The 72,089-nt window shown below is 40.9% G+C and overlaps 2 protein-coding genes across 4 annotated transcripts; both read left to right on the top strand.

Moving 5' to 3' along the window:
• Nucleotides 1-2,985: 2,985 nt before the first annotated feature.
• LOC117553368 (motor neuron and pancreas homeobox protein 1-like) lies at nt 2,986-6,690 on the top strand. Of its 2 annotated transcripts, none has more exons than XM_034227258.1 (3): nt 2,986-3,604; nt 4,697-4,857; nt 5,487-6,690. In XM_034227258.1, the coding sequence occupies exons 1-3, from the start codon at nt 3,136-3,138 to the stop codon at nt 5,814-5,816; spliced, it is 960 nt and encodes a 319-aa protein (XP_034083149.1). In that variant the 5' UTR covers nt 2,986-3,135; the 3' UTR covers nt 5,817-6,690. The 2 variants fall into 2 exon arrangements, with proteins under 2 accessions (XP_034083149.1, XP_034083150.1); XM_034227259.1 differs by having other exon boundaries at nt 4,700-4,857.
• A 479-nt stretch (nt 6,691-7,169) lies between these two features.
• cfap65 (cilia and flagella associated protein 65) lies at nt 7,170-29,923 on the top strand. 2 transcript variants are annotated; one of them, XM_034227231.1, is made up of 35 exons: nt 7,170-7,277; nt 7,600-7,682; nt 8,529-8,716; nt 9,008-9,110; nt 9,449-9,618; nt 9,734-9,951; nt 10,780-10,916; nt 10,995-11,220; nt 11,308-11,576; nt 12,001-12,195; nt 12,796-13,031; nt 13,124-13,280; nt 13,879-14,007; nt 14,737-14,988; nt 15,760-15,899; nt 16,023-16,107; nt 16,955-17,101; nt 17,209-17,374; nt 18,565-18,693; nt 18,925-19,138; nt 19,950-20,078; nt 20,202-20,292; nt 20,412-20,497; nt 20,629-20,695; nt 20,856-20,966; nt 22,321-22,512; nt 23,050-23,208; nt 23,581-23,718; nt 24,414-24,530; nt 24,706-24,840; nt 24,923-24,973; nt 27,060-27,277; nt 27,451-27,570; nt 28,416-28,769; nt 28,881-29,923. In XM_034227231.1, exons 2-35 carry the CDS (start codon nt 7,602-7,604, stop codon nt 28,936-28,938), a joined length of 5,268 nt encoding a protein of 1,755 aa, XP_034083122.1. In that variant the 5' UTR covers nt 7,170-7,277; nt 7,600-7,601; the 3' UTR covers nt 28,939-29,923. The 2 variants fall into 2 exon arrangements, with proteins under 2 accessions (XP_034083122.1, XP_034083123.1); XM_034227232.1 differs by lacking the exon at nt 16,023-16,107 and having other exon boundaries at nt 15,760-15,789.
• Nucleotides 29,924-72,089: the final 42,166 nt, after the last annotated feature.

Consider the following 72,089-nt stretch of genomic DNA (forward strand, 5'->3'; position numbering starts at 1 on the left):
AGCAGGAGAACAACAGGCTTTTTTATACTCTATCCGTTGGGGATTTTCTTATAGCTTCAATCTCTCCTGGGATACATAGTTATATCTTATTTCACTAACACACTGGTCCTATAAATTAGTGTCACTTGCGTCACTAAAGTCACTATTAAGGTTAAGTAACTCAATTTGCAATACTTTGATATAAACACACAGGTCATTCTTGGTAAAGTATCTCTCTTGAACTAGATTTGATTCCATGTATGTGTCTGGCAGCAGTTCATTATGAACTTTATGTTCAATGTCCAATACAATTACCAGGCAGCTTTGTTTTTTGGGCAAATTTCCACTGCAATTCATGTGATTCATAAAAAAACAAGCTCTTGTGATCAAATAAGTGAAATCAAATCAGTTTTGATTTAGCCTCTCCCATATTCCTGTGCACCACCATGCAAGAATGGTGTAACCTTTTGCCTCTTAACTATGGAGGTCTGACAGAATCGCCCACTGGGTTAACCTCTCTTTCATTTGTGTATGAATAGAGGCGACATGAATGGTTCTTTTACAGCTAAGGGTGGAGAGGAGCTTTAGCCTAGTTATTTTGAGTCTCTGTGGTTTTGTTTTCCTGACTGTAGTTTTGCCTCTTTATGAAAAAATACAATAATTAAATGTCAATTTGATTAACACTTCAAACTTTTGGATACTTTCAAGTAAAGTACATTTCTCTACCACAGATAAAAACCAGCAAGGCAGCTAAAGAAACAAAGCAAAGTCAATGTAAAAGCTAGCTGATGAGCCACAGCTAGCCTTACCACTAGCTACGTTTACTTTAATTTATTTCCCTTATGTTTTATCTGTTATATACAAATTGAAATTGAGATGTAAGGACATCTCAGTGACTCACTTTATTCCAAATTACTAAATTAGTTGCTAATTTTAAACAAGATAGAGCATACCAACCTAGCTTAACCCAGCTAATGATAATGTAACCATCTCAGCAGAGTAACAGCAAAGTGCCCTCTGTGTTTGACTTGATTTATATCACCTAAATGTATTAGATTGTATATCAATTGAAAATATTAAATAAATGTAAAATATTGACTTCATGATGACCATGAATAATATGGCAACATAGACACCTAGCAAAACAAATTGGGATTGCAAATAGCGAAAATAAAAATGATTTATTTCAACAAATGAGTTAAAAGGGCCCTGACTTCTGACCTCTGGTTTAATAAATGCTGCAGATGAAGGAATGCCATTTATGAACAATGTTTCATCAGAGAAGACATACATAGGTTGACCTCATATACCTGATCGCTCCATCCTCAGACGGAGTATATGACTGTACAAAGTATCACGTTATGGCTGCACTATCTTTCTGTGAATTGATCAAAGCTACGTGAATACAAAGACTCTTTTGTTAAGGGCTATTAAAATGGCCATTCAATGACTATAAATCACAATTCCAATATATTTGCCTACCAAAGAAAATATCTCTCAGTGGTGTGAAATGTCACATGCGGAATCTTTATCTTTGCAGGACCTTATCTCAAATGGTGTGATATTTGAGCTAGGATATCAAGATGTATAGTACAAACTTCATTAAATGGTGAGCTATATCCTCCCTTATCTTATAGAGATCAGATCACAGAGTAGTAATTATTTTACAGCTGGCTTTTACAACGGCAGTCCTATCCTGTTCACACATTACTGTGACCTGTTTGATAACAAATTACATAATTGCAACAAAAAAAAAGCATTTATTTTGACCAAATTAAAGGTAAGTTTGAGAAACCGGCTCGAGATACACTTTTTGTTATATTCCATGGAATGCTCTTAACATCCCGATAGATATAAATCATATTATAGACTCATTTATACTTTTTGATGGTGACAAGCAGGTATACGGAAGTGCCTGCACACACATCCATAGTCCTTTAAGTTTATATGTTGGGTAGTCCAGCAGGTGTTGGTGTGTTTGTCTTTGAGGTGAGTGCAGTTGGTTTTCCCAGGCCCCTGACTGTGTCTTATCAGTCCTGTATAAACCAGCAGGAAATCACCACTGGTTAAACTGTGGCAGATAGAAGCAGTTCGGACACTTACGTGGAACTGAATAGGTCAGCGGATTTTCTGGATCAGGTCAGCTTAGGTATATATCTTCTGCAAAACTATACAGTAATATATCACATTTTTGCAATGTGCAGTTCACAACAGTTTACAATAAACAGTTTGATCAAGTTTCTAGCTACTATTTGCACATATATTACATCATTTTGTTTCATATTAAAATGTGTATATTGATGGAGTAAACACCAAACAACTGTTACAGGATTTTGTGTCACCTGTCCAGAAAATGAGTTTGCTCTCTGTCAGTTTACTGCCCCTCTTTCTGCTTCATGGTGTGGTGATGACCGATAATCATCGCAGCAACCACTGATAAGAACGGTTGGGTTTCTGTCAATCTTAGCAAGCAATAAACTATAATGAAGACTAAGTTGTAAAATTATGTTTTCGTCAGATCTCTAAAGTGAGATGAAATGAATTAACGGAGCATGACTGTAAGTGTTTTATGTGTGTGTCTCCATGTTTGTGAATGTAATACATATAACACATGTGTATGCAAGATATTGGTTGCGGAAATTGAACCTCAAGCACACATGAGACAGGGATATAATTGGAGGTCAAACTGCCAGAAAGATAACATAAAGAACGAAAGAAAGTATAATATAATTAGACATGGATTATTTCACAGGCAAATAATTAGAATTGTGAATGCTTGAGAAGGAAGGAAACAAAGACTTACAACTTTGCTGTATTGAAAAGCATTTATCTTGGAATCAACTCATATGATACAAGTATGCACCAATGCCTATAATTAACCCTTAAAAAAAAAATATATATACCCTTCCCCTGTCCTGTGCTGCATGGCTCTGGCCAATCACAACGCAGCAGACTTTATAACGCTCGTGGGTGCAAGTAATTTCCCAGCTCACTGCTGGAGTGAGTGAAGTGGTTTTTACGCACAAGCCATAAGTGGAGTAGGTCAGAGATATTTCTTCAGGGGACGAGGAGTGACAATATAGCAGTGTTTGTAAACTTTAAGAAAATACATAGTGTTCTCAGAAAGAAGTGCTTCAAAGTTCATCGTGGGACAGAATGACTACCACCATGGAGAAATCTAAAAACTTTCGCATTGACGCGTTGCTGGCACACGACGTGGAGCAGAGGACGGACAGTGATGGTGCGTCCCCGGGGTTGTACTACAGCAGAAGCCCCGGTGGCAGTCCTGTGTCAACCCGTGGTTCGGAGACGCCCTCCCCACGTCCAAACCCAACGAACTACTCTCCAGCCCAGCCAGGAGTACTATCAAAGTCCCAGCTCTTCAGCCTGTCCCAGTCAGGATACACTGCTCTACACCATGGGGGTTTCCTCGGTATGCACCCCGCTTCCATGTATCCTCTGGCGGCCCTAGGAGGCCAGCACCCCGCCTTTATGTACCCCGGCTTCACGCAGCTGGTCCAACCGTACCATGAGCAGCTAAAGGGGGCACACATGGCCGCGACGCACCCGCTTGAGCCCTGGATCAGGGCCGGGATGATGATACCCAGACTCGGAGATTATGGAGGTGAGTGCATCTCGTGTAGTTTTAAACTGTATCTATTTTACTTCCTGTAATTTAAGACGGTCGAAAAACTATAATGCATATTTAACCATTTCAGAATTTGTGGATAAGACTTTTAACAATCCCATTAAAATGCATTGGATATCCAAAAGTCATAGATTAGACAAAAAGAATAATAATACAAAGAATAACAATTGAACACATAAAATGAATTATGATGTCATTTCATATGTTTTACAACAGAGTACTATATTTATATAACTGTAAATATTAAGTAGTAGACTCTTTAAAACATCTTATTTTATTTGGATTTTTGTTGATTACATATTCCTTATTGTTATTTTACCTAATTTATAGAAACAGGATAATTTTCAATCCAGGAAATAGCAGCATTTCCAGCTTAGACCTTAAAATCAAATGTTTCCTTTTGAATTATGTTATTAAACATATTACAAGGATGTATTTGTTTGGTTCATTTTTTTGTAATGGGTATTTTCAACTAGTCAGCTAATATATTTATATGTTTCGAGCCTCCTCCTCACACCTGTGTGTTGGTTCTGGCTTTAAAAGGGCCGTGACATTGAGTTGTTGTCTTTTAGGGACAATATCTCATCAAAATAGCATGTAACATTTACCGTAAAGGTAGCACCTGAAATAGACCTACTACTTATTCAATTGATAACATTTATGGTGTTTTCATTAAGGTAATGGCCTATGTTATGGTTTATTACCCCTCCAAAGCAATATCCTCTCACCACGACCTCACATCAAGGCAATAAATGTTAACGGATAGAGAAAACATGATATACAGATAGGAAGACAGACAGGTAGGGAGGCCTTAAAAAGGCAAGCAGGGAAGTGGAAACCAAACTGGAAGATTTAAAAATGCTTTTGAAAAAATATCTTTAAAACAATAGTTTTCTTTGGGTGTATTTGTTTCACTTGGGCCCATATGCATCTATCCTTTTTTATTGGCCCACTATCCATAATATTGTAAGAGAGGTATAGTGCTCTTACAGAAATCGATTACAAATGTTGAAATGTAAACAAGGACATGCACAAAGAATAACCTGTATTTTTCTCTTTCCCTCATAGCAGCAGCCCATGCTGGTTTGTTGGGGAAGTGTCGGAGGCCCAGGACGGCTTTCACCAGCCAGCAGCTGCTAGAATTAGAAAACCAGTTCAAGCTCAACAAGTATCTGTCCAGGCCTAAGCGCTTCGAGGTGTCCACTTCTCTCATGCTGACTGAGACTCAGGTAAGAGAGCCTGTAGCAGGTTTTGTATTGAACTGTTTTATCCCCTGCTATACATAATTTCAATGTGTGAGTATATTCCATAAGTCGCCAAAGATGGAATAACTTCAAGATAATAAAGATGCTTTTCCAGAGTTTGTGTAACAACATTTTAGTATTGCACCTTATGCAGCATTAACTGTGTTTATAATGCTGAATTTTAACTATCTTCTATCTGTTTAGTATATTTAATTAGTTTAATTGTTTCTTGTGTTATAATGCTTTTGCTAAGTACTTTGATTTGCCTTTGTGTCTGAAATGTGCTGTATAACTATACTTAACTATTTTGCTTCTTCCCTGTCTCTCTTTAATCATGACGTCCTGTTTTATAACATTTATATGGAAGAGGATTATGGCCACATGAGAATTCTATATGATTTAACTCATAATTCTGAGTCTAAAGTCTTAACTCTGACTTTAATCTCAGCCCTCCAAAAAACAAACAAACACATGATGTGGGCCTAACCTCCATACATTCCGTAATATATACATCTGTGAAAAAGGAACATCCTTTGTTGCAGCCTGAACCCCCACTACTAAACGTACTATTTGTACACAGTTTAACTGTCATGATTCTTCTCGTCCTTCGCCAGGTTAAGATCTGGTTCCAGAACAGGCGTATGAAGTGGAAGAGAAGCCGCAAAGCCAAGGAACAAAAGTCACCTCTGACTGACACAGAAAAAGCTGCCATGGATATACACAGTGTCAAGCCTCAGAGTGATTCACACAGCTCCAGCCTGGAGGATGAAGAGGAGATAGAAGGGGATGATGAGGACGAGAAAGAGGAGATAGAGGTGCTGAGGGCGGCTTCTTTAGGCTCCGTAGGCTTCTCGAGGCACGCTGGAGGAGAAACAGGGAACTATTACTCAGAGGAGGAGCCGGAGGAAGAATGCCCAAGAACAAGAAGTGGGATTTTCCCATAGTTGTAAATGGCAGCATGCTTTTATTGTACGTCTTTTTATGTTTATTACTCTTAGGGGCGATACACAATGCAATCAGGTGCACAAACATGGTGGCATGAAGAGGATCATTCATTTCTCAAAGCCCTGCCCATAGTACTATACATAAAAAAGGATACCTTCATCTGCACATCAGGCACATCAGGCACATAACGCATCTCATTATACAAGAATAATGCCACATTTGTGTTCCTCGACATGTATTGGTTTATATAGGCTATGGTCAGTAATCCATTAACAAATAATTCTGATTTATAATTTGCGCATGATGAACGTAGCCTCTTTTCCTGTCCTATCATCTGAAATGAATTAATTTATCTGTATATGAACATGTACTTAAACTGTATGAATGGGGGGGGGGGGGGGGTAATAGCACTTTTATGGAAGGTAGTGGATGAAGAGACAGAAAAATTGACTTGGAAATCATGTTGTAAAGAGTGTCAGTGTTACATTGTTATCAGGACATGCTGGTCTGTTACACATGTTGGATACATGTTCCCATCAATTTTGTTTTTCATATTTTAAACAAGAAATAAGAAATAATAGATTCTTATTCACCCTGGTAAAGTTAAGGGCATAGGGTGTGGAAAGAAAATACCAATATGTTTTTGTTATGTGACTGTATAATATACAATTATCTTCTTATAACAGCATGTTATATTTAGTTATTTACACAAAGAAAGACGCTGCACGTACTGTATTGTATTTTACATTTTATGTTAAGGCATCTACCCTGTATTTTGTAAAATCTTCTCATATTAAGCATGTTATGATGTCAATATAATTTAACATTATAGACTTTAATATATTTCACTTTTAAAGCAATACTAGTGGTTTTTGTGGAGATAAATAGTTCAATAAAATTGAATTCATGTGTGATGAGTGCATTCAATTTCAGACTGAGACTAAATGCAATCTAAGACAGAATTTTTTTGATTAAGCGGTTTTTAATGGTGTCACTTCTTTATTACTGTCAACAGTGGTTTAAAGTAACTAAGTAGATTTACTCAAACACTGTACTTAAAGGTGGGGTATGCAATTTATTTCAGAAACACTTTTTGATATATTCCATGGAATGCTCAAATCCCGATAGCAATTAATATATTAAATGCTTTGACAATAAATACATACAAAAATGTCATCTGTGGAAGGCGTAGCGCTGTAAAAAGCACGACCAATCATTTTAGCCGACCCGGCTGTATTGGTATATTGGTCATAAACTCGCAGGCTTATGTGATATATAAATACTACCAGTTCGCGAATTGACATGCCCCCCCCTCGGCTGCCGTAATTACTACCGGAATACAAACAGTTGCTTGTTGCCTTGGTAACGCGGTCACGACACAAACTTCTACCAAATGTTCCTAACTAACATGGAGTGAAAGCAATCTTATTCTATCTTTACTGTTGGTAGTTTGAAATAAGGTAAGGACACTTAAGTCCCTTAAACCAACTGTGTTATGTTTAGCATGCTGTTTGGTCTGTGAAGCAACTGTTTTAGCTTTCTCTGTGTTAGCTATCTTAATAGCTATATTAACGTTCATTTCAAAACACTAGCAACCTGGTTTAAGGTGTAACGTTAGCAATGTTTTAACTTTAGTGAAACTTTTAAGGTGATAATGTAATTATTAACTCGACTGTAAGAAAACAGAAACCCTTATAACCACCAGGCATCCACCAGAAACTCACATGTGTATTTTCTATTTTGTAAATGTCAAGCTAGCTGAATGCTCTCTGTCTTCCTCAGCCATGTTAGCTGAGGCTCGGGTTCCTGACCCCTTCACTCCAGGAAACCCGTGGAAGCCCCCCACCGCTGGGAAGGATATCAAAGTAAAAACATTTAAAAAAAGAAAGAACTTATCATAAATAATAACTAGTCCGTTTTTCCTGTGTACCAGTAAAATACAGAAAATGTATATCCAATGGTCTAAGAATAACAATAGGACAATCATACAAAGCACTTTACCCAGCTGTTCTCAGGTCTGTACAGAAATGATAAATAAAAAAACAGTTTGAATAGAAACAGCTTATCATCAATGAATAACATGTGGTCTGCTTTTCCTGTGTTCCAATATGTTAAGCTTTGTTTTGAATCCCTCCTTAAATAAGCAAAATGGTCCATGATCAACAACAGCCTATACCTAAATCTGTTGTGTATTTTAAAGCCTGGTTCTCTGCCTATTTATTTAAACATGTACCTATGAGGATAAACAACCTGCTATTCAAGAGGCAATGGCAGAGAGAATGCCCCATACAAGCTCTTTATCATATATAATACAATTAACATAGGCCTACATCCTGAAACAGTTGCACTGGTGGGCACAGAACTGAAATACATTTGACCTAATCTTTGTATGCTTTATCAGTTGCTCTGACATAATGACACACAATGATGTTCAGTAAGCATTTTGATTTAGAACTGGTCAATCCCATACTTTAATGTTAGCAAAACAAAATTGAGGCTGAATTACACATGCTTGGAAAAAGTGTGGGTTTTTTAAGATGTATAGTAGATATCAGATTTGAAAATATCCATTCAAACCCTGCAAACAAATTAAATAAAAAATAGTTTGAATAATTTGTTATGTACAGTAGGTTGTCGCCTGCAATTTCTTTGAAAAATATTGATCTGTGTCTGCTCTCAAAACACGTCTTCTGCAACACCTCACCCAACAGGATCCAGGGAGTCACGAAATGCAGCGGGTTGGAAGGTACCAGCGACAAGAGTCCAGCCAAAGCAGCTCCGCCTTGGGGCTGGAAATGAAGCCAGAGCTGGTCTGGGAGGACTGGGACCTGGGAAGAGAGTTCACCAAGACATTAGTGTTAAAGAATGTTCATATCAGGCTTCAGAAGCTACACGTCAGGTATTAAAAAACACACACCAGTATGCATACACTCATATCGGTATTCTCGTATACACCCTCACACGATCTGGGTTATTTCCTATGCATTTACTTGCACCATTGTGTTAATTGCGCCATTGTCTTGCACCATTTGTATGTCTTTTGTATGTTGCACTGAGCTTGGGATTGACGCTGTAGATATTGTGCATAATGACAATAAAGCCTTGGGATCTTCTTGTTTATTTCAAGCAATGCTATGCACATTTGATGATTATCCACTGGCTTTTATATCCTATCTCCCCCCCCTCACAGACCTCCAGTGTCCAAGTTTTTCTCCACCTTGGTTCCGCATACCATCGTTATTAGCCCAGGGACTTCTTTCTCTGTGCCAATCAGCTTTAGACCACTCAAGAGGGTAACCCATCACCATCTTATACATAATTGTTAGGAATAATTGTCGAGTCATTTACCCCAGGGCCCACAATCTTGGGCTATCTTACTATTAGAAATGGTCAGATATAACTCAAATAATTGGGTAAGGGAGATCATAGGACCATTTCAAAAGAATGACCTGAGTACATTCTAGATCTAGACCATCTTTTTTAATGATGACGTTTTGTATACATGATGACACCACAAGAAGCACATTTGGAAATAGATGATGAATTGTATCCATATAATATTGATATGACACAATCTACCTCTCTCGTTTCATGTGTTGTGTTTGTGTTTCTTTCCTACTGCCCTGCACAGTGTGAGTATGAGGACAGCATTGATTTTGAAAGTAAAGATGGCAGCAGCTTCCAAGTATGCCTCCGTGCCACCATTCCCTGCTGTGCCCTGGAGGTGCCTGACTCTGTGCTGCTGCCACTCTGTGCTGTCCGAAACACGACGTATACCGCTTTCCTTCTCAAAAATGTCAGGTATGAAACCAATGCGAAGAAGAAAAAAGAATGAATACAAGTTTTAAATAAATGTATTTGAATCTAATATTTGTGTGTTTATCTTCTGTTGTGTGTGCTTTTCTTCTTCCCACAGTAAACTCCAAACATGGTTCGAGTTGGATTACACAGAACCGTTCCAGCTAAGCCCCGAGCAGGGGGTGTTGAAGCCCGGTCAGGAGTGTAACATCATGGTGGAGTTCCAACCACAAGAGGCCCTGGTGTACCAGCAACAGGTCGACTGCAGGTTTGGAGAAGAAGGGGACGAAGGGGACAAGGCAGAGAGCTGCTGCAATGTTCTGCTGCAGGGACTAGGTACTGTATGAACTGAGACAGATGAACGACCCAGAGAAAGATTACCAATGAAATGATCAGGCTTTATAAACATAGGCGATCACGTATACGAGTACCACAGACAATATGATATCTAAACAATTGTATAGGTTGTTGTGCATGTATATGGTCTGCAAGCGCTGAAATCCCATTTGTATCCTGCGACATAGTGACATCACTACAGTACGTAACACCCACACTTCTATTGGCTAGCAGTCCAACACATTGTACATGATAGGGGGCGGGACATCTCGAAGCGGTTGACCGATCACAACAGAGCCGGCCAGCTAACCAATCAGAACACACTGGGCTCTGGTTTCAGACAGAGGGTGAAAAGAGGTGCTGCAGCACAGGCAGTATGAACAAATAAAGAGCTTTTTGAACATATGTGAACATTTCACAGTAGAACAAATATGAACCTGAAAATGAAAATAATAAGACCCTTTAAATCTATATCATCTAAAAATGAATGATATGATCCTAGCTCAAGAAGTTAACCATATGAAACGATTAAACATGCTCTAAACTTGATTGCTGGTTTGTAACATTAGTTATATTAGTAAAGTTAGAAAAACATATATCCAATGGTCTAAAAATGACTGATAGGAATTCAAACAAAGCACTTTAGCTACTTTTTACCCAGCTTTTCTCTTGTCTGTACAATGCAAACCTTAGAAGAGATGTCAGTCCTTGATTTGTCTTCATATACTGACATTATGTGGATTGAACCATATGGCGACAGGCTATATATTAATGTCAGATAAACTTTGTTACCAATACTCTCTCACTTGTTCTTGTCTTTTCTTTCAGCTAAATTCCCATTTCTTCAACTGAAAAGTCCAGGAACCAAGGGTGAAAAAGAACAGTATCATCCAGAGCTGCACTTTGGCTCTGTTGCTGTCGGCAAAAGTTTACAGAAACACGTCGACATCTTCAACCCCTCCCCTGTGAGTAGTACGCAAAGATTCACCAAAGCAAATCAGTGACACTCCCTCTAATCACTCTTTTTGCCCCTTCTCCTACAGGTGACTGCACGATTCTCTCTTTTATGTCTGTCCAATGGGTTGCCCCTGCAGAGGTCAGAGTTCAGCTGTGATGTGACCCAGGGCGAGGTGGCGCCCGGTGGATCGCTACGGGCTACAGTCACCTATACTCCTGCTGTGGTGGATAGAGTCTCTGTGGATTACTTATCTCTAAAATATAGAGTGTTGGAGAATGTGACGCAACTCAAAATGACGGGAAGCTGTTTAGGTAGGGGACACACAGAAACACACTCTTATAGCCTATTGGGTACAACTACAGTTATTGTGTATAAGAAGTATTTCTCTTTGTAACTAGGTCCCAATGTGTCCCTGTCCTCCTCTGTGGTGGACTTTGGCTGTGTTGAGGAAGGAGGAGCAGTTGTACAGACATTGGAGCTGCTTAATTCCTCACACGTTGAAGCTCTCTTCCAATGGGACTTGGACTGCAGTGGGAACAGTGTGTTCAGCTTCCAGCCAGCGAGTGGCGCTGTTCGCCCCCATAGCCGCACCACCCTGAGGGCGGTCTATAGGCCCAGGCAGACCATTGCTCACCACAGGAGAGTGGCATGTCTCATACTGCACAGGGTAGGAGCCAATTCATGATTTCTTCCTCATAACTCTTACTTCCCTTTCAGCAGCAAATGTTTTTAAGCTATGCAACTCAGCATTATTATCCTATTAATAATAATACACCACTGTATTTATGTAATACACATGTTGCATAAGGTGGTACATTTTTGCACTTCTAATGTCTATATGAATATTTGTAATCTTTATTTTTGTTCTTCCTTTATGGGTCATGATACTTTAACATTTTGTTTTTGAATATATTTATATGTTTATTCTATTTTATTGTATCTCTTTATTTCACATATAAATACATATCATTTTTTATTAATCTTTTTTTTTTTTTTATCTTTCATTTGATTTTATTCCAAAATGGAGCAACTGTCTCGAAACAAGATATCCCCAAGGATAAATAAGTGTTCTGATTCTCTTCTTGCTGAAGGAGCCCTTGTTCCTGGACCTGATTGGTACCTGTCACTCAGAGCTGCATCAGCCAGCCGTACTGAAGCCTGAGCACCTGGTTCTCTACAAGCTGCACTGGTACCGCAGACACGACCCGGCAGACACTCCCAGTGCCATGCTGCAGAATCAGGATGCAAGCATGGACCACCAGGAACTTCTCTGCCCTGCAGTGGAGGTGAGGCGTCTCAAAGAGAAGCAACCTGCTGATTGTTCTAGATTAAAATAAGTACATAATCAATTTCACCAAAGAATTGGCAAAATTGGGTTTCATGACAGTTTCTCTCTTAAGAATATAATAACATATTATTATATAAACCCAAGAAGTTAAGTAAAAATGTGCTTTTAAATGGTAGAATAAAATAAAACTCAATCAAACTATTTATATGCACATAAGAAGTTAAAATAAAATATGCAATATAAAAACGGGAAAAGAACATTTAAATGACATTATTAGCATAACATTTTTTATTTAAAAAGACAAAAAACAACAATGATATTAACACAAGACTATAAAATAATAAATAAGTAAAAATGTGCAATGAAAAGATCAAAATACATTAAAATAACACGAATATACACCCAAAAAATGATTTCAAAAATGTGCATTAAAATGTAATGTAAATCAGATTAGAAATGATTTTGATAAACATAAGAAGTTAAACTACATATGTACACTATATGACGACAATACGTAAAAGTATGTCGTTTACAAAAATATGCAGCCATAGGTTTTCAATTGTGTATTTGAATATTTTTCTGTGTCATTTTGTATCAGTCTCTCCAGACGCCAGACAGTGCTGGTGTTGTGTCCAGAGATCCCATGCAGGAATATTACCAATCCTGCTTGGGCTGCATGGACCCCCTCCCTTCCAGCTCTACTGCATCGCCCCCACATGTATCTGTGATGCCCAGAGAGCTACTGTTTACCCACAAAACCTCCTCCTCTGTGTCTTCTTCATCCAAATCCTCTCAGTTTGTCTCCATCACAAACCACACCAGGGGGAAACTCAGGTATCTGTGTTTTTTTGTCATGGAAGAAAACTCGACGACAATATCTGTTTTCTTGTTAAATCTGATATTTGTTTCACACTATTCCGCTCTAGCCTGGTGTGGACTGCTGGAGACGACTCTCCGTTCTCTGTCTCTCCCTCATCATGTGACCTTCCTCCTCTGAAGTCCACCTCATTCAGGGTCACCTACGACCCCAAGCAGCTGAGCACTCTGCACGGAGCTCAACTTGAATGCTTTGCATACTATAAGGTAAGGTTGTTTGATAATCAAGGGATGTCTTTCTTCTTTGAAAAAACAGCTCACATGTTTGTCCACTCAAAATGTGTCATCCTGTCTACGGAAAAGGATAAGGGCCACATGTGAAAACATTTTTGACATTTGACCAAAAGTGAATATTGTACTTTAAACTGAGAAAATACGTTATTTTTTCCCAAAATTCGGAATGTTCTCTCAGAATTCTCAGTTAAATCTCGGCACTAAAAAATAAAAATTACTCACATTTTCTTCCACATGTACGACTAAAACATTCATTTTTTATCAGTTTAAAGTTTAAAATTCACTTTTGTTTTTCTTCAGAATTGTATTCTCCATATCCTGACTTTGATATCAGAATGTTGACTTTAATCCCAGATCTAAAATAAAAAATCACTTTTGGTCCGATCTCCAATTTTTCTCTCCTCTCTTCGGTACTTGTCTGTTGAACGTAACGCTATAAAAGAATATCATGTAGAATATCACCTTAAACATAAATCACATAAATTGTACCTTTGCTTTTCTTGAGTTTGTATCTTCATGGTTGAATGCACATGTTGTTGCACATCTATTGTCTTCTTATCTGGTCCTGCAGGACAATCCTCCCCTAGAGGAGCGACTGCTGTGCCCACCCTGGTGTGTGACTGTCAGAGTCATAGGCCACTCCTTTCAGCCGGGCAAAGAGCATTTCATCCCCAACTGCTCTCTGACGCCTTGTCAAGTGGTAAGCACGAGAAACGACATGTCATTCTCTTTTTCGGGAATCTCTCACTCATTTAATAGTGTCTCATTTAATAGTGTCTCATTTTATAGTGTCTCATTTTATAGTGTCTCATTTTATTGTGTCTCATTTTATTGTGTATCGCTCAATAAACAGAAAACAAATCAAGATGATATTTCTGCTTTATAGTTTCTTTAGTTCTTTTTTTTGGTTGTATTTGACCTTACCTTGACCAATTTGTATATCAATATTATATTCACATTATACCTCATTGCATTTCACTTTTTACAAAAGCTGTTACTGCCTTTCATATTTAGAAAATGTATATATAGCATCCTATGTATATATTTTTTAGAAGTAGATTGGTCTATTGTAGTGTATATCCAAACTTATGTTTTGTGTATTCTTTTAGATATATATCTGTCTACTGTTGATATGTATATTTGTACTGTTCATGTTTATTTCTTATTTTAAACACATGTGCAATGCCTTGTTAACATGCTGCTGTAACAAAACAATCTCCCAATTTTTGATTAATAAAGCAAATCTAATGTAGTCTAATCTAATAACATTGAATCTATTCTATCTAATCTTGTTTAATCCAATGTATCGTTTCAATACAAAGGTTCTGTCATAATAACACTTTCTTTAAAACCTTTGCAAATGACATTTGTCCATGGAAGTACACTAACATACTATACTTTGGTAACTGTCATTTTTTTTTCCTTCAAGGCCTTTCCAACACTCAGTGTTCTTTCCTACCGAACGGTGCTCCTCCAGAATTGTGGAGACCTGCCCCTCACCTTCTCTCTGGACCCCAGCTCAAACCCCGCCTTGTCAGAATACGTATCTGTAGTTCCGACCTGTGGTTTCATCCCACCTGGGAACCACCAAATCCTAACCCTCAGAACAACTCCCACAGAAGAAAGTCCCAAAATGAGGCTCAGTTGGCCCATTCAGCTTAATGCAGCCAACCACACAGAGGTACTCTACACTGCACAGGATGAAAGAGGACAAGGGAAACACATTTTTTATTGTTGTATTGGCCACGAAAGGCTAAAATGGACCACTAAGATTAGTTCTAAAGGGGCCCTATTATGCTAAGTTTCAAGTTCATATTGGTATTGTGTGCCTCCACTCCGACATGTTTCCATGCTTTAATGTTCAAAAAGTGCTCTATTTTGCTCATACTGCCTGTGCTGCAGAACCTCTTTTCACCCTCTGTCTGAAACCAGAGCCCAGTCTGCTCTGATTGGTTAGCTGGCCGTCTCTGTTGTGATTGGTCAACCTCTTAAAAGGTGTCCTACCCCCTTAGCCTATCCTGTACAATGTGTCGGAGTGCTAGCCAGCAGAAGCGAGTGTTGGCTTATTGGGGTATGCTCACATATACAATATTCACTTGGATGTTGAAGACAGTTGTATAACAATACTGTCTTTTGGCTAGAAACGTTTTTGTATCGGCAACATAATAATAATAATATATTTTATTTAAAGAGTGCTTTTAAAGGGAATCAAAGACACACAGATCCAGGTTAAAATGTATCAAAACATAATTTAAAAAACACGCTTTTAATATAAAAATTAAAATGATCCTAGCAACAACAACAAAATGTTCCCATCTGTTGATGAGATGAAACACCTCGATTTTCCCGGCAAAACTATTTTTTTCACCTGTACTTAAGTCACACAGGTACAACACAGGAAACATGTTACACAGGTGATTTAATCTGTGCATCTGTCTCTGTGTCCCTTTAGGACCTGAACGTTGTCCTGTGGGTGGATAAGGTGAGTGTGTCTCTGAAAGAAGGCAACAGTTTATATTTCCAGCCTACAGCGGTGGGCTCTCGAATACAGCGCACCGTTGACATACGAAATCTCAGCAGCCTACCTCTACGGTTTGTGGACATAACGGTTGTTTTTCCTGTGACATTTTTGTAATTTTTCAGAGTCTAATTGTAGTCTGGGGCATCATTAATCTTTTCTACAGCTGGCTCTCTGTGATTGTCCTTTCATGATAGATTCCAGTGGAACATTCCAGAGCCAGACCAGGAGCTTATCTCTGTTGAACCAGATGCTGGAGAACTGCATCCCAATGAGAAATCAGTGAGAAACTGAATCAGACATACAATTATGCAAGAAGAGACTGTGTAACTGATTTTCTTTGGGGATAATATGTTTGAAGATTTTGACAACCTCCTGGAAGTTTTTAAGAGGCCCTTTTTATGCTCATTTCCAGGTTCATATTTGTATTTTGTCCCTCGACCGTGACACGTCTCCATGCTTTAATGTTCAAAAAGCTCTTTATTTTTCTCATACTTCCTGTGCTGCAGCACCTCTTTTCACCCTCTGTCTGAAACCAGAGCCCAGTCTGCTCTGATCGTTGGTTGGCCGGCTCTGTTGTGATTGGTCAACCACTTACAGACGTGCCGCCCCTTAGCCTATAATATACAATGTGTTAGAGCGCTAGCCAATAGAAGTGCAAGCGTTACATAGTGATGTCACTATGTCACAGAAGTAAACAAAGGAGTCCAATGGAGGTGTTTCAGGCAGGGGGGGAGTGTGTGGGAAACTCCATCTGGAGGGAACTTTGGGATTTTAATCTTTGCAGACCATTGACATGCACAGAAACCTATATAACACACTACAGGAAAGGGAAAACCCAAAAAACACAATAGGGCCCCTTTAAATACGCTCACATTGTTCCTATTTTGTAATTTTGTTATGTTCTTTAATGTATACACATTACATCTCAAAGATTTCTTTAAATTCTCTCCATCAATGTGTTTTTTTGGGGGGAGTGTTTCCCTATTCGCTGCAAGGTTATATTAACATAGGGTGTTGTATGCTGTGTACACACTGTAAAGCCTCCTGAAACAAATTTGAAATGTGTAATATTGTGCTTTATAAATGACATTTGATTGATTGATTGTTTTTAACTGTGAATTTACAGGTCCAGACATGGTCCTTCAGCCCACTGGAAGAAAAAACATACACACTGAAACCCACTTTCACCTTCTGGTCAATGCAGACTACTGGGTGTAACAAGTCACAACTTACCCTTGTAGTGGTGGGGACGGGCTCAAAAGGCTTCATAGAGGTTGGGCGTTTCTGTGCGTGTGTTTGGGTGTATACATGTACTGGAACTGTATGTGAATTTTCAAGAAATAGCCGTAAAAAGCTGTGTGTATTTATCTTCCTCCACAGGCAGAGAAAGCTGTTCTGGATGTTGGGGAGGCTCTGGTTGGAAGCTACCGGTCGATTCAGGTTCCTCTGGTGAACAACAGCCCCTGTACCGTCTCCTTTTGTCTCTCTGTGCAGCAGACGCTTCTGGACGAGGAACTTAGTTATGACCCCGAGACTGAGCCAAATGGTATTCTATTTCGTGATGGGTTTGCTGTTCTTCCCTTAATGTATTTACATGATATTGATCAGCTCAGTATTTGATTTTAGCATGTGTAATGGTCAGTAGGGAAAATGAATGGTGTAAATTAAATATTTCCCTCCATTAAGGTAACTTGCAAGTACAAATGTGATCAGTTGGTGAAGTCTCATCTTCTTTGTTTTGACTTGAGAGGATTTGCCATGCTTATCTTTTTAAGTTTTTTGTATGTTGTAAAACTCATTTTGGCCACAATAGCTGATTTGCACCACCAAGATTTAAAGCATTTATGTTTTCTTTCATGTAAATGTCAAGCTCTCAATGCACTTCAATCAGGAGAGACGGTTTTGAGTGATGCATATTTATTGCACAGATGAACACATGAATGTAATGGTAGTTTTGGCGATTTAGGCCCCGTTGTGCAGGAAGTATCATTCGGGAGGGTAGAACCGATCCGATGAAACCCCCCTGGGGTCTAGACACTGGTGGTGGTGAATGGATAGTTGGGGTCGGTCTGAAGAGGAGTGGTTTGGCTTGAACCTGGATTCAGAGGGACGGGAGGAGAAAAGGGGGTGGAGGAGGGTTGTGTCGAGTCACCTGAAATGACAGCTGTCAGAGGGGGAAAGAGCAGATTAAAAAGGTTTGACAGAGCGCTATGATAGGCTCTTGGAAATAGAGCGAAGTGATTGGTTAGACTGAAGAGTGACGCCCCCTGTCACTTATTGAGAGGAGAGAGAGTAATAACATATACATGAATGAGAAAGACGGTCTTCCTGGTTGAACTTGCGCTAAGCTTCATTTCAAACACACAGTACATATAATGTATGCTAGAAAGTTATCTAGTATGTCATGTATCTTTTTTTTTTCTATAAATATATATATTTTTTTCTATATAAATATATTTTTTTCTATAAATACATTTGTATCAGTGCTAATCTCAAGCTTTTAGTCCTATTCAGATCATGGCTTACTAGAGCACTTAAGCCTCTTGTGAGTTTAAATAAGTATAACAAAAATAATACTTGATCTGACAGGTGTAAAACAGTGCCGAAGTAAAATTACCCTGGCAAAACACACATTAAAAAAAACGATGCGCGAGTGATGAGAGTGAAATGAATAGCACATACAGGTGTAGTAGTTGGAACAGTGCTGTATCTAGCTGTGTCCTGTCTGCCCTTTAGCCCTGAAGCTGGACTGTGCAATGGGAACCATCGCTTCACGCTCCAAGATGCTGCTCCGATCCACCGTCAGGCCAAACAGACGAGCTCAGTACCTGTGGACCATCAGCTACCAGACGCTGAACGCCAGTGGTAGATAAGAATAAATCAGTTTCAAATGATTTGCTGCTACCTTTTATTAAATTGTACTGCACTGTTACTTTTATTTTTTACCTGTTAAATTCAATTTGAGCTTGTATATCATTTTTTGAATGTGTTTTAATACACTTTGAATTGCCTTAGAAACCTGCCTATACTTGCCATTTCATTTTATATTACGTGACACTTAATGCTCCTTTCTGTTCTATATCTGTCTCTTCTCAGGTTTGGCTTCATCCCCTCTTCAAGCTGTGTGTGAAGTGCGAGCTAAGGGTGTGTTTCCCACTCTGCGGGTGATTGATGTGTGCAGTGGTGGCAGTGTGGGCAGACTCAGCAAGGGGCACCTCTGGAAACTATTCTCACTGGACCGCCTCAATGAGCTCATGCTGTCCAACCCCTGCCCCGCTGAACTCACTCACAGAACGCCTATCAGACACAGGTGAGGAAAAGCATTATGTAAGACTTTAATACGTGAAGAAAAATAACACTTGCTCCCAGAAAGGCTCACCACTGTATGAACACATACAGTAATGCTCACAATTTGATATCGGCGGCAAGTATAGAACCATACGAGCTAAGCTTTGGAAAAATAACATGACTTGTCATCATGTTACTGTACAATAAAGTAAAAAAAACCTCTGATTTCTCTTACCAGTTTGTCATGCATTTCTTTATTACAACGCCAGACCTGTATTTGTTTTATTTCTCCCCTAAAATACAAGTATACACTAGTATTATAAACTCGTGATTTCTTATGATTTATTTAATATTATTGGTGTTTAACACAATTACATTTTTTATTGATTGACTCCACTTGAAAGAATATGTAAAATCTCATTTAAACATTGTATTTTAAAAATAAATAAAGACCTTGATCGATTTCTGTTGACACCTAGTGGCAACACCTGTTGTTAAAGGAAGATAAAATACTACTCTTCCCACTGCCAGCTAATTAAGACACACACATGAGCAACTGGTACTCAAGACATTAACAAGATATAGTTCTTAACTAAGCAGTTCTTAAAGATAACGAAACAAATCATTCAACATGATGGAAATGTCTGTTTTAAAAGGTGTCTACAGTGGCTTTTTGAGACTTGTAAATGTATATAATGTATGAATAATTGTATTGTTTATTATAACAACACAAAATGCTATCACACCTGAATTCTACTTTGACAAGATGTGTCCTGTATTTACATTGTTAGGATGTGGTGTGTTCATGATGTGTCTTCTCTTCCTGCCTCTAGTGTGAGCAGTTCTCCTTCCATCTTCACCAACGCCATGTTGGATTTCAACTTCAGTGCCACTCCTCTAAATTCAGAGCCCTCAGTGTTTGGGTTGATGTTTCACAACCCTGGCTCCATCCCTGTGGACTGGTGGGTAAAAAGCTGACTCTAGAGAATACAGTCAATCGAAGGCTAAGATAACTGCATTTAGCATTCTATTTAAGATCTCATACAAACTTTAATGTCTACTGAATGTTCTCTTTTCAATATTAGGGCATTCTTGTTTCCAGAGGACCAACAGATAGAGTTGGAGTACTGGGCAGAGACCGGAGAGTTCAGCAGCACTGAAATGTACCAGATGAAGGTCAGACCAGTCCCTTCCAGAAGGGGTTTTAAATATAAAATCATATCAAAATATGTTATTTTTGATAAAGATACAGACAGAAAGTAAGCACACATACTATATGTTCATCTCACCGACAGGTTCAAAACAACAAACTGTTCAGCATTACTCCTCGTTCTGGGACTTTACTTCCTGGCCAGCAGAGGGTGGTGAGCTTCACTTACAGGTCAGAGATTATTGCACCACACAGGAGGATCATTTCAGACAATTTGCTAACATTTGCAAGGGTTAGAATTGTTTAAAAGCAGATAACACTAATAAGTGGTCCCACAATAATAAAAAGTTGGTCCTTTGCAGCCATCTCTTCGCTGGTATGGATCGATTCCCTGTCGTGTTCAAACTCTCTTATGGCAGAGAGATCTTGGTGAGGCAAACATCCATATACAGTGACACAAGGCTCATTTTTAATCAAGTCGAAGAAGACAAAAAATACATTTGTAATTTATCATTAAGATTGATGAAAAATGTGACTGTTTGATATTTGATGTTGACTTCACGTCCATGGCTTGTGGTTCTGTGTGCAGGTGAACTTTCAGGGGGTGACGGTGGAGAGAGACAGACCCTTTCTTCACTTTGCCTCCAAGCGACATGTCTTCACTTCTGTAACTATTGGGGACTGTACTCCTCCAAAACAGGTGTGTGTTTCATTTCTCTAACATCCAACAAAGCCTAGAAGGAGTGAACTTTTCATAGTCAGCTGAAATGTTTGCACTCCAACTTAGAGTATAATATTCCATATAAGAACTCAGTGAAACATCTTCCACTGATTTCTTCTGTTTTTTAAAATGTTTAAACTGCAGCATAAAATCACTGATCTCTACATAGGTGTGATCCACTACGCAGCATCTAACAAACAATTATCTAAACATTATTATACATTTTCTTGTTTTTGTTTTCATACAAGATACAATTAACTTGATTTACTAATTACAGTTTTGCCTAAAGAGTGTTTGGAAATCCATTGTTTGACTACAATGTATGGAGGCAAGTGAGGAAAAAAAACAATCTTCTGCAAAAGATCTAAAATATTGTCTGTTCATTGCCTATGACTTAAGAACAGGGGTTTTACCAGGATAATCTTTCTAAGTGTCTAAAAAAAAGTTTTGGCAGGTTGAAAAGAATATTCTGTTAAAATATTTTCTCAGGTTAGTTTTTCTTGGTGTTTGTTGTTAATAATGGTAATGCACACAACATATATCACCTTAAAGGTCCCATGTCATGCTTTGCGGGTGCTAGTGGAGCCTCGCAGATGGGGGTGCTGCAGCCCCCTCAGCACCCCCCCCTTCCCGCGTCCATTCACGATGTCTCGCTGTCTCGCAGCAAGCAGGAAATGACACCAGTAATCCAGCTCACACTGTCCGCTCCTCACAGCAGCGAGCCCCGCAACGTCCCCCCAACACGGCACCCAGAGCCCACGCAGCATTCTCATCTGTTTGTCATTACTGGTGTCATTTTCTGGTTGCTAACAAACGCCATTGTAACACATAATCACTGATGTTCCGCTGTGGATAAAAGCGTCAGCTAAATGCGATGTAATGTAACGGTAGTGGACTCAACAGAACAGAGTGGGCGAGCTGACCAATCAGAGCACAGTGGGCTCACAGGGAGGGGGGGGGGGCAGGATCTCCAACAGGCCGTTTAGGACAGAGAGTGAATACACATGCTATACAGAGATGCTGTATGAGAAACCAATGTGAGTTTGGAACATTGAACAATGTAAATCTATTCTAGTAGACCTCAACAATGGAATTATGATCAGTAGAAATGGCCATGTCATGGGACCTTTAAGAAAACATTAGTTGTTAATCCTGTTAAGAATGGTAGTAGTGTAACCACCAATGCTAGAACAATATTTCCTTACCAAAAAAAGTAATAATGCCATAATGTATTCCCCCACCTGTTTTCCAGATTACATGACATTCTCACATAGCTTCTCTGAAAGACTGGAAAAAAACAGGGTGACTTTGTATATCTTTGCTTGGCCTTCAGGTGTATAAAATACACAATCGCGGTGCAGTGCCGGTCCATTATACGGTGGGCACGGCCGTGTTGTTACAGCTGCAGGAGGACAACTTTAACCATCCAGTGCTGTGCTGCCTCAATCCAGAGGGACAGGTCCGTCCTGGAGAGACGGCCATGCTGGGATGGATCTTCTCTCCATTGGAGGCCAAGATGTACCACGTAAGGATGGAGCTATAATCTGCAGTGCTGCTGCCGCCCTCTTACCACTGCTTTTCAGACAACTGGTTTGGGCTGCTCCTACAAAAGTGTCTCTGTAATGTAGGTGTAGCTTTATCATCAAGCTCATGCGCAATGTAGAACCTCTCGTTACTCCACTTTATATATCACCATCATTATGTAATATGTTTTATAATTTTTTTATAATCCCTTTAATATTACTAATATTTATATGAATTTTTTTCATTTTCATTTGTATAGGTTTGATAACAATTTTATTATTTTTTAAACAATATTTATTTATTTCCTTCATGTCAGTATTATTTTGATAAAAAAGCACATGTTAGACAAAACAAAATAAAAAAAGAAGTACAAAAAAACACACTAATGTCACTAAACAGCAACAGAAATGTGTATACTTTTGAAAAAAAAAACAGATAATCAATATTTTTTATTCAGAATAATGACATATACCATTTATACCTAAGTAGTTAATTGTCCCATCTGTGTAATTTCAAATATTTTACTGTGTAATAACAGGTGGATATTCCGATCCACGTGGAGGACGGGGATTCCACGCTTGTGAAGTTTGAGGGATGTGGTTTGGATTCTCCCACTCTCATCTCCAAAGTCCCATCTCACTGCAATGATATGAAGGCATCTGAACCCTGTGTCCAGAGAGGGCCTTTCCCGGGACAGGTGGGAGCAGTTCTTGACTCCTATCATGCTATTTTTAGGCAATAGCATACTGTAGGTCTCAGATATATAAAAATATATAAAAAACATGTCTATGAAGTGTTTTGCTAAAAATACCAAACAGATCACCCGTTCTAGCCATGCCTCATATCCCTCTATTTCACTTCCTGTTACAAAAGTGCTAATTTTGGGTATAAAGCTTTAAACAATTAAAAAACTGATAACAAATAAAAAAGGAGGGGGCTGAGCTCATGCGGGACCCGGCAGCTACTGTCTAAACTAAATACTGCCTTGATGAAACGCCATATCATGGATTATCAAGGATTATGTCTGAAACAGTATGGAGCTCAAAGGCTTTCTCTTTGTTGTGCGTAGGTGGTCTTCCTGTCAGAGGACAGTGTTTCTCTCGGTGACATCCCTGTGTGCTCACAATCCTCAAAAATCCTCTTCCTGACCAATGTGTCCCACACAGACATTGTCCACTATTCATGGGAGCTGCAGAGCAATAAGCAGGTACTGGAAGATGTACATGTACGATGTGAATTATTGTATATATATAATATATACAGTATATTATTGTTTGATACTGTTTAACTCCTCCCTCAGAGCTACAGGCAGTCAACATAGACTCTAGTTATTTCACCATTAGCAGTTAAACCCTCTTTAGAATAATTAATTAATCATTAACATCTTTATTAGTACTGATACTCCACTGCATATGTTGTAGTATACACATATTATATATTAACTGTATATTGTACAAGGTGCACATTTATCGTATGTTAATATAAATATTTCTTTCTATTTTATTCTATTTACAAAAAAAATGAAATGAAGACATTTTACCCACGTATACATATTTTTGTCTTTTTTTTAATTGTTCAAACCAATTTCCCATCTGGAGGAATAAAGTATTCTGAGAATATAATAATATATCTTGTCAATGTATATCTGAACATTTTGAGCATGAAACATGCATGTCCTCCCTCTTTTTGTCAGACTTTCTTTCAAAATCAGCGAAAATTAAGATATTACATGTCTTTGATTCTCCCAATTTCTTAAAATATTTGTATCTTTGGCTTTTGAATGATGAAACAATGATTTGTCATTTGCATGACCCATACCACCTTAAACTAGAATTTTCCGGTATGAGAGTTGTGATATTGTTTACGTTTGAAAATGTGTCTGTGTTTTTTCTGTTATGCCAGGCAGTGGAGATCCATCCAGAGCGAGGGACTCTGTGTCCAGGGGAGAGTGCGCCTTGTGTCCTCACCTTCACCTCCACTGACTACCCTGCTGTTTATCAGCTGGATATCATCTGTCAGGTACCACAGCAGTGCTAATCTAGATTTAAACAGCATCAAGTGTGTGTTTTTTTTAAAACCTGGTGAATTCAAATCCATTTTCCAATTTCATTTCAATCCTGGTTTGGCAGAGTATTTTTAGAAGTTACTTTTTTCTAAATTAAGAATGATACACGTTTTTTCTTCTTTTCTCCAGGTTTTTCAGGAAGCCGCTCTGACTCGGTATTACGATGCTTTACAGCATTTGGAGGAAGAGAAAAAGAGACAGCGGGATGAATTCACTGTCACGGATAAGATTATTAAAGGCAGTTATGGAGTTCTGATAGATAAGGTGCTTCCTCACATCCAAAGGCATATTGTTGACAGACATGCTAAAGGCTTCTGCCACACATTCATCCTTTGTCTTGTTACAGGAACCTGTAGCAGCTCCAGTAAGAAAAGGGCCGCCACTCAGGAAATACAAGGTGCTCCTCGTTTGTTGTACATTTGTTTTTCTGTAAATATTTAATTTATTTATACTAAATTGTATTCTATTTTAATTAATTAAAATAATATATGTAGGAGCCAATTAACTGTGGGTATAAAGGTAGGAACCTATGTGTGTTGGTGAGAGGTTCTGCCGGAAGGCCCATACAGTTTTTGACCATACACGGAGAGCACACACACACGGAGAACACGCACACGGAGTACACACACACACACACACACACACAGAGAACACACACACACACACACACACACACACACAAACACGGGATTACAAGCAAAGCAAAGGTATTGTGTAAACGGTAATATCGTGTGGTGAATATGAAAAGAAGCAAGTAAAATGGAAACCAGTCAAATGGAAATAAATGGACTGTTTCAAACTGGAAACTTTGTTTCTGACCTTTATTCGGCAGCAAACTTGTGTGCGTCAATTACACCCACCAAGCGGATCCTCAGAGGCATAAAGCGTTGGTTTTGCCTCTACAATATAATATTCGTTTTTTGATAGGGACAGTGTACATTGATACACATTGGTGTTCACGTGCCAAAGTTACCCAAGAAGCTTTTTTTCCTAGACAGATGTCTATTATGATAATATTTGAAAAAAATATATAAGTCATTTAAAACATGGAACATAAAGCCTCACAGCACAGTAAATGTCAAATAAAATAAATATATATATTAAAAAAGTGTATATAATACACATATATATATTTATACTAATGCTGTCAAAATTATCGCGTTAACGGCGGTAATTAATTTTTTTAATTAATTGCGTTAAAATATTTAACGCATTTAACGCATGTGCAGAATGGCCCGTCCCATACATCCCACCAGTGGCAGCGCCAGGGTATGGCTGGGGTAGGCTACACCCATACCAAGAAATGGCTTAGCCCCACCATGAAAAATGATGTTAAAGTAAGCAAAATAAAGTCCACCAACTCGCGCCGAGAATTGCAGACAGCAGTTTTAGTAAGATTGATTTCAGTAGCCACTTGTCTGGAAATACCGAAGACCAGAAACGGTTTTGTCAGGTAGTGATCGTCTTCTCAATAGAACATCTTTGATAATGTCTTCTGGCCAATCAGAATCAAGATAACGGCGTGGTGTTGTTGCAGGAAGTCCCAACGGAGAATACTTTTGCTGTAGTACAGGGGTGCACATAACTGGTACGCAGGTTATGTGCGTAATCTGAAATGCGTACCGTCACTTGTGTCACAAAGCGCATTTGCGTACCGACGTACTTGTGAAGCTTTTCCAGAAGGCAATTAGATCACCGGACGACAGAGTCGGTCTCCGTGTGCACAGACAGGGCTGCTATTAACGTCGGTCTGTACAACGGAATTGTGCCAAAACTACGCCAACCGGCTGCGGAGGGAGACTCCCCCCCTTCACTGGAGAACTGCGCTAAAACAGCTGATCACAACGTTCACACTCTGTGGTCACGAAGTACTCCACTAGCCCCCCCCCCACCCCCTGTCGACTTTCCTGAAGTACTCCCCCGTTGATAGAAATCAACACGTAATGAATTAAGACCCCACGGTTTGATGATTGATAGGTATGTGGGTTGTCTTTCATTTTGACACAGAAAAATGTTATAATAAACATACATACTGTATGTTAAATGGATATATCCGCCTTCTTTCATTTATCTTTCCATTCCCACAACAATATAGGCTACATAAAGAAATGGCATATGTTGGACATAGTTCGAATGGTGATTAATCATGATTAATTCATTTTAAAGCTGTGATTCATCTGATTAAAAATTGTAATCGTTTGACAGCCCTAATTTATACAGTATATATATGTGTATTAAACATAAGAAACAAAAAAAATGACAAATTGTAGAATACAGATATTTTTATAAACATAAGAAGCTAAAGTAAAATGTCCAATAAAAGAAGATATAATCAAATATTTATATAAACACTATATGTCCAAATGTCTACATTGTACTCCAATATTTCTGGGATTCAGTTGCTCTTTTTGCAGCTTTACTAAAGAACTTCATTTTAAAATGTATCAAATTAATTCATAAAGCCTTTTCTTTGATCCCTCCAGACTCTTCCTCCTATCTGTGCCAGTGCTGCTTGTGAAACAGTCGGGGCGATATGTACCAAGATAACAAGAGCTGAGAAGCGAGCGCAGCGAGAAAAGGGAAACGTTTGGAGGTGCCCTGAACCCCCCCTGCCGGCTCTGCTGCATCTGGGGGTGACTGCACGCTCACACGGGCTTCTGGAGTACCGTGCACACTTTCCTGACCAGTCCAGTGACTTCAGGTAACGCATTCAGACTGAGACAGACTGGACTTTAATACATATTTTACAAGGGAATTGTTGTTATACATACTGTATGTTGATATCATAACGTCCTTTTCCATGTTAGTAATCACTTAAGTAGAAGTTAAAAAACTGAAGTTAAGTCACTTTGATATCTGTGCTGTTTTCCCAAGATGCCTCCAGTCAGTGAATCCCCAGCAACCTGAGAGCACTTCCCTCCATGCTGGGCGGGGTGCACAGAGAAAAGGCCCCGATAGAGACGTCACCATGCGCATACTCGCCTCTCTGCTCAGGTAACGTGCACACAGACACCCAGATACATGCAGTGAAGACAACATACTGTATATATATATATATACACACTGACCTCTGCACTGCAGTGAGGAACTTTTTTGATATCAAGCAGAATCAGAATACTTTATTTATCCCAGATGACGTTGGGTTCTGTGACAATTGCTAAAGATAAAGAAATGAGAATACAAATATACAGTCAAGTGAGAGCCAGTAAGGACTTGGACGATATAAAAACGGGTTATTTTACCCATTATTTTGGGTCAGGGTAAAACAAAATCTAAGCAAGTTGATTGTTGTAGAATTTTAAAATGAGAATTTGGTATTAATAAATTATATGTTATCTTAGTATATATTTTGAGTGTCTTTAAAAATGTTTTTGTTTTTTTACATACTGTACATACATACATATGATTTTTGATCACCTTATACGTTTTTAACAAAAAGAAAAAAAACGTATCTATCTCTGACACAATACAGTTATTTGGTTTTTTAACTTAATCTAATCAACTAATTCCAGTATGGTTTAGTTTTATTTTAACAGTTTTGTGTGTATTTTGGTAGAGTTCATATTGTAAGCCGAAGTTAGTTAGCAAAGATAATAATGACATGAAATGTTCATATCAAACCCTTGCCTCTGTGTATTTGTGTTGATTAGGGATGTGCTACTTATACAAATTACTTATTGCGACAATTGCCCTTGCAATATGAAATGTTTTTTTTAACACATATTTTACCAAATATTGTGCTTTCTGTGATTTGAATATTAAGTCCTTATTCCAATTTGTATAAAAAGTCCATAACTGGTGCATCCATAGAGCTAAGGTCCCCCCCTTTTCTTCTCCAGGAGAATACTTGATGAGCCACCCTTCTCGCAGTCTCTGATAAGTATGGAATCGAAGCCCATCACCTACCAGCCTCGAAAACCTGGTCCCTCCTTATCTCCGTCCTCCCTCCCTTCCTCCTCCTCTTCTTACCCTGCACCCCAAGCACAACTTCTGTCCAGTGGGACCCAGGGAGAGGAGGATCAGCTCAGCCCAGTGGACGGTGAGGGGACACCACACCATGAACATGTGCCTGCTGACGTGAGTGAAGAGGTTCTGCTGAACACGCTCCAGAACCTGATAATGGAAGCTGTCGGAGGAGAGCTCGTCCTCACAGCGCACCCCCGCATGATTATGTTGCCCCCAGTTTCCACCAGGTGAAGACACAGTGTTAACACACTAACACCAGCTTTGACTGAGTTACCACCCTCCTCTTTTTGTTGCATTAGTCAGATATAACCAAATGTCTAACATGTGTGTTCCATCAGAACCAGGAGGACGCCCAATGCCGTGGCCGAGGAGGAGAAAGAAGATTTCATAAAGTGAGCAGCAGTTAATAAATGATGTTTATAAAGATGTTACCAAATGTTTGGGCATTATTAAAGGAGATTCAAAATCTCCTACCCTTGTCTTCAAGCACAAATGGCAAGTTAATGAGAAACATCAAAGCTTCATACTGTAGCGATTAAGTAGGATGCATTTGTGTGACATTTTGCAACATTGTTAAATGACATCTGCATGTAGTTTTACATTGATTTTAAAACTTGAAGAAGATAAATAAGAAAGTATACTGTTTTAAGCTTAGGGCATAAGAAAACAAACTAAAGGAAAACAGTATATTTACAGTATATCTTGTCTTTGTCTGACATCATTAATCATATTACACACAACCAATACCAGAACATTTGTTGGACAGAACATTTTACTTTTTGCTTATAAAGTTTATTCCCTTTACTTTTCTAACCTCAAGACTTGATTCCTGCAGTGTTGCTATTTGTGTCTGTCTGTGTGATCCAATGAATAGCAGTCAATAACAATACAGGCAGGTGTGCAGTATGGGAATACCTTCATAACTATTATTGACTGTTAATAGTATAGGACGTTGACAAAAATCACAATATAGTATTTCAGACATTTGAAAAAAAGTCATAGTATACTGTTTCAATGATATCATATTTATATGAATTATGTCATATCATCAGCATTGTTGTGTATGACAAAGTCATTGTATAGTGTTTTGAAACAACCACAAAAACATACATATTACAGTACGTCGTATTAAAAATACTATACTTTTTCATGAAATATTCAACATACCTTACTTTGCCTTTCAATATTAATCAGCATACTAGTTTGAATTATCAGAATTTTCGACAACTATACTATAACTTTTTCTTTTAAATATATATAAAGAGCCACCTTCACGCTCGCAAAGCATGTAATAAAAATGTCAGTATGGTATGTCATAAAATGCCAAAGTGAATGAGTATTTATAATTCTGCAACACAATGTTGCACAGCAAAATGCAGTTGTGGTCTTTTTATTAAGTTATTAAAAAAATTATAAACACCAGAAAACTAAAACTGTTAGTAATTATTTATGAAGATATTATATCCGACAGCTTGCCTTTAAAAATTCAACATTGGTTGGTTTTTAAAAAGGTCCACAAGATGGGGCTATATGCAAACAAAACAAACTAACCTACTTCAGCTGAGTTTAAGTGCCACACACACACACACACACACACACACACACACACACACACACACACACACACACACACACACACACACACACACACACACACACACACACACACACACACACACACACACACACACACCACACACACACACACACACACACACACACACACACACACACACACACACACACACACACACACACACACACACACACACACACACACACACACACACACACACACACACACACACACACACACACACACACACACACACACACACACACACACACACACACACACACACACACACACACACACTCTCTGCTCATCATCAACCCCTGTATTTGATGGCCTGCTGTCTAGTCCTACCAAGCCCTCTTTGTTCTTCCAAAATAAGCCCTTCTCCCCTCCTCTTACCCTCTCATCTGCTCCTCTGTCTGGAGGACCTTGGCACACTTAGTCTTCCAGTTAAAGAAGAAATAAAAGAAGGTAAAGAAGAGTCGGTTATTTCTACTTCCAAAAATACAGTAAAGCTGAAAAGTACTACAAGAACTGACATTTTGTTGTCTTTATAGAAGGCTTTATGACATCCACAGTAATCAAGGCCTTACTACAGTGGCCGACAGGTGGAAACGCGCTACAACGGCCCAAAACACTAATGTTAGGAGAAACGCGCTGCAGCTTCAGAAACGATGCCCATATAAAAACGAAAATCTACCAAAACACATGCAACACATTTTGAAAACATTCACCAACTTGACGTCTGCCACCGTACATAACTTAGTCATCGTAAACATGAGGAATATTTGAATTTCACTAACTTCTGGTACGGTTTCCCATGATTTTTTTTCCATCTTTAAATACATCTATTTTTGTAATTCGGTTCTGTATTGTAAATTGTGTATACAGTCCTGCAGAGCTATAACAATGCATACGATTCATTAAGTGCTGTCTTTGTGCGCTATGTAAATGATACCCTAAACAAAACAAACCTTTTTTTCTGCCCACACCCTAATTTCCCTCCGGCCGAATACAGTAGATGTAAAGGTTCACACGCAGGTTCAAATCCAATGTGTTTCACAGTTGGGAAGGACTGGAGTGCTGTTTACACAGTCTGGAGATTCCTGCTCCATGGGACCAGAGTGTTGAGGCTTTGATGCTCAATAGGAGCTACTGAAAGAGAGCATGAAGAGCATGAAGAGCACGGAGAGAGCGAGAGTCGGGTTGGAAAGAGACAGAAGTGATGATGACCTTCTTGGAGTAACCTCGGATTGCTCTTCTTGGAAGCTTCAGAAAATATGGGTAACAGATGTTTTATGTTTTTGTCAGTGGGCTTATCATGCCCACAAGGCAGAGGCACTGTGATCTGTACTGGTTTCTCTGAATGTGTGAGCAAATTCAAATCAAATGGTCAACTCTTCATTATATTGATTTATGTAAATCTCACTCACTAGGGTTTCCAAGGGGGCTCACCACACAATGTAACATGTTTCTAAAGTTGCAAGTGCGAGTCCCAACTCACAAACCAGAAAACCATCAGTTCCTCCACTGTCAATTCAAAAAGAAAATACTGGGTAGTCATATCCAGTTGAACTGCAACAAAGCTGTTCCAATGCAAATAGAAACCTTTCAGACCCCCTCATAGCCTCTGGCTGTTGTATTTTCTCTGAGACAGAGATCAGGGAGAGCTCCACAGCTCCGCGGCTGCTGGCCAGCTGGCTGATACATTTCTATCAACTGGTGGCTATCTAACTTCCCCTCCCTCCCCACCCTATTTTTTCCCTCAATCCCACCCTAACATCAACACAAAAACACACTCTGAAATGCAGTGGAAGTAAAAATAATAAAGGGTAATCACTCAAGTAAAATACATACACGGTGCTTTAGTAAATATATTTTTTACCCTAAAATGCCAGTCATAATTAGTAAAAAAGGGTTTTTCTGTCTGAGTCAGATATTATACTTGCCTTACTCAACAGCAGAGGGCAGCATTGCATCCCTCTTCCGCCGACAGTGTGTCTTTCTTTTTCTCCCGCTCCCAAAGCTGGAATACATGACATCAACCCCTATATTCTCCCATGTGAATTACCAGAGTCCTCACCCAGGGGTAAGGAGTCATCCAAGGAAAACAAACCGAAGCAACCAAAAAGGCTTTATTACTGGAAAGTGGGTTTGTCACACCCACAGGGATCAACCATCTCCTCAACAGGTGCTGCAAACATGTGGAGGACACTTTTTTATTCGTTTTTAATGTAGCTTCATGTTTTTCTAGTAGGCTGTCACCACAAATATAAACATGGGAAGGAATAGTGAATACTTTAATAGGAAAAATCCTTTTCAAGACACCAAATATCTGCCAGCTCCTGATATACAGCCCCACTGATAAGCCCATAACACCAGCAATAGCGCTAGCATTAAAAGTTGCTCATAATATCAAAGACATCCCAAATATGTTCACAAATAACATCTGAAACAAGCTACGTTCAATAAACTACAGCAGGAAATCATTTCCTCCAATCACGTTGGGTTTGTTATTTCAGTCACATTTCACACAGTAGGCAGCAACACCGCCTAGCTTAGCAGTCAGATGACACAGCTACTGCCTAATGTGGATCTTGTTATTGCAAGGGCACCCAGAGGAGCGTTTAGCCCCCGCAGTGGGCCTCCCTCGCTGGGCTGCTATCGTCCCACATCATCCCTGGTCTCCTTGATGTGGTTTGGGAGGACATGACGGGGCCGAGCAGGGCCCAAAGTGATCAGTCGCGCAGTAACATCTGAAACCCATTTCCCCACAATTAAAGAGAGGGAGAAACTATCAGGACCAAACATCGCCTGTTTCCACGGCATCGAGTCAAACATTTGCATGTGTGTGTGTGAGCTGTACCTCCCCGCCACAATCACTCACAGACACACTCACACACTTCTTTCCCACCCTAAACAGTGACAGAGCAATTCCAAATGTGTAAACTTACAAAGGAAAACACTTGCCAACAAAAAAAGGATATTTTAAGCTGACAAGTAAACAGATAAACAAGCAAAACGGTGATTCTAGCAGACTAGTTTTTTGTCTTTTCACCTGCTAGTGTCATATACAAAGTGTTTGCTTACTTCCAAACTTGGAATGAGCCAGTTAAAAGGTGCCTGTCTGTGATTCTCCACCATGTGTGTGTGTGTGTGTGTGTGTGTATACATGTACATTAGCAGGGTATGCGTGTTGAGTTGCTCCGTCTAGATTCTCATCGGACATCAAACACAATAAAGCAGCGAGTGGAATGGAGCTGATCGCTATCTCCAAATGTAATCAAACCAATTCAACCCACTAAAACCCAGGCACATACTCTCTCCTCGCACATACACACACATGTACACACATCCTCTCCTCCTCCAAACCCTGAGTAAAGGCCACACTCTTCCACTCCGTTCGCAGTGCCTCCTCCCTGCTTCAGATCATTGGTCATGATTTGCTCGCCATGTCCTTGGCTCAGTATGTACGGTACAGTCACAGAGTGCTGCTCTTTACTGTGGTATCAGTGGTCGGCCATTTTACAAACATCCTCCAAGATAACCTGTCAGTGAAGTTCCTATCCGGTCGAGCCAAGAGCTGCAGCTTCCCATGACCCTCAGCTTTCATGGGAAGGGTTGACCTACAGTGAACCTAAAGATGACCTTCTGGAACATCAAGGTTTTTTTGATCAGCTTGTCTGTTATGAATGAGGCATGAATATGATAATATCAGACCATGTCAAAGACTACTTATCAGGCTCTTGAGGCTTAGGTTATCCTGTTCTCTGATCGTCTTTGGCTCAATAAGGACGATGTTCATCTCCATTTGTGGGTAAGAGGGATGGAAAAGAGAAAAGCAATGACAGATGGAGAAAGAGGTTGTGTGTGAGAGACAGAGATGAGCTGTGGGATAAGTTTAACTACTTGATCAGTGAAATGTGGAAGATGCCCAACACCAATAATGGACCAAACTGTCACTTTCTGGGGAGCTAAAAGTTGCCAAAGATCATTTTTGATCCAGGAACCTTGGACCACTGATGATCTAGGTTTTGGATGTATTTGTCAGCTCTCTGATCTTGTTTGAATTAGAAAATACGACTGACTTGATCGTGTGCCTCAAGAGTATTTGTGCGTCAGTGCAAGCATGTTCTTGGACAAGTAGACTTAGACGGATCAGTCTGTTGAGGCAGAAACAGAAACCCAACCAGGTTAAGAGGAGAGAAGGATAGAGAAGAAAGTTAAGACAGAGACATAGATAAAGCCTAAAGGAAACAGAAACAAACCATAGATGAAGAAGCAGAGACAAGTGATGGAGAACTGAAATAATACCTTGAGATTGAGAAACAAGGCACGGACCGAGAGACAGCGCCAAATCATCAGGCTTTGATTCCTTACTAAGACAAGCATGATCTTAGTATCCAAGAGTGAGCGGTACTTTCACTAGCCCTCTCTGAAAACACTATCACAGGGAGAGACATTCCTTAACCTTTCACCTTTTGTAACTTGGCAACGACAGACCATAATCTAACATTCACCAATTTGTGACCGGGGAAAGTCAAAACTCTGAAAACAGGGAACCCAAACTAATCTGTTCTGGGTTTGGGTTATACTGTGCAATGTATACACTATACAGGTGTGACATTTTGGAAAATATATAATATTTACCATAAGCAGTAACACTACTCCCAAACATGAATGCACTTCATGGGTTTTGGGGATTTCAAACAAACACAAATGATTCAAATACATGTATTTAGTTGCTTACTGAACAAGACAATTTTTGGGGAAAATTGCTTCGTTGCCTAGGTAAGAAGATTGATCTCAATCCAATGTTTATACTGTAGTTGTATCAATTTTTTTTCTCCAAAAATGCCAAACTTTTTATTTAAAGGGGACCTATCATGCAAAATGCACTTTTTGATGTCTTTTATACATAAATATCCCGGTGTGTCAGGGACAGTGGCGAGCCGTCAGGGCCCTCTAGGCCCTCTGTGAGGGCCTAAGATATTCTAAAAAATAATATTTGAAAACATTAAAAAAAAAAAACGTTTTTTTTTAAATATAATTTTTTATATTTTTTTGGTGTTACATTTCTCATTAGTTTTACCAAAATAACTTGATTTAATTGTGTTTAAAATAATATTTCCAAAGAAATAAATCCTTCGAATCTGCCTGTTCAGTTTCTGTTGGAATGTGAAGGGTTAAATGCCGTCTCTGCGAGTTATGTGAAGACGGGAGAGCTTGTTGGTCCCTCTGTAGATTCACAGAGGGCCCGCTATAGTAACTCAATGAGAGAGTAATGTCAAATGACAGTACAATTGACCAATCATATCTTCCCTCTAAATGGGCGGGCTTTATTATCGTGGACTTTATGACAAGTTCCCACCCGCTGTGAGGTCTATGCAAGTGGTGCAGTGACGCGTCCTAAAACCCGGAAGTAAGCTGCGCTCGGATTCCCTCGACAGAAAGCAACAGGATTTCTCCATAGGATTTTGGAAAATAGCTCGAAATAAGGTCTGTGGAAAACGAACCTGTTAGATAAATGCACGTTTTGTTTAGCCGGATAATATCCACATGTCTACCCAACTTTTATTATTTTCGAATCATAAATCTAATCGATAGATTTATGATCGATAGATTTATGATCGATAGAGTTATGATTAGCATAAGTTTGTTCATGATGGCTCACTTCAGTGATAGTGATGACATCGTTGCGAAGTTATTAACTGAGTCATTTTCAAGATTGAGTTACAATGATAAACTGGAGTGGCAAAGGATCAGCTGAATGACCCGCAAGTGCTTCATCCAAAAGGACAGGAGGATGGACTGTGTACGCTGTGACGTAATAACTCTTCTTTTCTTTCGAGGGAAGGGGGGGGGGGGGGGGGGGTCAGAGGGCCTAGGTATAAAAGTCACGGCTCGCCACTGGTCAGGGAACTCACAAAGTGTCAGAAAACAAAACCCTCTCTCTTTTCCTCCGTACCCACATCTCAAAAAAAAAGAAAAGAAAAGGGGGGTGCTAACCAAGCCCCCAGGAAGTGCGCCTAACTCTGATGAAAATATTCGTTGTGTCTAAACGGCGGTACTACAACTTCCGTATCAGTCCGTGACGTCACTGGGCCCAGAAAAACTTTTCTCCAGTGACTAACATTGGGAAAGAGCAGGGGCACCGCCAGGGATTTTGGGCCCCATGAAAATATATCACATTGGGCCCCACCACCAGGCACAGGCCACTTTGTTTATAAATTACCTCGAGGGCCGTAACAAATGGTCTAGCGGTCCGTATACGGCCCGGGGGCCGGAGGTTCCCCACCCCTGCTTTAATATAATAACATTAGTATTAATATCATAACCAAAATGTCGGTGATTAACATTTTGTTTACCTAATACAGACTGATCACTCAACGCTTCAAACTGTCCATCATCCAAATAGACTAAAAGCAGTTTTTTGTTTTATGTAGATCATTGGCTATGTGGGAAAATACTGTGTTTGAAATGTATAATTAAAATTAGATGTTAGCTTTTTGTTTTGATATATATATTTTTTTGTATTCCAGTCTCCTTCAAATATGTTAAGCGGCATGTCAATCAACACAATGCATTGTCTCATCCTACATATCATTTTGTGTGGAGTCTAACATTCCTTGTAAAGACATTACCGTCTTCCCTAATAATAAGCCGTGGGTCACGAAGGAACTAAAGAGTGTTATAAATAGAAAGAAACGTATATTTTATACTGGAAACAGTCAGGACAAAAAAGAAATTAACAGAGAATTAAGAAATGAGATAAGAAAAGCTAAAATAGTTTATAGGGATAAGGTGGAACTCAAATACAGCAGTGGAGATCTTCGGGAAGCCTGGAGGGGAATCAAATCAATGTCCTCCATCTCCCAGGGTAACAACTATGACAGGGCTAGGAATACCATTAACATTGAGGGAACAAATGAGGCAGACCTCCCCAATGCTTTTAACATTTTTTATTCTCGATTCGAGAAAAATGATTTCTCCATAAACACCTCAACCCTTAGAGAGTCTCTCTCACCTATCTCAGACATAGTCATTGAACAGGATGATGTTAGGAATCTCTTAAAACGAGTCAATATTAGGAAGGCCCTAGGTCCTGACCATATTTGTGGGTGTACACTCCAGTATTGTGCTAGCGAACTCTGTGGTGTTTTCCAGCATATCTTCCAATTGTCACTTGAGAATAGCCAAATTCCTGATATGTGGAAATCCTCAAATGAAGCTTAGCGCAAGTTCAAGCAGGAAGACCAAGCTCTTCATTCATATTACACGTCACTTCTCTACCCTCTCCTCCCTCATTAAGTGATCGGGGGTGTCACTCCCCAGCTAACCAATCACTCCTCTCTCCATTCTCACAAGCCTATCGTTGCACCCGCTAATCCCTTTATATCTGCTCTTCCCTCTTGTCAGCTGTCATTCCAGGTGACAATACGCAACCCTCCTCCACCCCTCTCGCCTCCCGTCTCCTACAGGACCAAGCTAATCCTTCTCCCTTCAGACTGGTCCCACCTACTTATCACCACCACCAGTGTCTAGACCCCGGGGGGTTTCTTCGGAGCGGTTCTTCCCCTCCTGAATGATAATCCTGCAAACCGGGGCCTAATCGCCAAACACCATTCCCCTGTCTCAATTCTGGCAATCATTATTTCATTCATATGACGTGTCCCAGTAATAAATATGTATTTCATACATCATTGTCTCTTCTGATTGAACTGTAATTCCCATCCCTAAGAAACCTCATCCTAAAGTCCTAAACGACTTCAGACCGGTGGCTTTAACGTCATTGGTAATGAAAATTGTTAAAGGCCTTGTCATGTCAGTAGTAGGTGGTGAACTTGATTTGCGTATCAGGCAGGGAGAGGCGTAGAGGATGCAAAGCTTTTTATACTGCACACCCTCCACAAACACCTTGAGAAGCCACAAGCCCAGGCCAGGCTTTTGTTTGCTGACTTTTCTTCAGCATTTAACACAATGCAGCCGCATCTCCTGGTGGAGAGCCTATTATGTCATTTGAATCTGCCCGATCAACTTGTTTTATGGATTTTAAACTTTCTAACTAATAGAGAGCAGAAGGTGTCTGTCAATGGACCAGGCCCGGCTCCAGGATGAAATGACTGAGGGGGCTGTTAAAAAATCCGAGGGGGCAACTTTTATTTCCACAACAACGAAAAATACTGGCAATGTAATGAATTGACACACCAAGCTTTTTTCCTTCTCACTGCTCTACAATCTCTTTGCTTCTTTATTTTTATTCCGGATTTACCCCTCTCGTTCTGTTATTTTCCTCTGATCTTTAATAATAGATAGCAGATAGTTGATAGATAGATGGCTGCACTTTGGTTAACAGACTAACATTGATTTCCTCAATTTATAAATGGACAGGCTCTGTAATTATACCATAACCTTTTCTCCTCTATCCCTTAACTTGTCTTCCTATACAGATTTACTTACCTCTAGTCAGTTCAGGATTAAAGAAACATTAATCTGGTTGATTTTTTATTTTCAGGATTGAATGTTCAAATCAAGGCCTAAAACCTGGCATTTCATAAGAAAGTGACTAATATATAAACCAAATGTAATATTGGATCAAATACTACACCAAATGGACAGACACAGATTAAAAATAAAAGTCCCCTGGTTTGTCTCTAGACAACTGCCATGAGAAAAATCAAATCAATGTTCCAAAATCCGTCACTAGATGTCGCTCATTGTTCCAATACGGTTGATATAATACATAACATATTATTATTCTAGTAAAAGGGCTCGCTTTGGCAAAAACCTGATCCATACAGACAGCCCTAAATAATAACAAGTAACCATCATGTGTGGTGCTATCTGTAGTTCAAACCGGAGAGACGTGATGTAAGAATTACATATTTATTGTTTACACGTCATATGAATGAAATGATTGCCATGATAGTACGACAGGAGAATGTAATGGTGTTTGGCGATTAGGCCCCCGGTTTGCAGGATAATCATTCAGGAGGGAAAGCACCGCTCCGATGAAATCCCCAAAACCAGTGAAGTATGAATACTGAGATGAACTGAGTTGCTTACCTTGTGGGGTGACTGGTGATCTGGGGAGGAGAGATAATAGATTAACACGTATATGAGCGACACTGTGCCGGAATCACTGCCGGAGCTTACTGGTCATGCTGAGACTCTGACTGCCGAAATCAGTGCCGGTCTTATCTGAAAACGACCTGCGGGTCGCATGCCTGGCCAGCAGGGAATTGACTACGCCGAGGAGCGAGCGGTTTCGTTTTGTAACGGTGGCCCAACGTCCACAACACCGAAGTGTACGGTAGCCTTCCGCTACGACACCGAAGTGTACGGTGGCCTTCCGCCACGCCTGACTTCGCAGGATATATATATATATATATATATATATATATATATATATATATATATATATATATATTTCTCTTTATTCTTTTTCCTTTGTTTTGTAACTGACACCGAAGTGTACGGTGGCCTTCCGCCACGCCTGACTTCGCAGGTTATATATATATCTTTTCTTTATTTTGTAACTGACACCGAAGTGTACGGTAGCCTTCCGCTACGACACCGAAGTGTACGGTGGCCTTCCGCCACGCCTGACTTCGCAGGCTATATATATATATATATTTTTTTTTTCTTTATTTCTTTTTCCTTTGTTTTGTAACTGACACCGAAGTGTACGGTGGCCTTCCGCCACGCCTGACTTCGCAGGTTATATATATATATATATATATATATTTTCTTTACTCTTTCCTTTGTTTTGTAACTGACACCGAAGTGTACGGTAGCCTTCCGCTACGACACCGAAGTGTATGGTGGCCTTCCGCCACGCCTGACTTCGCAGGTTATATATATATATATATATATATATATGTATCTTTTTTCTTTACTCTTTGTTTTGTAACTGACACCGAAGTGTACGGTAGCCTTCCGCTACGACACCGAAGTGTACGGTGGCCTTCCGCCACGCCTGACTTCGCAGGTTATATATATATATATATTTTTTTTCTTTACTCTTCATTTCTTTTCCTTTGTTTTGTAACTGGCACCGAAGTGTACGGTGGCCTTCCGCCACGCCTGACTTCGCAGGCTATATATATATATATATATATATATATATATATATATATATATATATATATATATATATATATATATATATATATATATATATATATATATATATATATATATATATATATATATATATATATATATATATATATATATATATATATATATATATCTTTACTCTTTCTTTATTTCCTTTGTTTTGTAACTGACACCGGAGTGTACGGTGGCCCGAGTCCACGCGGACTGCAGGAAATACATTTTACACTGATGCGTTTGAGCAAGGCCTGGGAATGAAATACCTGTGTGCCGGAGATGAAGCCCATTACCTGTAGTTGCGGCGTGAGACGAGACATTATTCCCTGTGGGCGGGGCCCGCGGAATTAGGACAGGAATGCAGTTTTGAATATTGGGAACCTTAGTGAGACATGTATACTTGTGAATGTGTTTGAGCCACCACCAGTTATATGTATAACTACCATAGTTAGGGTCTGAGAGATCTTTGGGAAGCCCGTACGGCGCTGATGTCCGGACGAATGAAGGTTGTGAAGGCGGAGGAGGACCACCGTCCTAGTTGTTGTAGGGATGAGGTAGAGAGACCTTGATTAGCAGCAGAGGTGGCTGCACCTATCCTGAAGGAATGCCCGGGTATGATATGGGTGATAGGCTGGATTTAGTGAGAACTTGCTTGGGTAGAAATTGACGGGGCCATGACCCTGCGAACCACTCTCCCTGGAAGAAACCCCCCAAAACCCATGGATGGGCGGCATCCGTGAAGACCTCATTGAGTCAGAGGCCATCGTAAAATAAAGTAATTCCGTTCCAGTGGGCGAGCAGGAGGGACCAGAACCGAAGGTCTGAACGGCAGCCTTCGTCTAAGAAAACGCAGTCATGGAGGTTGTCGACCGCTGATGCTGCGTCCAGGAGGCGGGAGATGAACGAGCGCCCCTGGGGGATGACGTGCATGGCGAAGTTGAGGTGTCCGAGAAGGGAGAGCAACTGTTGTTTTGTGATAACTTGTTGCTCGCAGTATGACTTGGTGATGTCCTGGATGCGCTGCGATTTGTCGGAGGGGAGAGACGCCTTCATGTCTATGGAGTCGAGGATGATGCCTAAGAACTCTAAGCGTGTGACGGGACCTAACGTTTTCTCTTTGAAGAGAGGGTCACCTCACTCCTGAAGCAGTGTTTAAGCTTGGCCAGTGAGATCCCTGAGCTGTCCTGTGGCGGGTTTATGGGGAGGAAGTCGTCCGGTAGGTGAAGGACGGAGGGGATTCTGACGATGTTCAGCAGTATCCAATAGAGCTCTTCCGAGAAGGAATTGAAGATGCAGGGGCTGCTTCTGCACCCGAAGGTCGTGCGAACGCGAAGATAGAGTTTGGACTCCCACTTAATACCGAACAAGTTCCACTGAGACGGATGAATGGGGATGATTTGAAGGCATCTGTAATGTCCGCTTTGGAGAGCCAAGCTCCGTGCCCTGTGAACTTGATCATCTTTATTGCATTATCCACTGAGGCATGGTGAAGGGAGAACTGATCTGGAGGGATGATGCTATTGGCGCTGCAGAATGGGCCGGAGCAGGGAGCGGACAGATCGAAAATCAGCCTTTTATTTACGTGTGGCTATTCCGATGGGATTTGAACGGAACACTGAGAAGGGGGAGGAGCTAAAAGGACCGATTATATATCCTTTGAGAAGTTCTTTGTCGATGAGCTGGGAAACTATGTTGGGTTCTTTAGCGGCTGACTGTAAGTTTCTTGCTACGAAAGTCACTGTGGGAGATGGGAGGACCCCTACCCTGAAGCCTTGGGAGAGCCCTGACGGGAGATAGTCAACAAACACGGAATCTGTAGATAGCGCAGCTGCTGGCTGAGGGATGTTAATGGGAGTGGAGGGGTGATATTCCAGAATGTTTTTTTAATTTTTTTTAATGTGTTGATGTTTCTGGCGCAGAGCCACTGTGACGGCCCGTCCACACGGTGGCGTGCGTTACAGCTTCCAAATGCTTCTGCCCATTCACTTTGAATGGGGTGACGTCACTTTTAGTAGAACTGTATTTTGGGAAGCGACGTGGAGCGTTTGCTGGCGTTGCTCGCTTCAAAAAGTTGAGCAATGTTCAACTTTTGGCACCTCGGCAGAAGCGTCAGCCAATGAAATCCCGTTTATGCAAATCTGCCGGTACAGCGCTAGCCAATCAGACCGCGTGTATGTTGGGAGAGACTACGCAGGTAATTCCTCATATTCCAAAAATGTGAGGGAAAATTCATTATGGCGGTAGTGAATCACCCGGTGCTGTATGATCAGTCTCTGTTCGTCTACCGGGATACAAACCAGAGGAGCGAGGCATGGAGGGAGGAGGCAGAGACAGTGGGTGAAACTGGTAGGTTTTCGCCTGTTGGGGATTTATTTTTTTTTTTTTTTTCCAGTTTACTTAGTTTTAACATTGCTATTGCTTTGTGTGTCGGGGGCAAGAGATTCATGTGATTGGTTGTTGCTGCTGTGCGGACCAGTAGCGTAGGCAGAAATTTACTTTAGATACTTTAGACTTTAGATTTTTCTTCTGCGCATCGGAAACTAACCACGATCCCGCCGGTACCGGTGGCAGATTACTTTTAGAATACTTCCTTTCCTCTTCTTTTTCTTCCTCCCTCCTCTTCTTTTTATCTTTTCTTTTCTCCTTTTCATCTTCTTTTTATCTTTTCCTCTTCTTTCTCTTTAGAATACTTTCTTTTCCATAACAGATGGGTATGTTTTGGTGAACGGGAGACACGTATTTTACTGTTTTAATGGCTTATGAAGAGCACGAACACAACATTTTAGTGTCATTCTTGACAGCTCTCTCATCTGCACCGTACATAAAAAGAAAAACTCACCCAGACTGCATTCTTTGTACTGTCTTAAAACCTTTCCTTGGAAAAGTGTATGCATTGTAAGGTGTCCTTGGGTGCTTTGAAAGGCGCCCCTAAATAGAATACATTATCGTTATTATTTATTATCTGAAACGATGTAATCACTTTTAAAACTTTTCCCAGTTACTTGCCCCATGCATTCGGCAGCAGCAGGCCATTCAGTTAGATTTGATCCCGTTATGAATGTCATCATTTCGACAATAAATAAATGCTACATAAACGTTATCTTCCACGTTTTATCTAAACATCTCCGTTTCTACCTTCCAATATGTTTTGAAAGAGAACTCTCTCTCTCTCATCTGCGTGCGGGGCGGGGCCTCACGGACACGCTGCATCTCTCGCTCGCAGATACGCTGCAGCGCTGTGCACACGGTTCTGCCGGTAATGAATATTACATTGTGAGGAAACTTTCCACCAATAATTCCAATAAGTATTCACTTCAGGTTTACGAAAGTAACTGCACTCAGTTTACTCGTTTTTTCAAATGTAACGCCAGCTGAATGTACTGATTTTTTTTTTTCTTTCTTTTTCTTCCGATTACGTAACACCGTTACATGTATTCCGTTACGACCCAACCCTGTGTAAGGGTCGAGTGCAAACGTTTTCGTTAAAACTAGTACCTGAGTGCAACGGAAGTTGAAGCTCCTGTGGCGGGGTCTTCCAGAGCCTGGAGGCGAGCATCGATAGCTATCATGGAGCTAGCCAGGGATTGCAGGGAGCCGGCCGCGCTACTCTCCATAGGGGTGTGTGACGCTCCCGGACTGGCGAGCCTGAGAAGGGGTGGATTTTTTGGAGGGGGACGGGATCCTGGAGGGCTCGACTTCCTGCCCTTTTTTACCTCCGCGGCTGCGGCCTCGTCCTGCTCTCTGGGAAGCTGGCTGGAGCTGCTGCCCCGGACTGGGGAGCTACGCTGGAGACCTGGTCCGAGAGCTATCGCCGCTGAGAGAGAGTGAGGCCTGGGGCTGTGGGAAAGCCCTGCTGCAGGAGCCGGGCGATGAGGAAGTCTTCCTCTGTTGATAAGCCGCTGTGGGGAACCGAACCGGGATCGGAGACTTCCAGAGAAGGTTCGTGTTCCGAATTGTCCGAGTTGGACATCTTGAGCTAGTTGTTTCTTACGGTTTTTCTCACGAGAAGCAGTATTGTATTGCAACTACCATTGCGTGTGATCATCTGCAATGACAACTGACAGGGAGGAAGAGCAGGTATTTAAGGCATTTAGCATGTGCAGCGATTGGCTGCTGAGGCGTGACGCCCTCATATTTAATGAGGGGGGAAGGGAGCCATAGAGTGACGTGTGAGTGACTCGAGTTAGGTCTTCCTTATTGAACTTGCGCTAAAGCTTTCATTTGTCTGTCTTATTTTTTGTTGATGTCAAACAACATGGATTTCAAGTCAATATACGAAAGTAAATCAAGAAATGAAGTAAACAAGCTGATCTTCAAGTTCCTCAAAAACACTGGTCTGAGGACAAGGATTTAATATAAACATTTAATAAATCAACAGTAGGTGGCGGCGATATATGCTCCAAGTGGAAGCGATTCGCCATTAAAGACGAAGAAGAAGAAGAAGAAGAAGAAGAAGAAGAAGAAGACGAAGAAGAAGAAGAACGCTAACGCTACAAACAGGCACAACACTGTTACTCTGTTTTTACTGACATGTAACATTTGATTTCACCTTGCTCTATTTTTTTTAAATGCACATTCAAAAACGGGAACATTTTCGGGAGTTTCAACTGGGTACCAGCCACCGAAAACGGGGACGTTTTGGTCACCCATCTGACTGTGTTTACAGCTAAGCACACTAACATTAAGACTACTGTAAGCTCACTTGGGGTTGAGGCTTTTTTACACGTTGCTTGACTGCCTGCCCACATATCTGATCTAAACATAGTAACGTGTATTGGGGGAAATAATTATTTAAAGTTGTTTAATAATTGTGACATTTATTGTACTTTTTGATGGATGAATGATGCTCAAAGTGAGGGGGCAAAGAATACAACTGAGGGGGCAATGCCCCCTTTTGCCCCCTCGTGGCGCCGGGCCCGGTCACACAGTGGGTAATGTTTTCAAGAAACATTGAACAGTGCCCACATATGACACAGGAAAAAAAGAAAAGACTCTGAACCCTTTCTTTGCCATTATATAAAAATAGTGTTGCTACAAAAGTATAAATTAGGCTTACTAATAAGACAACTCAGATCTGAAGCTACACAGGAATCTGCTGCCAAAGTGCAATACAAAAGACAACATTAATAGAATGAAACCCTTTTTTTGTTGCATTATAGTAGAGTATAAAAAGAAATACCTTTAAAATAGGATGCAAGCAAGTTTCTTAACCTGAATTGATAATAGACTATAATCAATTTAAACAGAACAGATCTTAATGTTTGCATTCTTATACCATTTTGTACAATAATTATAATGAAAAAGTTCAAACAAACAAAAACTTACAGCTGATTAATAACGATATCTAACTTGAGTTTTTATTATATCAAAAACCTGTTGAAATGCTACTATTGGGGAATTATGTGTTGTGATGTTTGTGCTGGAGCCGCTTTATCCAAAACAGCACTCCGGTTAGAGAGTTGACACGGAGACAGGAAGTACAGTCATTGAACTTTATATTAGCTTGGTTCTGATCATCAACACAGAATACATCATGTTTGATGTGGAGTATACAGGATGTCGAATGGGTTTGATGAGGATGATGATAATGAGAATGAATGTAGAGTAGAGAATGAATGAATGTAGAGTAGAGATGAATGAATGTAGTAGAGAATGAATGAATGTAGAGTAGAGATGAATGAATGTAGTAGAGATGAATGAATGGTTTCTGCAAAATACACAGAAATAGAAATAAGGTTCACATTACAATAACTAACCAGACTCTTGTTATTAATAATAAGCAACAGTGATACTAATAGTTGCTAAACACATTAGACACGTTGCAAACACACACATGGCTAATAAAGGCTAAGTTAGTATCTCATCCACACACTATCACTGAATAGCTTAACTTAGCTAACTAGCTCCATGTATGAACAACATAGCAGCTAAAAACGGGACACCAATAGACTCCAGTGACGTGCGGTGAGGTTCATGGCTGGTGAGGCAGATTTACAAATATTATATTTTGACCTTAATCGAAATATTCGGTTATTTTCAAAAGCTTTTTTAGTCTGATGCTTCCATTCATTTTAAACAGACTAACCAAAATCTAAATATTGGATTGTTCTTTCTTAGTAAGATCCCATTTTCATTACAATTGGGGTCTTACCTTGACTTGAAGATGTCCATGCTATCCTTCTGGACAACAATCTCTATTACTTTTTTGTAAAAGTCTTCCCTATCTTCCTCTAGTTTCAAAAGTCTAGTTTGTTGTTTGCGTCTACCGTCCCTGCGTAGAATAACAGTAGCAACAAGAACCTGTAGGCTCACTTGCGCCCCCTTCAGTGCGGCAGAGGTTATGGCTGCCTCCCCTGGTGCTTTTTTCATTGCCGTTGTATGATGAGACCAGCGAGCCTAAATATCATACGTGAAATAAGTTATTTAGAGACTATGGATGGCGTGGATAAATGTAATAAAGGGATCTACAAACATTACATTGGTGACATACAGTGAGATGGTGCAGGCATGCGCTTAGGGCCCGCTTTCCAGCCAGTTTCTGTGGGGTGACGCATTCTGAGGTGAGGCAGAGCTCATCTGTGCCTCACCTCACCACACAGTAACTGGCTTGAGCGCGCTCACAAAATAAGTGCCCGCGTTAAATTAGTGCCCGCGCTCCAGCGAGTTACTCTGGGCTTACGAGAGGCAGAGCTCGTCCCTGCCTCACTTCTCATCACTACCCGTAGTTGTAGCGGAGCTCTGTAAATTTGCTGTTTTTGACTATAAAAAGCGATTGGAATCATACATAAATCACATTTACAACACAGATCAGTGGAGACATTTTATTATTATTACTATTTAGTTTTTCTTTAGTTGTTTTTCCGTTACATTGGAGTATGACAGGTGAGGCTCTGCCTCCCCTGCCTCCCCTGACTGCACGTCGCTCACACTGACTCAGCAGGACACTATGCATACAATCTTATAACATTACCAACACTAAAGATCTGCATATATGCTCACATTCTTCACAAACGCATTCTCTCTTTGACGATGGTAATTATGCATGTGACCATGAAAATATATCACATTGGGCCCCACCACCAGGCACAGGCAACGCAAACCCAGCACAATTGCTGTAACCACACCTCCAGAACCCAACCGACTCATTTATGCTTTAAATAACTCTACAAGCTTGCATCTATCTTGTAGTCCAATTCTGCACAATATTTACTGACACTGAGCGGTGAAAATATAACACTGTGCAGACTGCAAATTCTACTGCAACATTCTGATGCTCCGCTACGCGTCGGGATCCTGATCTGCCGACGAGGCTCCATTAAAATATAAATATTTTTAGTGAATTACTGAGTTTAGGCACGTTAATAACGTTTTAATGAAGTTGAATACAGTATATTCATATGTGTCAGTGATTTCATGTCAATTCGGTGAACATAAACATAAATGATCGTGGTGAAGGTGATGATTAAATTAGGATTACAAATCGAGAGCCGGGCTGCTATTCCTCCCATTCGTTTTTTTCGACTAAACAACATTATTTTGTTAAATAACAACATGGTGATGTTTTGTAAATGATTACATGTCTCTTATTTAGCACAGAGTATGATATCCGTGACATATGGATCTGAACAAAGTTCCGCTGTACATCCAGCGTACTGTATCTGACTTTATTTCACATGAGCTCCAGTGTGGAACCCCACTGCACCCCCTGGTGGATCAATGATCCATTGCAGCTGGCTTCATTATAATTACATTTATTTATCACGGGGGCAGTCTCAAGTCAAGCTGGAGGTTTTCCCTTGAGCGAGGGCAGATCACGTACCAATCACGGCCCTCGCGTTTCAAACTGTCTGAAATGAAGCGCTACATCTGTACGAGCCCTTGCTCAGCTCAGCTCAGCCCTTGCTCAGCCTTATGGCGCGTTTCTACTGCAGCGCAGAGCTCGCTTTAAGCGTGCCGAGCCGTGCAGGGCCCGTTTTTGGTTGCGTTTCCACTTGGCCTAGTACCGGCTAGCGGGTCCTAATTCACAGTTTTTCTGGCCCCATAAAATCGTGGTTCTAGGGCCAGGAACAACTAGGCTGAGTCGGGCTGAGTATGCTAAACTAGAGAGAGAATCGCTGGCAAGGGGGCTACAACTACAACAAGATGAACATATTTGACCGTGATTTAATTGTAATACACGTTTCAAAATGATGCCGAAGTAACAACATACTGATACCGGTTAGTAAATACCATGAATTAATGCTTTGACAAGTCTGCAGACAGACGGCAGGCGAAAAACATTTTAGAATGCGTGTTTTCTGAATGGAGATCGGCTAAGCTAACGTTGTAAATGCTCCGACCGTCCACATTCACAACAACGGCCTATACAGACATAAATAAACCAGCGACTGTATTCGCCATGACACAGACAGTCTGTGGTTTGTACTTGTTTAACTTTTGTCTAGTTTCTGAACAGATATGAGGAGCTGTGAGCTCTGAGGCTGTGTTGTTTTTCTGGGGCTCTCATTGAAGATGACGTCACGGTTCCGCCTACACTGCGTTACTATACTACCCCAGTTCCTAAACTGTATTGGAAATGCGCCATAAAGTGAGCAAGTCCTAACGAGGCCTAGCCATACCGAGCGAGGCCGTGTAGTGGAAATGCGCCATGCAGGCAAAGTCACTGATCAAGTCCTTGAAGTCCAGCTTTCTAGCTGGCTTTCAATGGACAGCATGGCAAGACTGCAAAGCCTTTATGGGGGACAGGGCTGCTGAGCCTAGAGATGGATATTTTGGTCCTGGCACCAGGGGGAGGGACAACTGATTTAGTATGAATAGCTGCTAAAAATGTACCTGCATTTATTAAATGTCAGCTAAAAGAGGAGTGAAATGAAAAACCTCAGCATTTTCTGTGAAGATATTAACAGTACTTAATCTCAGCAAAACATTACAATTATTATTTACAATGGACTAAGCTTAGCTAACAGACTCATTTCCACCACTCATGGACCACACCCACCTTTTCTTTGAAAAACTGGGTGACATACTGTCGCCCTTTAGTCCCTCTCTCTTGTCTTTCTCTCCTTTCTTTTCTTTTTTGAAAGCCTGACTTTGTGAGTCGTTGAGACATCGTACACACGTAAGTACTAGCATCCCTGCTCCTCACATGCTCTCACTCTCTGCCAGAAAATGCGGTGCCACACAGCGTTTGGAGGCAGGACCAAACCATTACATGTAAATAGAGGGGGGTGTACAGAGGCTTTGGATAATTAACTTTTGGAAGAAAAAAAATTAAATGAATCGTACGTTTAGTGAGTACATTATCAATTTACCGTTATATTAATGTTAATTGTTGATGATTGATGAAAGGTTACTTAAACATTTGTTCTTAATGTTCTAAAAATGTTTGGGGCCCCTGTCAGTCACGGGCCCTTAGAATCGTCCTAACATTTCACCCCCTTATGGCGCCTGTCACTACCCGATCCGTCCCCCTGCCCGATCGGTACTGCGCATGTGCGAGATGGTCCGCCATATTGGACAACTCCGGACGGCAACCCAAGATGGACACTTGACAGTTGACACAGTGGCTTTTAGCAAAGCTCAAAAAGAAAACTCGAGAGAGATGAGTTATTGTTATTACAACGTGACTTCACTATTATTTAACAACTCTTTTTATTGGGTTCTTTTATTTGGGGTTAAGTACATTGTCAGAATAAGTGAGGAATGAATTTAACTTCTGTTAGACAGCCATATGCCATACATTTTTGCATACATTCACAGTAAATATTTATTCAGTATGATAGCTGTCTAACAGAAGTTAAATTAATTTCTCACTTATTCTGACAATGTAGGCTTCTTAACCCCAAATAAAAGAACCCAATAAAAAGAGTTGTTAAATAATAGTGAAGTCACGTTGTAATAACAATAACTCATCTCTCTCGAGTTTTATTTTTGAGCTTTGCTAAAAGCCACTGTGTCAAGTGTCCATCTTGCCGTCCGGAGTTGTCCAATATGGCGGACCATCTCGCACATGCGCAGTACCGATCGGGCAGGGGGACGGATCGGGTAGTGATAGCGCCCCTGCATGTAACGATGCAACTGCAATAATGTCCTGTCATGAACGCACATGTGTAAACAGCTCGAGGACCCGTAGCTGCGCTTCTTTAGCTGTCCCTAAATGTGCCTGACTAAAACACGAACGATATAACGCAGATCAAGGAAAACAAGCGGAATTTACAACAGCTACTGTTATTTTTACTGTCCCCCAAAAGCGCGTCGGCAGCCTCCAGGAATGCTTCTTTCACAACTTTGCCGTCTTTGAAAGACTTAATGTGTTTCACATAGTGTTGCACGGTGTTCCGATACTTGAAAGGTACCGCGATACCCTGCCGTTAAAAACGTTACGATTCCTCCATTTCATTAGTATCGGTACTTTAAGAATGACGGGGTAATGTACTCCGGTGAGAAAGTGCTGTTTTAATAAGAGCCGTGTGTGTTCAGCGCTCTGCTTCCACTCCCTGCACTGCAGCCGTGCCTGCAGTCCCTCCTCTCTCAAGCACGCTCTAAGTCCCTCCCCTCTCTCATGCACGCGCTAGCTGCCAGAGCATGTGAGAAAACGAGAAGCATGGCTGCAAGTGGGAGTGCAAGTGGGAGTGCAACTGCCGCTGCACCTTGGCTTGTTGACATAAAAGACGCCAGAAGCGAAATTTGGAAGTATTTTAGCTATATCAAGCCTACGGATACCACGAGGCCTGTCTGTGAGAAATGTATTAGATCCCTGCAAACCAAGGGAGCCAACACATCAGACTTGGCTAAGCACCTCGCCGACCGGCATCCAGAGCTGTTTAAAGAATGTAAAGACAGACAGGTTAGCGAATGTGATAGATAACATAATTACATCATGCTCAAGCCATGCCCTTAAATCTAAGTCAAACAAGTGTAATTTATTTTGTGACAAACGAGGCAATTAATGGCAATGATAACTGTCTAATATGGCTATCTTTTTAGCTGATTTACCAATGTGGCTAATTATTTATATTACTGTACATGTTAATAAAATATAAAGTTAACTATCAAATAAATCACATAAACTCAAGTATAAAGAAGAGACCATGTTATAAGAAAACACTTATCAGATAAACTACAATTTTATTGATCATGAAAATAATAAAAGAAAAGTATCGAAAAATAATTGGAATCGCAATTCTTGACTTGGTATCGGTATCGAAACCAAAATGTTGGTATCGTGACAACACTAGTTTTGCAAGAACGTTACTGACACGATAAGATGCTATGGTAGCAGCCTTGCTCTTGTTGTTGGGCCTGGTGAAAATGGACTGCTGTGCATTTAGCTGTCCTTTCAGGTCCCTCACCTTCTGGGAGCGTAGGGCAGAATTAGGAGGGAATTCCGTCTCGTAGCATTTGTGCACTGCTTTGAAATGCCGCTCCTAAATTACCCTTCTTCGATAAAGCCACACTCGCATTGCAGATGAGACAGATGGACTTTGAATTGGAATAGATAAAAAAATAATCATCCTCCCACTCGGAGTGAAAATTATATATTTTGGGCTTTTTTGCTTCTGCCATAATTGCGGTCTTGTCTGTGTGCGGACTGTCACTCCTGTTGTCACGGACAACGTCAGCGAACTAGTGCACTGCCCACTGCCCACCAGCCACCTCCCGACACATGGGGTCACGCCGGCCAATCACAAAGCTTTGATGCGTTCAAGTGCATTATTCTGGCACAGGAAGATTATGTTACAGGACATTAACGATAAAACTGAATATTGTTGTTCTATTTTTAGACACATCGCGCGATCGACTGGGAATCTTCATTGACAGGTTGGGCACCCCTGCCCTCAGGGATACGCCAGCCACCCTGCGGAGAAAACCCATCTCGGCCGCTTTTATCCGCGATCTCGTTCTTTCTGTCATGACCCATTCTTCATGACCATAGGTGAGGGTAGGAACGAAAATGGCCCGGTAGACAGAGAGCTTTGCCTTCTGGCTCTTTTCGTCACAACGGTGCGGTAAAGCGACTGCAGTACCGCTCCCGCTGCTCACGCTGCTCACGCTGCTCCTGTCCAACTCACACTCCATTGTTCCCTCACTCGAGAACAAGACCCCGAGATACTTGAACTCCTTCACTTGGAGTAAGGACTCATTCCCTACTTGGAGTGGACAGTCCATCGGTTTCCTGCTGAGAACCATGGCCTCAGATTTGGAGGTGCTGATCCTCATCCCAGCCGCTTCACACTCGGTTGCGAACCGATCCAGTGAGTGCTGAAGGTCGCAGACCGATGAAGCCATTAGAACCACATTATCTGCAAAAAGCAGTGGTGCAATCCTTAGTCCACCGAACTGCAGACCCCCTCCCCCACGACTACGCCTCGAAATCCTATCCATGTATATTACAAACAGGATTGCCCTGGCGAAGGCCGACCCTCACCGGAAATGGGTCCGACTTACTGCCGAGGACCCGGACACAGCTCTCGCTTTAGAGTAGAGACCCCCTCACCCCATACTCCTGCAGCACCTCCTACAGTAACTCCCTGGGAACCCGGTCATACGCCTTCTCCAAGTCTACAAAACACATGTAGACCGGATAAGCGTACTCCCAGGCCCCCTCCAGGATCCTTGCGAGAGTAAAAAGCTGATCCGTCGTTTCACGACCAGGACGGAATCCGCATTGTTCCTCCTCAATCTGAGGTTCGACAATCGGCCTGACCCTCCTTTCAAGTACCTTAGAGTAACCTTTCCCGGGGAGGCTGAGTAGTGTGATGCCTCTGTAATTGGCACACACCCTCTGATCCCCCTTTTTTGAAAAGGGGAACCACCACTCCGGTCTGCCACTCCTTCGGTACTGTTTCCGACTTCCACGCAACGTTGATGAGACATGTCAACCATGACAGTCCCTCAACACCCAGAGCCTTCAGCATTTCTGGGCGGATCTCATCCATCCCCGAGGCTTTGCCACTGTGGAGTTGTTTGACGACCTCAGTGACCTCCCCCCAAGAGATTGGTGTTGATCCCCTGTCATACTCCAGCTCTGCCTCTGCCATAGAGGGCGGAGTTGTCGGGTTCAGGAGTTCCCCAAAGTGTTCCTTCCATTGCCCTAACACTCCATCAGTTGAGGTCAACAACGTCCCATCCTTACTGTACACAGCTTGGATGGTTCCCTGCTTCCCCCTCCTGAGGAGTCGGACAGTTTTCCAGAACAACTTTGGTGCCGCCCGAAAGTCCTTCTCCATGTCTTCTCCGAACTTCTCCCACACCCGCTGCTTTGCCTCGGCCATGGCTGAGGCTGCTGCCCTTCGGGCCTTTCGGTACCTTGCAACTGCTTCGGGAGTCCCCCGGGATAACAAATCCCTGAAGGCCTCCTTCTTCAGTCGGACGGCTTCCCTGACCACCGGTGTCCACCAGGAGGTTCGAGGGTTACCGCCCCTTGAGGCACCTAAGACCTTGAGACCACAGCTCCCCGCCGCGGCTTCGGCAATAGAGGCTTTGAACACCGCCCACTCTGGTTCAATGTCCCCAACCTCCACAGGAGTGCCCGAAAAGCTACGCCGGAGGTAGGAGTTGAAGGCCTCCTGAACTTAGGCCTCCTCCAGACGTTCCCAGTTCACCCGAACTACACGTTTGGGCTTACCAGGTCTGTCCAGAGGCTTCCCCCGCCACTCGAGCCAACTCACCACCAGATGGTGATCAGTTGACAACTCCGCCCCTCTCTTTACCCGAGTGTCCAAAACATACAGCCTCAGGTCCGATGATACAATAACTAAAATGATCATGGATCTTCTGCCTAGGGTGCTCTGGTACCATGTACACTTATGAGCATCCTTATGTTCGAACATTGTGTTTTTTATGGCCAATCCATGACTAGCACTGAAGTCCAGTAACAAACCACCACTCCTGTTCAATACAGGTGGGCCGTTCCTCCCAATCACGCCCCTCCGTATACTGGAGAGAATATGTGTAACGTAATGTCCTTGTGGTGAACCCTGCGAGAGAGAAAGGTTTGCGCTCTATAGTGTTTCAGAAATAAAGCTTGAAGTGGTTAGGAGCATAACATGGCATTTAATCACAGAAGCGTTTAGCTGAGCTTCTCCCCGTAGAAATCTCTCTAGCAGGGGAAGCTGCGTGATGCTACAAAGGGGCGTGGCTAGCAGCAGCCTGTTTCCAACAGGGCTGCAAAAGAGGGGTATGAGCAGTATGAGACATGGCTACAATGGGTGATCTGTTTGGTATTTTAAGCAAAAAACTTCACAGACATGTTTTGTATAGGTATGGCCCTATGTTTCCAATATAGCATAATAGGTCCACTTTAAGTATTGATAACACAAGAAACGTAGCTAGGGTTAGTGAGTACAGAGCTAGTAAGATAAGTGGCCGTCCCACATGTATTACAAATATTTGGTTTTACATGATCATGTTTTCTTTGATTCAACGTAGATCAGACACCAATACTTGCATAAGGTAGAGAGATGAATTTGCTTCGAACATGGTATTCCACCTTTGGTATTAACCTCTGCGGAGGGCCTCTTTTGCAAGTCATGTGAAACAGATTTACCTGGCCAGGGCAGAGAGCTGCCGAGAGAGGAACAGAAAGAACAAGATAGAACAGAAAAAGGGGGGAGAGGAAGAATGGGGGAGAGAAGATCCTCTGAGGGCAGCAGCTCTGGTTTCATCCAACCACTGATGCTGACTGGCAGCCATGTCTAAGAAGTCAAACGATGCTGATTTGCAAGTTCATCGTAAGGGCACTTCAAAGTAAAGCTTATTAAACATGCTTTTGGAGGGCCAGGTATGTGCAGACACGTTAATTCACATACACAAACACACATATTGAGAAACACACGTACAGAAAAAGCGAGGCACGAAATGCGAAAAGTACCCCCTTTAAGTATTTTTACCTGTTGATATACTTGCACGGACACACACAGAAACTGTACTGTGTCATAACATCATACCTGTCAGTACAGTATTAAACGAGCTGTCAAAAAGTTCAGGGTTATTATCCACACATACTGAAAAGTGGATTAAACATCATTACTGCTAAGACATCTTCATCTGGAGATTAACTCTGTGATGTACAGGAAAAAAAAGGCAGGCTTAGACCTTTGTTAGGACACAGGGCTCATAGGTTACTGATCATAACACATAATCACATGTCCAATTTTGTTCTGTATGTGAGTTCTTGTATGACTGTTGCAGCTCAAAGTCTTTGTAGGCTCCAACTATCCCTTTTAAATTGAGGGTTTTTTGCAACAGCTGAATGAATATTGTGGTGGGTAACCATGAAAAACAAGACATTATCCATCTCCCACAATATAATTTTCTGGCTTGCACTCCGCAAATATCCATATTCAGACACGGAGGAAACAAAAGGCAACATTTTTGGCTGGTGTGTCTTGATATAAAACCAGCATGACAAAACACTTATGGAATAAAATAATTAGGTGATTGAATTTTGCTGTTTTGTCTGCACACAAAACCGGCAATGAAATATTAACTGACTGACTTCACATATACGAGATCAATGCAAGGCACATCTTGTTTTATTCAATGCTTCAATTTGTTAACTTGTTTTTTAATTTAGCTGTGATCATGTCAAAAGAGACATTTGTTTTTCCCAGAAAACAATTGAAAGTGACATTTTAGCTTTGGCATCCTCAACACAGTGAGTGCCTTTGGTTTATGAAGTCCTTTGTCAAGCTTTCCTTTAAGAGGTGGCAGGCTTTGGTACACCACAGGGGTGACACTTGGTGCCATCCGTCTTTTACTCGTATACAAGGGTCAGCAGGCCCTTGATATTTGGAAACTTCAAACTTCAGGTATTCGTGCAATACACATTTTCGGATGTAGGGTAAGAGTTAGGAAGTTAAGATTAGGGATAGATACCGTATATCGGCATTTAAGTATTTATAGTTTCCAAGGATTTTAAATCTTTCAGTATTCAGGGATACCTCAAAGGACATGTTTGTGTGGTAACTTATTGCCACAGTAATAATGTTGTGTTTGATGGCCTCAACAACAATATAGCTTCGATGATTTTTGGACAATGAAGGTCATTTTTTTTAAATGGCTGAAACATAATACATTGTAAATATGTCTCCATGAAATACATTTCAGCACTTGTATGTGTTTTATACTAAAATATGTACACCACTATATATGGTTTAGTTTTTTCATTCAAATGCTGCGGAATATACCTCAACTGGAGGTTTACAGGAGAGAAACCACACACACACACACACACACACACACACACACACACACACACACACACACACACACACACACACACACACACACACACACACACACACACACACACACACACACACACACACACACACACACACACACCCCCCTAACAAGGATAGGAGATCTTTACAGATCTTAAAAATTAAAATAAATCATCAACCTTAGGTATTTTACAAAAGACAAGCCGGTTCATTTTTCAGTGTGACTTTAATGTGAATTGCTTGTGTCTAACATTGCTACCAGGGTAACTTTAAATGTTTGTGATAAAGGAAACAGAAGGGGGGTAATATGAAGGGGGAGGGGAGACACTAACCCAACACGGTTCTTTCCATTTTCAAGTTAGTTACATCAACTGCACTCTTCAGTGTGTGGAGACCACACGTCGGTGACATTTTCACAAAGACATAAACATGCTCCATGGTGTTTTACAACATTGCACTCCATTTCATGTTTATTTCCCCTCTATTGGGATGTATAACACTGGCATTACATCACTAACAGAGATAGACAGTTCTGGCATCAACAGCAACCCTAAGCTGAAACATACAGATTGTGTGTAATCACAGTTTCTGTCACACTGGTTTTACACCCTGGACACTGCGGCTAGGACATCTTGCTTTTGGGGGTGATCAATCCTTTGGTTCAATGGTCGCTGCCTGGGCATGTCTTGGCCTGTCCCTGTCCTCAACACTGAACTGTAATGCTCCTGAATGGCCTGTAGAGGGAGCAGTTCCCTATGCTCTTGCTCCTTATCCTCTTTCTATCACAGCTGGCTCTAACACCTGCTCTCCAGATGTCTTCTTCAGCAAGAGGAGAAAATGAGCTTGACTTTCAAACTTTGCGGTACTTTTTTTTCACTCATGCTTCACTCGCTCCCTCTCTTACTATCCTTAATAAAAACAGACTCTCACAAAGGCAACCTTCTTTGTGAACTCCCCTCACCTTTCTCTTCTCACCTCTCACTTTCACCCCTTATTTTCCACGCCACGGGTGTTTACACAATTCTTTATTGCACCCAAGCTACTGGAAGCAAGGCTGAAGTGAAAGAACTGAAACATCACCTGGTGACAGAATGCTAAAGACACAAGGGTAGCTCTTCAAATCACTCCATTACGCCACTGCATTCCATATGCCTTCTCCATGCTCAATATATCCTGCTTAAACAGACAATGGTGAGGTATTTTTTAAAGCTCCTTTTATACAATTCAGCACCTAAGTGTGCAGTTGCTAAATTGTGCAATTAGTATGTGGGTCATTCCAGATTTGGAGGACAATTTAGACATCAGAAGTTTTGAAAAATGAACCCTTTATTTTATACTTTTACCTTATGTATTTAAGAAAAGAATGTAGTAAACCATCAAAAAGATTGATTTGTCCAGCTCAGGCTTAAATTGTACACCTTTTATTAAATGTTTTATTTGTATCTTTCCAGAAGCGCTCGATGGTGTGCTAGAACTGAGAAGAAATACATGTTTTAAATATCTTTTAATCTCTTGATATAACTTTAGGTTAAACTCATTTTGTTTTAATGTTAAAAATGTTGTTACAACCATAGGTTACAACCTTAACATGCTTAAGCTACCTAGTGGCAATTTGAATAATTACATTCAAAACATATAGATTATGCTAAATTGTACATAAACATCTTTGGTAAAACATCTTATTTTACCAAAGATTATAGATTGAACTGCAATGCTACCCTGTAAGTGTAGTGCAACCATGTTACTCTAATAATAGGAACAGGGTTGCAAGTAACAAGGTTGCAAATTAATGCTAAGAAAGAAATGAAAAGAAAAATATGAAGAAAAAAGGGCTTACCTCTAGTCTACCAATGGCAGTAGCACATGGCTTGATAATGTAATTTGCTCTGTGTCATTTAATTTCCTAGCACTTCACTCCTTGAATAGGTTTTGGTTACAGGGTTGCGCGCATGTTTGGGACACACTTTCAATTCAGTGTGAAGTACTGTTATTTAAAATGTGTTTATGATTTAACAAATAATTGACATGCAATTTGGTCTCCGAGAAGGTGGGACAATAGAAAACAATACCATTTTAGGATATGCTCAAGAGCTAATGTCCTCCTATTTTGTAATGACACATATTTTTCTTTGGCAATAAGGAAAAAGAGGAGTTGCCACACGCAAATGTTGTATGAGTCACTTAATGATTAAGAGAACAAAATTAGTCTTAGCTTGAACAATTAATCAAGTGCTACATGTTGGTTTCCGTCAAGCCAGCGGAAGGTCAGTTTTAACAGAAGTCAGTGAAGTGTCCCATGTGATTCCAGGTTCTTGGAGTGTAAATCCTTTGCCTTTGGTGCAATTATCCCGTGTGTTTGTAGTAAATCTGTACGCATATGGCCCTGCCTTTGAAGAATCAGCTACTAATCTTGTAACCCTGTCAGAGAAAGAGAGGGAGGGCAGAGAGGGAAGAGAGGCAAAGAGGGAGAGATACCTACGCAAGGGGACAAGAGAGCACTGACTTGTTGCTGGAAAACTCTGAAATGCATTCTCAACAGTTAGGAACAAATTGAGTGACTGTAAGTGATTCAACAGATGTTAATGCTCCAATGGGTTTTTGTTTTCTAGCTGATTTTTAGATATTGAACACAGATAATGGAGTGCAAGGTTATTTTTTTATTTACAACACCACAAAATGGCACGCAAATAAAGGCAGAACTGGCCAAAGGGGAAGGCCAGGTCTTTAATATTTGTCAGAATGGGAAGCCACAGGGAGGGTGTTTCCCTCTGGCCCAGGGGCCAGTGCTGTGGTGACCGCTGCCTGCCTGCCTGCCGGGGCCGCCTGTTAGCAACATTGTTTGATCCCGGGAGCCCGAGATCCCTGGAAAAGCTGAACTCTGTTTGCCTGGGTTGGTTGACTTCTGGAAGCAGAACAGTCAAGTCAGCAGCGGATTGGCCCCGATTCTGTGCAGCTGCTCGGAGAGCGAACACCACGAGAACCGCTCAAGGAACCGCTCAGGGAACCGCCAAGGAACCGCGTGCAGAACCTCGACATGTGTCATAGCCACAATTTACAGAGTTGTGTGTTGTGAAACAGATATATGATACCACGACACTTAACAAAGTTATTTTGGAAATGGTATATAAGCCCTACCAACTATAAGCTTTGGATGCAGCAAAGTGGAGTTTCTCATTAAAGCCCTGCTTCCGTTCACATGCAGTTGCAGTAATTTCAATTTATTTACTGCACATCACACTGTCAAGCCTACAGATCCTACCCAAACAGTGTAGAATGGATACCCAAATGAGCAATGGAACTGCTTGGTGCTATTATGCTACACTGTTATCTGCATTGTAACAGTACATACAGGGAAGCTGGAGAACATGACATGGTACAGTCATGTTTTACTAAGTTACATTTTGAATGTTGCTTGGTTTCCATACACCATGGATGACTAACACTGGACCAGTCCCACTGGTCTGTGGTAATGCAACATATTTTTTTGATGCCGACACAATGGCTATTATGTATATCTGTGCCCGTAAACAGCAAATCTCCATTAGTTAATTAAATGTGTGTGTTTTTTTGTCACAAAACGCTCACCAAGTAGAGTGTTTTCATATGTAATTTACAGTGACGTGCGGTGAGGTTCATGGCTGGTGAGGCACTGACTCTTTCAGAGTCAGATTTACAAATATTATATTTTGACCTAATCAAAATGTTCAGTTATTTTCAAAAGCTTTTTTAGTATGATGCTTCGATTCATTTTAAACAGACAGTTTAACAAAAGGATACCCAAAATCTAAATATTGGATTGTTCTTTCTTAGTAAGATCCCATGTTCATTACAATTGGGGTCTTACCTTGATTGAAGATGAAGTCCATGCTATCCTTCTGGACAACAATCTCCATTACATTTTTGTAAAAGTCCTCCTTATCTTCCTCTAGTTTCAAAAGTCTAGCTTGTTGTTTGCGTTCCGTCTCTGCGTAGATTAACAGTAGCAACAAGAACCTGTGGGCTCACGTGCTCCCCCTTCAGTGCGGCAGAGGTTATGGCTGCCTCCCCTGGTGCTTTTTTCATTGCCGTTGTGATGAGACCAGCGGGCCTAAATATCATATACGTGAAATAAGTTATTTAGAGACTATGGATGGCGAGGATAAATGTAATAAAGGGATCTACAAACATTACATTGGTGACATACAGTGAGATGGTGCAGGCATGCGCTTAGGGCCCGCTTTCCAGACAGTTTCTGTGGGGTGACGCATTCTGAGGTGAGGCAGAGCTCATCTGTGCCTCACCTCACCACACAGTAACTGGCTTGAGCGCGCTCACAAAATAAGTGCCCGCGTTAAATTAGTGCCCGCGCTCCAGCCAGTTACTGTGGGCTTACGTGAGGCAGAGCTCGTCCCTGCCTCACTCCTCATCGCTCCCATGTAGTTGTAGCGGAGCTCGGCCAATTTGCTGATTTTGACTATAAAAAGCGATTGGAATGATACATAAATCACACTTACAACACAGATCAGTGGAGACATTTTATTATTATTACTATTTAGTTTTTCTTTAGTTGTTTTTCCGTTACATTGGAGTATGACAGGTGAGGCTCTGCCTCCCCTGACTGCACGTCGCTGGTAATTTATAGAGTCAAAACTAATAAATAAAGAGGAAACAAGTCAACCTTGACAAGAAGACCATAGTCCAGGGCAGGGCCCCACCTCCTCTTTTTGCGGCCCTCAGATTAATTTATAAACAACATAATTAATTAAAATATATATATTTTCTTTTTTTACTTGTAGTACTGATACCGTCCACTAGACTTCTAGTTACGTCGTGAGCTGCGTACATGATTTCGTTCGGCAGCCAAATACTGCGAAATAATCTGTGACGCGTTTGTGTGTCCCGGGGAAACAAACACAAGAAACACCGGCTGTTGTTATGCCTGCCGTGACGTTAAATTACCTCTTGTAATTATGCATTTACAAGCTTAAAAGTTGTATTTATCATCTGAATTTGGCGAAACAAGTTTAATATTCTAAAAACCAAGACTTTGTTTATTTGAAATCAGATGAAAACAAACTGTCACGGACCCTGCCGTGTTATCTATGATTACTATACGCTTTTCATTCATAATTTCAGCGGGAGGGAGGGGGAGCGGCGCTGAGGAACAGCAGAGTGCGGGTTGACAGGCGTCTGTGTTGACATTCCCCTTATTGTGGAATAAGGGGAATGCAGAGACAGGCTACAAGTGTCTTAGGTTCAAGTTAGACAACTAATGTCTGGGTTAGTGTTCTGACTTCATGTTTATGTCATCTTAATGGTTAATCTCAATGCACACACATTTTCCGTGCTTTCCAATAGTTTAAAATAGTTGTATTCCACTGTTAAATAACCTGTTCAATACAAACATGCCACATGTAAAAATTAAATAACATTTCTGTGAACTGCTATTTGTTTTGTAAGTTTATTGGAGAATGTTCCTTGAAAGATTGAAAAATGTCAATGAAGATGTCAGACTTAGTATGTGTTCCAAGATTAATCTGCAGCCCCCATGGCCAATACATCAATTATGTGGCCCCCATCACCATCCAAGTTGCCCATCCCTGGTCCAGGGATTCTAATATGGGATGTCATACCCCCCATGCCACAATGAACACAAGCTGTACTTGAGTCATGCTGTTGCTATAGGAAAACACAACACAACTAAACAAAAGGCTCAACAATGGAATACATGAATAGGTTGATCAACTTAAATCAAACCAGTAATGTTGGAAAAATTCAAAAAAATATCATAAGAAATCATAAGGTCACCCTGCATAAATAAAGGATAAATAAGAAATAAATCAAATAACTTGTGAGTGTTCTTTCTTACATACGATTCTTTTTGGGCTCCTTTATAAAATTCCTCTACCATTAAAGCAAGCTTTTACGACTAGCTCATGTGAGGATATTCAGGACTATAATTTGTGATTTGCCATGCAATTCAATGTCCTAAAGCTAGACACTTTTGGTAAGTGTTTATTTGGAACAAGAGAGAAATAAGAGACAAAAAGGCACCTACATTACAGTATGTGGAGTAAAGTCAAATTAAAGGGGCCCTATTATGCTCCTTTCCAGGTTCATATTTATATATTGTGCCTCATCTGTGACATGTTTACATGCTTTAATGTTCAAAAAGGTCTTGTTTATCTCAGACTGTCTGTGCTGCAGCACCTATTTTCACCCTCTGTCTGGAACCAGAGCCCAGTCTGCTCTGATTGGTTAGCCGGCCAGCTCGGTTATGATTGGAAAAACCACGTCGAGATATCCCGCCCCTTACCCTATCATGTACAATGTGTTGGAGTGCTACTCAATAGGAGCTTGAGTGTTACATAATGATGTCACTATGTTATGGAAGAAAACAAAGGAGTCTAATGGAGGCGTTTCAGGCAAGGGGGAGTGTGTAAGAGAGAAACTCCCTCTGGAGGGAACTGTGGGATTTTAGCCTTCAGAGACCATTAACATGCACAAAAACCTATATAACACACTTCAGGAAAGGGAAATCCCCCAAAAGCATAATAGGGCCCCTTTAAGAAGTTGTATTTAAGTCTATTTAAATATTTCTAACACGTTTAGTTTTGAGTAGTCCAATAGTGTAGGAGCAGTGAAATGTAAAATATTGCAAGTAAAATGTTGATGATTAAAAAGTTGAATGCATAAGGCGAAGTCCATATGCATACAGTAAAAGAGAGATATATTATTCCCAGAAAGATTGATAATGATGGCGGTGTACCATCGGGGGTTAGCAGGGTAGCTGTTCCTGGTATCTGGAGCAAATACAAATATTCCCAAGCTATCGTCATGACACACAAATACATAATGATCCGTGTGGCCACATCGGCCCATTAGAAATCATACTGTATTCACATAGGATTCCCAGACATTTTTTGTGATGCAGGGTGCCTCATGCCCCTGTCACCATGTGTTGAAGTAGCGCAGAGGCAACCACATCAGGGTCTTTTTGCCCCACCCTGCTCACCCACAGCATCTAACACACACACCAGTGAGTCTTTTCTAACATAAATGCAACAGGAATGAACACTAATATGCAAGTACAACACACACAGACGCGATGTATGCAAATACACTCGCAGACCACATGAACACACACAAACAGATGCATGCTCAGGCTGCCAGTAGACATATGGAACCATGCAGGGGTTCAAAACCAATAATGTTTTTCCAACTAGGAACATTTTTCTGCTTTAATCTGGTTGATGTTACTGTGGTCTTGGTTGGTTTAAGAAATGTTTCGAAATCTAAAAAAGAAATGCCGTGGGAAAGGAATGCAGCTAGAATTTGAATCGTCATCAAAGACAAGACATAAAAGTGATTTTCCTTATATTGTTTATTCAAATATATGCCTAAAAAGTTTATGCAGCTTCTTGCTTTTTTTGTTAATTTGCACATATTTGTTCATTTTTTCCAATTTAAAATAAATGTTTTCGTAGACTCTAAGGTAGATCCGCATTTCAAATGTACTTTTCAAACTCCAAGGTAGTCTAAGCATCTTCCTTTATGTCCCAGTATTATTGCCTAATTATTCAGAATAATTTATCATTTAGATTTTAAAAAACAGCATCTTTAATCAATATCACTTTTAGCTTTGGAGACATTTAAAGCACCTCAAACTCAAAGCTCAGTAGCCTTGGATCCACTTGAGATTCCCAGGGCCTGAACCTATTTAGTGAAGAGTGATGGTGACCCTCTTTGACCCTGTCGAGGACCTGCAGGGGTCATAGCTATTAGAGTGGTTATAAACTTCTTTCTGGTATTCTTTCTGTCTGTAATTAAAGCAATAAATTACCTGCTAATGGTGGCAGGGTGTTAATGGTGGCTTTATGGAGCCAATAACATGCAGGTGCGGCCTTTGGGCAGATGTCTTAAGGACAATGGTTTCCAAACACGTTATGAAATGGTTTTATCCGTTGTTTTTCTCTAGATGTGTATTCGCTTATTAGTTAAAAAGTCTCATATGGACTTCAAATAAGCAATATAAATTAATCCACAGACTTTTTTATTTTATTTTTAAACGTGAAATCAATGTTATTTTCTCATAGTCTACCATGACTATATTGTCATTGTGATTATGACATTTCTCCTTTATTGCATAGATTAGTGCAGAAAAGATTGAAGAGAAGAATACATTGATGGAGATTCACAAATCAGAATTATTTGGGATTAGGGCCACATGTGAAAGCATTTTTGAAAAAAAAAGTCAGACCTCAAATTTCGTTTTTACTTTTGGTCCTAATCATCTTCCGTTCATGATTAATTATCATAATAGCTCCAATATATGTATTGAAATGACCAGGTTTGGTATATTAAAGGTGTTATTAAAAGTATTATTCTTTGTCTCTTTAAAGCAGTGATATACATCCTGTTTGTTTTGTGTAGTTGTAGCAGTTATTACATGTCCCCAAATACTTTTATCTGTGATAGCTGGCAGCTCTCCAGGAACAAAGCCACAATGCACTGACGGTAGCTAAATGTCAGGCCAGTGTAGAGTGACGTAACCGTTTGACTTAATGGAAATATTGACCAAGTTGTCAACGTCTCACCCATCACAGTCTGGACCTCTTGTTCGCTCGATAAAACCTTCCCATGATACAACATGTGCGCACACACGGACACACACACACAAATTTTCTAACATCTAACTTTTATTTTCTCAATCCATTCCTCGCTTCGCTCCCTCCCTCTTCTCCAATGTATCCAATCTCAGACACCACACTAGAAGTTTGGGGAATGAAGTTAATAAGGTTGTTACTTTTGAGGCAAGGGGGACCTCATTCGACTTTTGACCTCACTTTGTGACTGGTTCAAGAATGGTGACTCAACGCAGACACGCACAAACACTTACCGTAAGTCAAGGGCCTTGTACCCGTAAGTGAGACAGCTTGCAATTGTATATGGAGAGAGAAGTGCTATATGAGCAGCTGCAGGAGTTTTACTGGAAATAAGTAAAAAGAAAGTCACCTGGTTTCAAATATCTACGATCAAGTATTGAATACAGCATGATCTTGTGTAGCATTGCAATTTCAAGAGGTTATAGTGAATGCCTGTAGTGGAAAGGGAGAGTCTGTCATCTATTCTTACCAGACTGGCTTTCTTAGCAGAGAAAATGACTCAATTAACATAACTATAGACATTTTCTCATTTTCTTTCAGCATGTTATGACTGTGTGCTGAAAGTGTCGCTTTCATACAAAGGTGTGTGGGCACGTCTATGTGTTTGAACATTTTTTTTTTCTTCTGGCTCCTCAAAAGTGACAACCACTCATTCACCTGATCTTGGAGTGGACCTCACCCTATCATTTAGCTACAGCACAAAGCCTTCCCCCTCAGAGCTGGTCAGTCCTAACTTCTTCATCTAACGACTCCCAAGTCATTACTTTGTCTGACCCTAGAATCAAAGACTTCTTCCTACATGTAAAGCAATTTATGGGCATTTTAGACATGTTAACGGTCACAGAGATTTACACTAGTGGCAGAGAATAAATATAGTTCACTTTATTGAGAGAAAAAAGGTTGAGTAAATAAAGGAATGAGCAGTTCGCATAGGATTTGTTTTTCACAAGGTTTCCTTAAAGGGAAAAGGCCAAATGCACTTTTGTACGTCTTTTATACATGAATATGTGTCCCCGGTGTTCCAGGGAACTCACCAAGTGTCAGAAAACACAACCCTCTCTATTTTCCTCCATACCCAAATCTCTAAAAAAGGGGCTGCAACGGATCTGATACAGATTTGAACACTTTACTGACGTCAGTAAAGTGGCGCTACGACTATTGGTCAATTCTCCACCTATCAGGGGAATGAGAGGTTGGGCCACGGCCGGCCATTGCTGCTCGAAATTGCTGGAGACGCTGTAGTACATATGCCAGGCCTGTAAGTGGCGCTGTAGTCTGCCACAAAAGCAGCGAAGAAGACTTCCCTTGCATGGTTGCCATGGTTGCCCTTCTGTTTATTCTCCGCTGTGGCTCTTTTTCTCCCTCCCCGAGGCAAGTTTTTGCGCCTCCTGCTTTAAAACAAATGAATAATGACTCTATATAATCATATGTAAGGGATAATGTGCAGCGACGCGGTCATAATGGGGAAAAGAACACCGACAGGCTGATCAGGAGCCCGACGTGAAGCGGAGGGATCTAGATCGGCATGAAGGCACATTATGCAATGTGCAATGTGCACATTATCCCGCTTATTACATGGCCACATTCTCAACAAAGTAACGACATGACTCCCAATATTAATTGAAATGCTTTTATGGATTTAGAAAATGATTTTATTGATTTAAAAAATGGTTGTATTGATTTAAATTGACATGCATCCGCTAAGAAAAATAGTCTGTTGTTACTGTTTTGAACTAACTTCGATAGTGTTTTTGAGGAGCTTTTTGATTACAGATTTGAAAACATCGTTGCTTGCTTTAAAAGTAGCACAATTCATTATGTCAAACCTTGGAAAGTATCTAGATATCCCTGCCCTAATGCCAAAAGTAACTGGCAACTGAATATGTGTCACCGTTTGATGTCTATTACCTCATTCACACCAATGCAACTCCGGTTCAAGCTCCGTGCTAGAGCTTTTGAGGTTCAGAACCGGTTCTTTGGTTTAGCTCCGGCTCTTTTCACACTGCCCAGAGTCCGACTGGTGCTGCGTCATTGCGTCATCGTTTGCGTCATGACGTAACCGTTTGCGTGCCTGCTTCATAAAGCCAAACCGCGCGGAAACCCCTCACAGCTGACACCGACAACAACAACAATGGCCGATTGTGCTCCAGCTTCCTCTGTACCTCTTCGGAAGACCAGATTCCCAGTAGGTAGCTGGTCTCTTCAGTGGACCACTGCTGCTTGTTAGGTTTCTCCATCGTTGTGTACAAACTGGATAAAACGCCGGCTTTTTGTTGTTGTTCAGCAGTTGATCCCGCCCCTGCCCCTACCCCCGCCTCGACGTAAGCGTGACGTATGTGGTGCTTTTGCTCTGGCCGGACAATTTTTTGGTGCTCGAAATGAACCGGATTCCGGAGCTAAGAGGCTGCTCCGTTGTGGTGTGAACAGGAAAAACCGGTGCTTTTCAAGCTCCAGCTCCGAACCGGCCCTGAAACACCGTTGGTGTGAATGAGGTATGTCTGGACCGCTGCGTAAAAAGGAAGGTTTCTGCCCCATTACTTCTCTTCTTACTTCTATAAGAATAAAACACGGTGGAAGGAGATCTCTTTTTCTCCCCCTCTTCTCCCCGCTGCAGCCTAGCAGCTGATCTCAGAGCACGCTCCCCTCTCCTGCAGGGGGGCGTGGTCAGCTGCAGCTCACATCAGCCCCCTGCAAAAACAGCTCTGGAAAGAGCAAATAGAGTGGCGAAGTCACGCCCATCTACTTCCGGTCCATGGGACCTTATTTCGGAAAAATTATGTATTCTTTCACACACAGTGACGTCACGAGCTACCCACAATGCAACGCGCGCCATATATATATATATATATATAAATACGCCATTTCCCTGGAGGTGCTAATATCCTGGAGGTGCTAATATAAACAGCTAGGTAATGTAGCCAGGCAGAGCGCACTAGGTTTTTTTTCTGAATTAACGACCGAAGAAATCGCTGCATGTCTTCGGATTACATCTCTGGACTTGAGGGGTGTGCTCTAGGTCGTTACCAGCGTAAACTAGAGCTGTGTGGGTTGTCCGATTGCCCTTACAGACTGCCTGCAGACGTATGGAAAAACGACTCTCGAAAGTGGCCTTCGGTCGATTTTGGCTGCATCTACGTCTATCTTCTGCAAACACCAGGTGAATACCCCACTTGTCACAATAATATTATCATGCCAATGCATATATGTGGTATTTTAGAGTTGACTAGATATTGATTAAGGCAATAGACTATGATATTCTGCTTGCACCTCGTGTGAAATGGTGGATACCGGAAGTACAGTGTCGCCCTCGGCCCAAAACCCGTATGTGTGTGTGAAAGAATTGAAGTCAATGGAGAGAGAAAACGTATCTTTCGATCCCGTTTGAATTGTGCCACGAATTACACATATAATGTTTGTCAGTTTGTCATGTTATCTTAAAAAATAATTTCCATGTAAAAAAAGTCACAGTTTTTCGTAAAACTGTTGAAATATAAGACAACTAGAAAGACTACAAATCCTAGAGTCGCGTAAGTCTGATGTCACAATTATTTTCCTCCACCAAATAAGAGATAGCTAAGATAAGATAACTTTAACAAGATGCCTGTGTGCTTAGTACCAGGTTGTTATCATACCAGCAATGGGTCTTGCTCGTTCTTTCGCTTCCCGTCTGATGAAAGGACCAGGAGTGGCTGGATCAAGTTAGCTACGTAGCTAGTAGCAAGCACGTTAGTTAGCATTACAGCCTTAGCCTTGTAATTTGTATTAGCCTTAACATGAAGTGACATTAAGTAACCCAAAATGTTAAACAGTAAGAGTAGTAGTCATATTTCGTGAACCCTTTGAAGAGTACTGTCACACCGGTGTGATCACACCATTTAAGCCCAGGGGAGAAATGCTAATGCTAACGCCACATTAGCATCGGCGATCTGTTCTACTTCATGCTATCTGCACAAATGGTTGACATTAAACATTAAAAAGATCAGGCAGTTCAGAGAGAATCAAAGGAAGGCAGGCAGGCAGCTTTGCATGACATTCTTCTGGACGTGTTTCATTGTGGTCATAGTGAGGATAGTCGATCCCTTGTTTAGCAAGACAGTAGTGACGGCCATCTTGGTGACGTCTGTGTTGTTGTGCGAGAGCAGAGATGTCTTTGAGCGTTTCACACAAAAAATATGTTACTTCACAGTTTTACGACATTTTTAGTTTTGACTGGCAAAATTATCTTTTAAATTGACAAACATCATATGTGTAATTCGTGGCACAATTCAAATGGGATCGAAAGATAATCTTTCTCTCTCCATTGACTTCAATACATATTTTTTCCGAAATAAGGTCCCATGGAGGTCCATCGTAGCGCTTTCGCCTTTAAGAGCGAAATGAGGCATGGCTAAAATGCAGGATCTTTTTGGTATTTTGAAAAAAAAACTATATTTATATACTTTATATAGGTATTGCCCTACAATATATTGTTCAAATATAGCATGATAGGTGGCCTTTAAGGTTTTCAATCTTGCACCGATGTTTGGGTAACACAGGATCATCCTTGGACACAGGCATTTTGAATCATACACTTTATGTGTTGACAAACCAGACACAAGGCTGTGGCTCATTTTGGACATTGGGTAACCACTTAACATCCAGTGTGGTATCTGCTTGTTCTTTGTCTTTTTAACAAAAGTACAACTGCTGCCTAGGTATAACCACTCTGAACTTTTCTGATGAAGGAGATGTCCGGTCACCAGGGCACACCATATCATCTTTCCGACATGGAAAAATTACTTTTTACTGTGCACTTTTCACTCTGCACAGCTGTAGTGCCTATAGACGCGTGAACATTGACAACAGTAGACTTGAGCCTGTCAAATATGTTGCATTTATAGGGCCCATTATGTAAACTGCAAATATAGTTTTTCCTTAGAAAACATGTCCAGGAGTTTTGTTCCGGTGCGCTCCAGCAGCACAGCAAACGGTAAATCAAGAGCCCTCGGCAGTGGTGTCACAGTACCTTATCTTAGCTGATAGTATTATCAAAGATATCTTTACTTGGCAAGTAAGAAACAAACGTTTGCTTAGCACTTTCGCCTTTAATGTGCAACTTAAATAATGTAAAGAAACATATTGTAAATTCACGTCAGCGTCAGTGATTCTCCGGAACTCACAGAAGGCCAGTCCGCCCCTGGGTCCAGGCTGTCAAGAACAGCCGGCCACACTTAATACTGTACACCTACAAAGGTATTGGTCCTTTGTTGTACCCCAACTAGGCTGGCTGGCCTATAGTTGTAGCTAAATCTTAGCAACTTTATTGTTGCATTTATGTCATTTGTTATTAGTTCCAGAGCACGGTTTACTTTATTTGTGTGCACAGGGTAAAGAGAAATTACTACACCTCGGACCTGCGAACCTGTTAAACATCCTTGTGAACATCACATGAAAAGAAAATGTGTAGTTCTCCTTCCTACCCCTTCTCTTTAGCTCCCACTGCTACTGATTAACAACATCCTGATGCATGTGTGTGTGCGTGTGTGTAATAAGTTCTGGTGTGGGATGACAAGAAGGCTGCTTTGATCATACCGTCACCTACCATAAATAGTCAAAGCTGGCCATGGGGCTGTGTGTGTATGAGTGTGTGTTGTAGAGTACATGCTCTGTTTGAAAGAAATGTGAATCAAAGTTAAAAAAAATATGGCGTGAACATGTGTGAATGTTTCTCTACAAAAGTGAGGGGAATCTCATCCCATTGACTTACTCCTGTTTTGCGGTGAAATTGAGGTTAGGTTAAAAACATTGACCTTATTTCAACTCTTTCTTCACCTGTACCTCCAGGCATGAATGAGGGGGGAGCGACACGACAAAAGTTTTTTATCTGCTTTTTTATGACCCGTAAACTGTTTTGTTAGTCATATCAAATGTTTTCATAGGTCTGTATTGTTCCCTTGCATATTTCCCAAGTGATTCAGCTTTTACAAATGTACACATTGTTCTATAAGCAATCTTACTGTAACAAGATACAAAGGTCTCTGTTGCATTGTAAACAGTACACTGTCCTCAATGCAGCATTATACTGTTGGAATGTGGTCTACACAGAACAGCACAGACCAGTATGTGGTTTCATACTCCACATGTGGCTCTAAGGCCTTGATTTTACGAGTTAATACTGTGTCATCAAAACGTATACAAAACAAAACATTAACTCAGTCCCTATCTAATTAATAACATGTGCTGTGACATGCATCCGTCTTGGGCTTCTCCGAGACCAAATGGTAGTGGTAAAACACCTGAAGATCACTTTTGAACATTTGTTCAGTTAGCACACAGTCTCAGCGGACTTTCTCTTGTTTCCCTGTTAATGGGCCTATGGAGAAAGTCCTTCTGAGGTCAGTTGAGAGAAAGTACGTCCACAACTTCCTACGGCTTAGATCGATTACTTCCTGTTGGCTCCCAACACACTTACAGAAATGATATCATATGGCTCTATATATCTATACAAAATGTTGTTGGAGTGAATGAAAGAAAATACTAATGCATGCAATGCAGTCGTTTCAGGGTGTTTGTGTCACTCAGTTGAATTCAAACTGCTTATTGGGCTATTGTGTCACGTGATGCTCCTGGAATTCAGATTGTTGCTATGCCTGAATCGCCTCACAGCACAGGGTTGTTCATGGAGCTTGGTTGCATCAAAAATAATTAGTTAAATGGTGGGGGTTAGGGTTAAGGTTAACTTTTCATCAATGAACTCCTGGAGACAAAGTCTTCCTCACAGGCTCTCACTAATGCTGCTCCCTTCAGTCATAGTCATATCTTAGACAAGATAGGAGAAGGTTAATAAGAAAGATTGATGGAAGCCTACGGTTCAAACCAGTAATACATTCTCACAGTTCAGCAACAATAAGAGATGTAGTTCTCGGTTAAAAGCCTTTTGGTGCCAAAGGTATAGAACCTATGACGGATATGACCTGCGTTCTTTAAATAGACCTACAGTAACTC

Source organism: Gymnodraco acuticeps, unplaced genomic scaffold (assembly GCF_902827175.1).
Source record: "Gymnodraco acuticeps unplaced genomic scaffold, fGymAcu1.1, whole genome shotgun sequence".
Taxonomy (NCBI): domain Eukaryota; kingdom Metazoa; phylum Chordata; class Actinopteri; order Perciformes; family Bathydraconidae; genus Gymnodraco; species Gymnodraco acuticeps.

Bases quoted from the DNA above. Each gene is read 5' to 3' on its own strand.
- LOC117553368 (XM_034227258.1), top strand. From the start codon at position 3,136: ATGACTACCACCATGGAGAAATCTAAAAACTTTCGCATTGACGCGTTG. The intron at 3,605-4,696 runs GTGAGTGCATCT...TTTCCCTCATAG, and splicing joins CAGACTCGGAGATTATGGAG to CAGCAGCCCATGCTGGTTTG. The intron at 4,858-5,486 runs GTAAGAGAGCCT...GTCCTTCGCCAG, and splicing joins TCATGCTGACTGAGACTCAG to GTTAAGATCTGGTTCCAGAA.
- cfap65 (XM_034227231.1), top strand. From the start codon at position 7,602: ATGTTAGCTGAGGCTCGGGTTCCTGACCCCTTCACTCCAGGAAACCCG. The intron at 23,209-23,580 runs GTGGGAGCAGTT...TGTTGTGCGTAG, and splicing joins GAGGGCCTTTCCCGGGACAG to GTGGTCTTCCTGTCAGAGGA. The intron at 23,719-24,413 runs GTACTGGAAGAT...CTGTTATGCCAG, and splicing joins AGCTGCAGAGCAATAAGCAG to GCAGTGGAGATCCATCCAGA.